This window comes from Micromys minutus, assembly GCF_963924665.1.
Source record: "Micromys minutus genome assembly, chromosome: 26".
In the NCBI taxonomy this organism is placed as follows: Eukaryota; Metazoa; Chordata; class Mammalia; order Rodentia; family Muridae; genus Micromys; species Micromys minutus.
In genome coordinates this window covers 15,765,851-15,837,615 of record NC_137961.1, presented here as the reverse complement: position 1 = coordinate 15,837,615, position 71,765 = coordinate 15,765,851, and the positions used below count along the sequence as shown (strand labels likewise).

General features: G+C 45.2%; 2 protein-coding genes and 1 pseudogene across 3 annotated transcripts; 2 read left to right on the top strand and 1 right to left on the bottom strand.

The window, feature by feature from the left end:
• Positions 1-7,175: 7,175 nt before the first annotated feature.
• LOC308437660 (non-histone chromosomal protein HMG-17-like) lies at positions 7,176-7,436 on the top strand (the record flags this gene model as incomplete). The annotated part of the gene is made up of 1 exon (XM_080938770.1): positions 7,176-7,436. The coding sequence occupies one exon, from the start codon at positions 7,176-7,178 to the stop codon at positions 7,434-7,436; it is 261 nt and encodes an 86-aa protein (XP_080794896.1).
• A 19,240-nt stretch (positions 7,437-26,676) lies between these two features.
• PLEKHF2 (pleckstrin homology and FYVE domain containing 2) lies at positions 26,677-44,088 on the top strand. Its single transcript, XM_080938814.1, has 2 exons — positions 26,677-26,918; positions 41,506-44,088. The coding sequence occupies exon 2, from the start codon at positions 41,520-41,522 to the stop codon at positions 42,267-42,269; it is 750 nt and encodes a 249-aa protein (XP_080794940.1). The 5' UTR covers positions 26,677-26,918; positions 41,506-41,519; the 3' UTR covers positions 42,270-44,088.
• Positions 44,089-66,046: 21,958 nt separating this feature from the next.
• LOC308437539 (large ribosomal subunit protein uL11-like) lies at positions 66,047-66,469 on the bottom strand (annotated as a pseudogene). The gene has a single exon. The product of its transcript is annotated as a large ribosomal subunit protein uL11-like (transcript).
• Positions 66,470-71,765: the final 5,296 nt, after the last annotated feature.

Here is a 71,765-nt window from a genome sequence, read left to right as displayed (position 1 = left end):
TACAGCAGCCACAGGGCAGCTCCAGCAGAGGAGTGGCATTCAGTCCCAGCAGGAAGGACAGAGCGGATGGAACAATGAGGCTGTGAGTGAGCAGGCAGACACAGCACCGTTAATTCAGTGAAGTGTGAATTGTCACTCATCACTGTCTCAAGAGGAGGATCCCTCTCATTCATCCTTTGTTCTGAGGACAAAGGGCTCCCAGTTTCCTGAGTACTCCAGTGCAGGCTTCAAGAGCCTGGGCCGGACAGTCAGAACCAGGCTGACTGCCAGTTCTGAAGCTCGGTTCTTCCCAATACAAGAGCCAACTCCTGAGAGTTGTCCTCTGGTTCCTGTACATGAGGCATGACACACTCCACAGTAAGGAAACATGAAAAAGAAAAATGAGTGGGAAAAAAAACTCTCTTAATATTGGCAAATCTTCGTTCTGTGTTTAAATAATTTTCTCATTGTTGGCATTCTGGCTAAGCTCCTCTCCAGTTACCTGGCAATAGCCTGGTAAGCTCCACCTCACAGTTACCTAGTAACGCCAGGTTACCAGTAATGACTGGCTGCTGGCCCCCTCCTCTCTCTCTCTTGCTCTTACCCTCTTTGCCCTTTGTCCCTTCTCTCTCTATTCCCTTCCCCCTCTCTCTCCACATGCTCTCTCTCTCTCTCTCTCTCTCTCCCTTTCTCTGACTCTACCACCCTCTTAACCCCCCTCCCCATGCCCTGAATAAACTCTATTCTATACTATACCGTTGTGTGGCTTGTCCCTTAGGGGAAAGGGATACCTCAGCACAGGCCCCTGGGCCCACCAGAGGTACCCCCTTCCCCCATACCTCACCACACCTTCATAAAACATCTTCCCATCTCTTTATCTTTTTATAAACACAACACTTATAACTAATAAAGTTTCTCATAATAACAATGCCCATGCATTACCTTAATGTTCTTTCCTCTTTCTTCAGTTTGAACCCGATACCTGGACATAATTAGCCTTTGATATATCTAAAGATATGGGAGCCTCTCTGGAACGGGTACCATTCGGCTTCCTGTGGCGTCCATCTCCTGGCTCAGTGCCAGTTCTGTTTCCTAGCCAACTGAACTTAGACTCCTCCAAAGGACAGCAAACCATGGTGCCACAGCAGGTAAAGTCGCTAGACATTTGAAAGCCATCTTGTGTCATAGCCGGACATTCAGGTTTCTGTCTACACTAAAAACAGTGCTTGCCACTCCTATGGTTTGGATGTAATTTGTGACCCTGAGCCTTCATTTATTAAAACCTGGCCCCAGAAAAGTAGTGTTGGGTGATGGTGTGGAATCTTAAAGGTGTAGGGTTTGGGACAGGCTTATGTATTCGGGAAGCTGAGGCAGGAGGATGACTGGTTCAAGACCAGCCTGGATGATAGAGTGAGAACAGAAAAGAAATAGAGACTAGTCAGAAGTCTGGGGGTCACAAGGATGTGACTTGGGGCTACTGCTGAAAGGATAAGGTAATTCTCAAGGAACCCCTAAGCTCTGTGTGAGACTGAGTTATGAGTGACTGCAAACCCTAAATTACTTTTGAGTTCCGGTGTGACCATGTGACCCCTTCCTTTCCACATGCCCCTTGTTCCATGTGGTCTCTGTTATGAAGCCCTCAAACCCAGTATCGTGCTACATGAATTTTTCAGTCTCCTAAACTGAGCTGGACAGACAACAGCAACAACAATCTTGTCTCGCTCGCGTATTTTGTTATGATAACAAAAACTAGACTAATGAATCCATAGAGCACAGAAGGTAGTAAGTAAAGTCTTTTGTAACCAGACTTTCCCAGAAATTTAACCTGAGAAAAAGCTGCAAACAAATGGGGTGTAATTAAGAGATTTTATTTTAATTACTTGATTGATCAATTACTTAATTAGTTTTTATGTTTTTATTTTTAGATGAGTCTTATATAGCCCAGACTGGCTTCAAATTCTATACATAGCTGAGGTCAACCTTGAACTCCTAATTCTCTTGCCTTCCACCTATCTCAAAAACAAAACAAAACAGTAATGAACAAAAATCCCAAGCAAAAGAACAGTGAAATCAGTTAGGGCCCAGACATACTTGGGCATAAATTCCTTGAACAGTGTTCGAGTTGTTTTCTAGAAGCCACTCAGGCCTGTAATCCACAGGTAGACCAGAAGTCTAAGGCCATCCTTAGCGTAGAGCTGGAGATCAGCCTAGGCTACATGAGGACCTGTTTCAGATGGAAACCCATGTAGGCCATAATCACTGACTGAAGCAAAACAAGGAACAACTAACAGAACATTGCAATGCCCACGCTGGAAAAAGCACGTTTCTTGCTGGTAAAAACAGAATGTTGGAAATAACCTAAATGTTAAATGGAGACCATGCAGTCAGCTCACATCGTGATGCCCGTCCTCTTCCGTTGTTGACTTGAGCTGATCAATTAGAAGCTGATGTGTTCCCAACAAATCTAACTTCTAAGTTTTGACTTACAAAAGCCCTGGAGAGCCTAGAATTTGCCAACTGGAAAGTTCCTTGCCAGCTGCTTCTCGTGCTGACCCAGCTGTCTCCAGTTTGCAAGTTCGAGGCCTCTACCCAGGACGAAGGCCTACTTTGTTTTCTGAAGTCAAGGGTTGGATTTGAGGACAGGGCTGTGCAGCATTGGACGGAGACTGTGCTTGGTTCTAGACCATGTTGTCTAAAGTTGCTATGCAACATTAAGAAGGTGAGAGGAAATGCAGTCTGTCCTACCGCTAACTTGTTTGTGAGCAGCTGCAAGTGAGACCTACTCTCTGGAGTGATATTCATTTATAGAATCTTTCTTACCTCCCTCCTAAATTTAATCTTTTTGGCTTGCTTCCTTTCCCCCTCCCTTCTGCTCCTTTTCCCTCTTCTTCCTTCCTTCTCCTTTTCTCTTTTAACACAGTGTCTAAGGTAGCCCAGGCTGCTCTTAGATTCATTAGGTAGCCTGGGCTATTCTTGAACCCTTCCTCTTCCTACAACAACCTCCCAAGTGCTGGGATTACAGGCATGCATTACCATGTCTTCTAAACTTTCTTAATATAGATTTAAAAAAAAAAAACTCAGATGTCTACTGGTCACACAGATCGTTCATAATTAGGGGACAGATCACGAGAGCATTGGTCACTGAATTGATGACAATTATAATCTAAGAAATAAAGCTACATCCACTTTCTGACACCACTGTGTCTTACACCATCAAGGGGGCCATGAGAAGTATGGAGAAGCTGGGTAAACAAAAGCCCACAGGCAGAGGGAGCTTGGGCAGAGGGAGCTTGAGACTGAACTCCATTGGCATTCATGGTTTCTTGACTCTGACCAGGAAATTAAATAAATATGTTGTCTCATGAAAAAGAATGCCCTAGAGATTAGCTATGCCTGGGAAACCCTGAGAAAGTAGAGAGCAGGCACATGAGGAGAGAAATCTAATTTGAATTTGAAGGGAAAATTTTAAAGTTAAGTTTTAATTAAAAAATGTCTATTGTTAAACCAAACATGGTGACACACACCTATGACCCCAGTATTTGAAGGCTGAGCTATGAGGACTTCCTGGAGTTCGGGACTAGTTTGGGCTACACAATAAATCCCTGTCTAAGCAAACAAACAATAATATTCTAATGTAGAAAACTGGGGGGGGGGGGCAGTGTGCACAAAGAAAATTAACTTGGTATTCTCACTATCCTGAAACAACTCTTGGAAGTTTGTTATATATGGTTTTCAGGTGTTTTTATGTTGAATGTATAATTTCTGACAGTTATGATTAAGTATTTGCAACTGAAAATAGACTGTATTAACCACTTAAGTGTATGAAGAGGAACAATACAGACATTCACATACTGCTGACACTACTACCTGAATGCTTTTCATTTGGGAAGACTAGAACTTGGGACCATTAAAACATAATTACATGATGCCTGTCTGCAAGCCCAGCCCTCTGGAGGCAAAGGCAGACAACCAAGGGCTGGAAGCCAGTCTCTAACATTACAAGTTCTAGGTCAGCCTGAGCTATTACTGAGATATTGGACTGATCTGTTTCCTGCTGGGGTAAAGTCTAGGCTACTGTCAGTGACCACTAGTTTCTCTGGACTTTTTAGTGGATGACAGAAATGGCCACTGTCATCTGTACTGGATTCTACAATCCCCGTTTGCTCTGATCTCTATTGTCTGGTGCAGACTGCTGATAGTTCATATAAGGGGCCAATGGTAGAGTACTTTATTGACATAACCACTGCCCTGAACCCCCAACACACACACACATACACACACACACACACACACAGAAACACACACACAGAAACACACACACACACACACAGAGACATACAGGCAGACAGAGACAGACATACAAACACACACAGACAGACAGACAGATAGTCACACATGCATGCACACACACACATACACACACACACACACACACTCCTTGCAGTTCTCTTCTCCCATCTCTTCACGCTCCATACAGAGTCTGTGCCTTCAGGTGTCCTTATGGCTGACTAGGCCCCTCCACTCTGAAATGTTTCCTATGGCAGGGCATTTGTAACTGTGTGTTAATCCTCTGTTAGGAGAAACAACCTTTAAATGAGGTCTCTGGCGGCCTTTTCATCCCCCCCAGGTCTCGCAGAACATCTGCAAGCTAGTCCAGGCTTTCTCCTGGCTATGGGATACAGATAATTATCCTAATTTTCAAGCATAAGGTTTGGGGTGAGACATGGCTGAAGTTAAAAACTGATGAAAATTGATGAAGGGAGTAAACTCCGAAGGCCCATCCCCCACCACCTAACCCCTCACCCCCCTCTGACTACATGGATTCCAGGCCGTTAAACCCACTGCTTTACAATTATGCTGGAACTAGAGCTTTAGGAATAAAATCAGCTCAGAGGGTGTTGGAAAATGTTGGCTAAATGATCCAGTTCTCAGCTTGAGCCATGCTCAGGAACTTCTGACCTGGATGATCTATTCTCCATCAACGGGTGCATTGTTTCCCGTTTCCCTGGGCATTTCCCGCTGGACTTTCACACACACTACAGGGAGGTGTGCCGGTGGCTTTGTTTATTCTTGTACCTGGACAAACAGAGCTCAGCAAAATCAAGTTCTTTTGCTTTCTTCTCCCCTCCACCCTCCTTGACCGCCTCAAGGTTACTAGAAAAACAGGATTAGAATCGGGTTTGGCTGCCTCCCAGCTTTATGCTCCATCCTTTGGGTGAGCCAGGTCTTGGGGGCACTTGGCATTTGCTGACTTGTATAAGCAATGTAATTCTAAGCCAGGTAAATGTGCTTCAGACGAAGGAAAGCCAAGTGTCTAATATGCTTCTTTTCGGGATGATTCTGTTTATGGTAATTGCTTTCCTACCTTTCACAGAATACACTGTGTTCTCAACAGGGCAAGAGGTCTGTATTTAAACGTCACTATCTGGTGACTTGGTCCATGTTCTTTGCATCTAATGACATCTGGCAATACCCAAAGTTCCTGAAGACACAATGCACAGCATTGCCTCTGTCTGTGTTTTTTCTTTGAGCTGGGGCTTTATTAGAGTCTTAGATTTCGGAGAGGCTTTATGGGGGTCATTTAGTTTCGATTCATACCCGGTGCAATAATCTCTTCCATAGTTTTCTCGGCAGTGACTGTCACTCTTTGTTCCAAACATCTCTAGGAGAAGACATTCATAACTGAACAAGGCAGGCAAATCCAAATCCATTTTTTTCTTTCTTTTCTTTCCTTTTCTTTTCTTTCTTTTTTTTTTTTTTTTTTTTTTTTTTTGAGACAGGCTCTCAGTATGTAGCTCTGACTGGTCTGGAACTTGCTTTATAGACCAGGCTGACCTAGAACCCAAGTGCAGAGATGAAAGGCATGTGCCACAGCTCCTAGTTTAATTCCATTTTAAATACTGAATTTCTGCATAGTTCTTCATGCTGCCACAATGAACTAAGATTTTTGTCTCCCTGTAACTTTTGTTCCTTTGGCCCTAACATGTTGCCAAACATGTGAGATTGAAGTCAAATAATTTGAGTTGGCCATAAAGTTTAACTCATTGCTGTGATTATGTGTGATTTCATATTGACTCCTGACCGGGCATTGGATAAACATGTTTTGTTCCCTTGCTGTTCCTCTTTTGTAGCTTGCATGAGTGCCAATCTTTAATTTGGCAGAGATAAAAAAATGCAACTGAAATAAGTCAAGCAAAGAAGAGTTTATGTAATTGGGTATGTGACATGTGAGGGTCAGAGGAAAACTTTCAGGATGGTTTTCTTCTACCCTTTGGGACTTGGGATAAACATCAGGCTTGGTATTAGGTACCTTTCTCTACTGAGCCATCTTGGCCAATCTCAAAAACCAAAACCAAACCAAAACAAAACAAAAAAAGCTTTATTTCTTGTTTTAGTTTCTTCCCACATAGTATTAAACCTTCAACTTTACTTTAAAAAATTTTTATTTATTTAATGTATGTAAGTAACACTGTCACTCTCTCCAGACGCACCAGAAGAGGGCATCTGATCCCATTACAGATGTTTGTGAGCCACCATATGGTTGCTGGGATTTGAACTCTGGACCTCTGGAAGAACAGTCAGTGCTCTTAACCACTGAGCCATCTCTCCAGCCCTCAATTTTACTTTTTATAGCTCACTATGTTACATATTTCCTCTTTAGGTATTCTTAGATATTACAAGCTTTTTTTCTGTTGTTTATTTTGTGTGTGTGGGAAGGGTTCAGGGGTGAATTAGACATGGTCTCTCTATGTCACCTTGGCTGTCCTAGAATTTACTATGTAAACCAAGCTGGCTTTGAATCCACAGAAATCCACTTGCCTCTGCTAGGATTAAAAATATTCACCAATATGTCCAGCCTCTGGATGCTTTTTTTTTTTTTCCTAAAAATGAGTTCTGTGAAGAAACATTGTTATAGGTGATTTGAAGTGGTAAAAATCTTAAAATCTCAGCAGAGGCACGGTGGCTCATGTCTTTAGTCCCCAACACTCCAGAGGTAGAGACAGACAGATCTCTGAGTTACAGGCCAGCCTGCCTTTAGGACAAGTTTCAGGACAGGTATAGCTAACAGAAAAACCCTGTCTCAAAAATCAATTAACCAGAGCAGTGTGAAGAAGCAGCGGGGACGACCCCCGGATGGACCAAGCCCACGCGCCTCTGTATACTCGTGTTCAGCGCCGAAGTTCCCTGCCGCCGCCATGCCCAAAAGAAAGGCTGAAGGGGATGCTAAAGGAGACAAAGCCAAGGTGAAGGACGAGCCACAGAGAAGATCTGCTAAACCTGCTCCTCTAAAGCCTGAGCCCAAACCTAAAAAGGCCCCAGCAAAGAAGGGAGAGAAGGTACCCAAGGGGAAGAAGGGGAAAGCCGATGCCGGGAAGGATGCGAATAATCCTGCAGAAAATGGAGATGCCAAAACAGACCAGGCACAAAAAGCTGAAGGTGCTGGAGATGCCAAGTGATGTGTGTGCATTTTTGATAACTGTGACTGTACAGTTTGAAATACTATTTTTTATCAAGTTTTATAAAAATGCAGAATTTTGTTTTACTTTTTAAAAAAACTATATTGTTAGCTCACAGAACACTTCATTGTGGGAAGGGGGGATCATGTGTCACTAACATTTTAAAATATCACCCAAGCTGGATTGAGAACAGAAAACCTCTTTCCTTGATAATTTTGAAAGGCTTCTGGTCCTGCATAGGTGGCTACTAAGGCACAAAATGTCTTGTGGTCTGGGAAAACTCTAAATTCATTTTTATAACCTTTCCCCTGTGTTCCATGAACATAGACATAATTCTCTTAAAACCATAGACCTATTGAAACCTGACCCCCAACATTGGTTTTCCAGTCTATTGGACAATGTGGATTTTGCAGTGACTTCAAGTGTTCTCAGAAGAGAAATGGTTCCTTTTATAAAAGATTGTGGATCTTCAGATTGATAATTCTGCCATGTTCATTTCCTGAAAGTCAGGGTTGGCTTGTGAAAAGTTGTTAAACAACATCCTTAATGTGAAATGTCAGCCCTCACTCCAAGCTACTTTCCCCTTTTTGAAGCGTTGAATGAAGATTTCATTGGGTTTTACAGGGGCTTTCTGATTTTGGTTGTCTATACAAGAAGGGAATTTGGAAGTTCTTGTATATTGTTGAGTGTCTGCTCATGTCCTGCCTGAATACCATGATTGTTTATGAAAAGTATCTTTAATAAAGCTGGTTACAGTTAAAAAAAATCAATTAACCAATCAATCAGTCAATCAATCAAGCAAGCAAACAAATGTCAAAATTTTCTTTTAGCCAAAGAGATTATCTTTTGTACATGTCAATTTGGGAAAGATAATGTTTCTTAAGACTGTGGCTCTTAGAGTAACTTATAAACAGTGTGTATGTGATATGACCCATTGTGTGTGTGTGTGTGTGTGTGTGTGTGTGCTTTCTTGCAGTGCTGGGGATTAAACTGAACATTGCCCATGTGCTAGGCATGTGCTTTACCTAATACTGAGCGGTAGCCATGCTCCCCAGTGAGTTTTATTTATCTTATAAAACATGCAAATTGCTCATCAACCACAGTCATAAATCTGAATGCACTGAATTATTAACCAAGAGATATGTACATTTTGCATTTTTTTTGTTTGTTTTATAAGATGGAGGTCTCATTGTGTAGCATTGGCTGGCCTGGAGCTCCCCAAGTAGGACCAGGCTGGCCTTGAACTCATAAAGACCTACCAGCTTTAACTTCCCAAGTGCTAGGATAAAAGGCATGTGCCACCACTCCCATCCTTGTATTTTTTTTTTTTAATGTATTTTATGTGTCTGACTATTTTGCCTGAATGTATGTCTCTGAGTGGGTGGCATCTGTGGTGTCAGGTCACCGGAACTGCTGTTATACACAGCTTTGAACTGCCATGTGGTGGCTGGGAACTGAAGCCGGGTCGTCTGAAGAGCAGCCAGTGCTCCTAACCATTGAGCCATCTCTCCAGCTAACCCCCCACCCCCATCCACCATGTTGATAGTCTAGGCTGGACTTGAACATGCTATGGAACTGAGGAATACTCTGAGTGTCAGCTCTTCTAAGCCCTGTATGTTTTGTAATTTTGCATTTTGAACAATGTATGTGTACAGTTCATCTGTTCACAACCATTACAACCATGGGATTCTCTTTAGTAAACCTGTGTGCTATTGCGCATGCCCTGCCCCCACATTTCTCAAACAAATCTCTTAAAATGTAAATAAGTCTTTTAAAATAAATTTGAACTTTCCCCTAGAAGTGTAACTTTAGAATTTTAATCTTTTTGTTATCTTAGACTTAAGGATAATGGACTTTCATGATTTCACCAGTCTGGATTATGAGATTTAGGATCATGTCTTTGACTTTATGGCCCACATCTGAGTAGAGACTATTGTAAATAATTCAGATGTAGAGAACATCTAAGGCTGAGACTGAGTACTCGAGGAAGAAACAAATCTGCTTCCCCAGCCCCCAATCTGGATTGAAATCTTTATAGCGTTGCACATGGCACAGCTGTGTTTTATGACTGACAAAGTTGCTGCCACGAGGTGTCGGTACAGTCCCTGGCATTCCCAAGTTGTTCATGGAGAAGTGTCTTTCCAGAGGTACTGGGGGAGGTGCCCATTAATCTGATGAAACAAAAAGCCGGGAGGCAGAAGAGCCGGGGGTGTTGCAAGAGCTAGGAACTGAAGACACTGTGCTGGCATAGAACATACCAGAACCAGAAAGCAGAACCCTTTCTTTGGCAATGTCTTCCAAGTGCCCTCTACTGTCAGAGCTCATAACTGCTGCAGAGGAGAAATACTTAAAGACCCAGATAAATTTTCGCTGAGCAAGTGATCAAGGGTGAATTTGTTGAGGAGACAGTACATCAACCACAGACAGTCCTACCCATTCCTCTTCCCCCTGCAGGTCCCGTGCTTTATACTTGGAAGTTCCAAGCTGCACACGCCTTTAACACCTCAAAGGTCTAAGCTCCCGGCCTGGAACTTTTCTTCCAGTAATTCTAGGAAGAAGCACTGTGCCCTCCCAATATGGAACCGGATTGTTCCCAGATTACATTTCATTGACTCTGATATATTAAACACATGCCATGTGTTTGTTTCTGAAACAATTCTGGTGTGCGGGTGGCTTTGCTGTTCCAACAGTGCTGGCCAGAGGAATCCCACTATTGCAGATTGGAGTGACCCAGCCCCATGTAAACAATCCCACAGGGAAAATTCCAGGTACAACAAGAAGAACTGGCTGAGAAGCTGTGGGGACTGTTGGGGAAAGAAAAGGTAGGCAGTGAGACAACAAACAGGCTCAAAGGTAAAGTGGAAAATTCTGGTTTCTTTAGAGACTCAGGTTATAATGATATTTTGCTGGAGCAGACAGGTGAAATAATGTTTTGCTAAAGCAGACATGTGAAAGACAGTTTTCCTGAAGCAGACACAGGTGAAAGGATGCATCATGTTTAGAAAGAATGTAAATATGACCCTGGGAGCTCAAGCATTGATTCGCTTTGCTCCAGGATTTGCTGGTCTTTGTTGATGGCAGGCGTGTATTGGTTCGCCTTACATTGTGTTGCTGAGCTTCACTTGCGGTGACTTCATAGAGAGAAACTCACCAAAGAACTCATTAGGTTCCTGCAGCTCTTTGTTGCTTCTGTGGACTCTGGCCAATTGGCGAGCCTTGTGGTTTTGTCTGAATTGGACTGCCCTTGCAGATTTGTATGTGGTATCTGCCAAGTGCACTGGACTGCAGCTGCCGATCTCTGTTTGGTGTTTGCTAGTGGACTTGACTGAGAACAACAAAGATTGGAATCGCCCTAAAGAACTATTTCTAAACAGGTCCACTTCCTCTGTGTCCTCATAACCTTTCTTTCCCACTGCCTCTGGTGGGTGGTGGACTAAAGGGGAGGTTAAACCCTTATTAAAGAAGGTTGTGAAAAATGTATGTCTACAGCAAAGGCCTTCTTGGAAGGTGGTCTGGGCCAATCTGATATTTTGAGGTTCTAAATAATAGAACTGTGAAAGGAAAGGTCCCTAGAAAGAGGGAAAACTGGGGTTTCTGGTGAGTTCTTTGCCTTTGTGGTGTCTTTTGTTTCCACATATTTTTTCTGTTTGGTGCTGGGGGTAGAACCCATGGGCTCTTGCTAGGCAAGCGTTGGGCTAGTCTGCTAACTTCTGGTTCTCTCTATGGACTATCCTGCTCTGCCTCCAGATGATTTGAAGTCGTGTTTCAACACGTGTCTTCTTCTCTTTGTAACATACCCATTTCTTCTTCTGCTTGCTTTTTGTTTGTTTTGTTTTCCGAGACAAGATTTTCCTGTGTCGCCCTGGCTGTCCTGGAACTTGCTCTGTAGACCAGGCTGGCCTTGAACTCAGAGATCCACAGGAGTGTTGAGATTAAAGCTTTGAGCCACCACCATCCAGTATTTCCTGGTCTGACACTTTCTATGTAAAATTGACTGGCCTTGAACTCACAGCCTTCTAAATACTGTAATTAAAAGCATGAGTCACAAAGCTCAGGTTCTCTCTCTGTCTCTCAAATAACTCTCCAGTTCAATCTGTGCTGCCCATATGGGTATGGGGCCATCAAATGGAACAGAATGACCTACCAGGAGCTACACCTTTAAAGGACAGGGACTCTCTGACAGTAACCATCCACTGTCAACAGTCCTCCTCACTACTCGGGCCTTGACTGTCGACTAGCTTGATCTCGTGCATAGCTGTTTATCCCTTCCTTATTCTGATTGGTCCATGGTTCTTTCTCTGCTAGGATGTGTTGTGGAAACAGGCCCTGTATAGCAGTACACAAGTCTTATGTTCCACCCAGCCTACTTATCACTGCAGGCACTGCAATCTCGACCAAAATAACCACCAGACTGTCTTGTCCAGATTTTCACCTAACAACAGTAACCAAAGGAATACAAGGATTAATATAAACCTCAAGGCTAAATTGAAAAAAGATGAAATCAGAACACAGAAGGGGAAACACATTATCAGTTATTCCCTGTATCACTATGTATAAAAATGCCATGCAGTATGCTTCTGTGTGGCTGTCTAATTGTATAGCCATGACTTTTCCTCTGCTGTCTAGTGTGATTTTTGCTTTGGTCAATTGGATGCTGTTGTCTTCACCTCCACCTTGAAGACCCCCAATGATTCCTCTTAGAGCAAAACCCATGTTCTCTACTATGGCTCACAGAGTAATTACCCTCTAAAGGCATCTATTCACATCTTAATCCTGCGTCTCCAGTTCGGTTATGGTAAAGGTGGCTTTGCAGCTAAGATTTGGTTAAAGAGTCTGGATGGTCCTGGGTTATCTAGCTGGATTAGTGTGGTCATGGTGGTGTTTATAGGGGGAACAGAAATGAATGATGGGAAAGAAACCGAGGTGATGCAGGATCATGAGCTGGGGATGCCAGTAGCGCATAGAAACAGGAAATACAAGGAAGAAAAGATTGTATTCTGCGGGGGAGAAGGATGCCGAGGAACACTGTGGTTGAGATTAAAAGATGGCAGGCACGAGGCCTGTTATTGGACCAGAAGGAAGGGTGGGTGGGAATAAAGGTTTAGAAAGGAAGCAAGAGGGAGGAGGCAAAATGGAGGAAGAGAAGGATAACTCTCTCGGCTTGTCTCTGCATAGCTACAGGTTGTTATGAATATTTTTTAAGGAATGAATTTGTACAGGATGATTTGTCTTGTCTAGATGGGAAAATTATATCATTTGGCTCTGAGTTTATGGTGTGGACGTTTCTGTGGAGTGTAAAATTTGCTGAGAAAATCTGAGATAAAGACATTGCTAAATTACAAGTTTCTGGAGTTTGGAATTTGTTGGGCTGGTTGGAGTGTGGGTAGAATTCGAGGCTGGCCCTCTGCCAGGAGAGTTTGCCGCTGAGATAAGTACATGTTAGTTCAATGTGACCTGCTGGTGCTGCCCTAATCAGAGAGAGAGTACCTGGGGACAGTGTGGAACCGTGCTGGAACCTGTCGCCGCTTTTTAAAAATATTTACCACAACAGAACACGTCTGAGAAACACTGAGGTCCTTGTTGAAGACTTCAGGGTCATAGAAGTACAGCTCTAGAATCATCCGACATTAGATCAACGTCTATGAACTGTAGTATCTATTAGAAGTCCTTGTTGACAAAGGTACCACTTTTGGATACGTTTTAGCGAGCTCCAAAGTGACTGCCTGAGATGTGCTCAGATCTCAAGCCCCAGATGTAAGCATGATCTTATTTGGAGAAAGTTCTTTGAAGATGCAATGACCTAGCTCTCAAAGTGAGATCAGCCTTGGTTCTGGGCATCTCCAGTCCTTATGAGCTAGGCAGAGGGAGATTTCAATAAGGAAATAGCTGTGCAGATGAGAGCAGAGACCAAGTGATGATGTCATAAGCCGAGGAACTCTGGAGCCTCCAGCAGCAGAAGAGACAGGGAGGGTCGTGGAGCCCTCAGAGAAACATGGCTTCCCAGCTTCCAGAATTGAGAGAGAAGACTGTGGTTGTCAAGCCTCGTGGCTTCCAGTCACTGTTGTGGTGGCTACAGTCACTAGCAGAATCATGCCCCTTGTCCCTTTATTATACCGAAGCCATCAAGACTCTGTTTGCTGACCATGCCATGAGCAAAAGTCCTCTGGCCAGGTTCTCTCCTCCTTCTCTGAGGTGTTGGCCCGTGGTTCCTGTCTCTTTTCTCCTGTGCTTTGATGACCTCTGAGTGCACATTTGGCTGTGTGCTTTGCTTTCAGCGCAGGTAGGACAAAGCACGTTAAGACAGAAACTGTGTGGCAGTCAGGTTGGTATAGCTGTCAACAACCCAAATGGACAGTTGCCAAAGTCATGGTGCAAAGTCCACGAGGCCCCAGCTGGACCAGACATTGGTTTAGAGGCTGCTGCTGGTGTGTGTGTACTTGAGTGACTGAGTATGTATGCTCATGTGTGAAAGAACAAGAAATGGGAGAGAAGGAGGGAAGAGGACAGGAGACAGGGGAAGAGAGGAGAGAGAGAGCGTGCATGTGTGAGTGAATGGGCGAGAGAGAGAGAGAGAGAGAGAGAGAGAGAGAGAGAGAGAGAGAGAGAGAGAGAGAGAGAGAGAGCTCAGTCGACTCTTTGAAACTTTGTGATAACCCTGTAGTAAGCAAACTGAGGCTGGAGGTCATGCAGGTAGCAGGGAATGTCAGCAGAGGAGCAGGGAGTTTGACGACTTCACTTAGGATCTGGAGAGAAATAATTTCTCTGTGGGGTAAGGAATACAAAGAGAGAGGAGACACTCAGACTGGATGCCTTCAAGAACAGAAACTCTGCTTCAACAGACAAATTGTGCAGGGTGGAATTTAATGACCAACACTCCAGTCTCCACCTGAGTGCTGGTCTGGGAGTCTGGAGACAAGCCTCATTAGGGAAGGCCATCTTGTGAGGTCAGACATCTTGTTCTCCATTCCACATACAAGGAAGTGAAAATTCCAGGGAATGGGTACCCTGGCGGGGTCCCAGGGGAAGGAACTTGGTTAGTGTCCTTGAGCCCCGAGGTTCCTTGACACGACAGTTCTCTCCTTGTCTGCAGCGGAGCCTTGGAGCTAAGGGGACAAGACACAGCTTCTGTGAGGGTGGAGCAAAGGCTGGGCTGAAATCATACTTCCACTTCAGAGCAGAGCTGTGAGGCCCAAAATAACCTGCGACGGAGATATGGTACCTGAAAGAGGGAAGGTCGCTAAGCTGTCACAAACAGAAGAGAAGGAAGGAGAACCAGGAAGGCCTGCTCAGCTTGAGCTGGAGGGATGGCCTCCAGAGGTTGTGGGCAGATGGCCACAGTGAGGGAGCCCGTGAATGCAAGAGCAACTGGTGCTGCCACCTCTCGGTGTGCAGTTTGCTTGCATTGACCCTCGTGCACTGAGAGCCATGTTTGACCAACTTTGGTTTTCTGGCACTGCAGATGTAGGGGTACATTCAGGGACTCTTCCAAAACACCCCAGTGACAAGTTACTACTGATCCTATTTCCTTGGTTTTCGGAGACCCGCCGCACTATGTATTAAAGCTGAGGTATTTCAGTGACTGCATTTATGAGTCATCTTGTCGAATCTCCGCATACAGTTTCTACCTCTGCTCTATAATCTCCTTCTTTTGTTCAGTAGACATGGGCAATAATTATGTTCTTTCTCTTGCCCACCTTTCCCTCTGTGAGATCACGATGGTGAAAGGGGCGGATCGGTTCCCTTGACGAGTTCACAGATCTCTGTAAAGCTGAACTTGATACTGTGCTTCAGTTCAGGTCGGAAATGACAGATGAGCCAATAGAGATGCTCCCCTGCACACCCCAACAAACGAAGGACTATCTCAAGTGTGGGCTGATAGAATGGATGCCAAGCATGTACAAGGACCTGTGCTCAGTCCCTGAAAGGCATCTCTCTTAAATGTGGTCACACTGTCATTTCTTGCCACTTGTATACTTGTTCAAATGTTGCAAGTAGATAATCTGAGGGAATTATAATAAAATTGCTCTTGTATTTGATAAAAGAAACACACATGTACATACACAAATACACACAGACACACAGACACACAGATACTTGCTGACATACATACATAAACATACACACATACATATACATACACACATTACATACAGACGTGCAAACATACACATACATATACACACACACATATACACCCCAGCACAGACACACACAGATACACAGACAAATATACACAAATAGTCTTGCCTTTGAAGGGCCTATCAAATCGTGTATCTATATCTTGACAAATTGCCAACTCCTCAAAATTGTTTCCAAAAAATATTGTGTTTGCCTCTGTGTGTGTGTGTGTGTGTGTGTGCATGCCTGGTGCCTATGGGGACTAGAAAAGGGAATCAGATTCCCTGTTACTGGAGTCAGAGACCGTTGTGAGTGGCTGAGTGGGCACTGGGAACCAAACCTGGGACCTCAGCAAGAACAGGAAGTGCCCTTAGCTGCTGAGTCATCTCTCTAGTCCCTGTCCCTCCCTTTCATTTATATTTTGAGACAGAATCTACCTATGTAATTTAGCCTTAAACTTGCTATGCATTTGTAGCTCAGATTGGAATGAAACCTGGCCTTCCTGCCCTACCCTCCTGAGTACTGGGAATGTGTGCTGCTCTTCGCGGCCAGGCTTCTGATTCTTAATGGATCTGTTTTTCCATCATTTGTCACTGAAGTTTATTGGTTAGTTTGTCTCTCCCCCTCCTCCTCTCCTTTCTCTTCCTCCTCCTCCTTCTGGAGACAAGGAGGGTCTTAAATAGACCAGCTAGCTGGTCTCAACCTGAAATTTGTGATTGTTGTGCCTCAAATGTGTGATTGATGTGTTGGGACTACACGCATGTGTCATCATGACCAGCTCACTGAAAAGTAAAGACTTTGTCTTGGACAACTCAATATTTTTAACCCCAAGAGGGCTGAGAGACCTTGTTTAGGAAAAAGAGAAGGAAAGAAATTATAGTAACCCAAGAGAGATGACTTTGGCTGAGAACAATGAACCAAGTGCTTTGCTTACCACAGAGTTTCCTGGGTGTGTGTGTGTGTGTGTGTGTGTGTGTGTTGTTTTAAATGCGGCCGGATTTATCATTCCCTGACAACTCTCTACCTGCTTGACTGTGGTAGAGATGAGAGAACTGAGACAGAGGGCAAAGTTTCATTCTTTCCATTGGAAGCCATGTTTCCATTTCTTTTATTCTAGCTTATCTATTAGATGCTATCCACAGTGGTCAGAGCTTCACTGCACATACTGGGGAACACATTTCCTCATCCACACAACCCATCAGGAAGTTAAGAGCCTAACTTCCTGTTACTCAACAGGGGCTTTTCTAGGCACGAGGTGTCTAAACAGCATCCTCTTACCAGGCTCTTCCTAGGCCCTACGTCTGATTTTTGACTGTCAACCCAAACTATTTAGTGAATAGTTTTGAGAGAGCTTGGAGCTCAAAGAAGAGTGCCCATTTGTCCAGGCACATCCTCCAAGTGACAGATGACTACATGTCGATGCCAAAGAAGTGCACACTTCGACAGCAGGAAATCAGGAATAGTCTCAAAGTTTAAAGTTCTTCCTACATGCTGGAGGTGGTGATTTTGTTCCATCATGTGAATGTGCCCTGGACTTGCTTACGAAAGGGAGCGTTCTGTGTTAACTGTTGTACCACCTAAGCCACTGGATAGGATGCTTGGATCTCGATGACACGGGTCAATATATTTGGGGTGCATAAATGTATTTTGAAATAATAAAGTACCTGGATCTTAAAAAAAACCTGAAAATAACTTGTTCTGGCTACTCACAGTATTTGCACCAATAATTAGGACTTTTGCGTGGAAATGGGCAGAAAAAGAGCAGAAATATTGATGGGGAGGAGTTAGGAAGGCTGGACACGTGAGTCATTAAGTGGCTGTCAGCTGCCCTGGAGAACAGGCAAATGTTCTTCCCATTGGTTTCGATACGGCAAATGGTCACAGTGTTTAGCTTGGAGCTAAGGAGATGGCTCAGCAGGCAGAGAGATCCAAATAAAAAGCCAGCTACAGTGGCTCACAGCTATGGTCTCCTCTCCCAAAGCGAGATGGGAGGCAGAGATAGAGGAGTCGCCCTGAGGTTCACCAGCCAGCGATGCTGGAGCAAGCCATACAGCAACAGAGACAGTGTTTCAGCAAAGCGGAAGGCAACCAGCTCCTGAAAGCTTCATGTGGAGCTATTGTCTCTTGTGGTTTTGGGAGAGCCGACAGGGTTCTTTTAGCAGCTCTCAAGGTATCTCACACAGCCATAGTCTGTTGATAGTAGGAGCCTAAGTCAGCCTCCTTATGACTCATCTGAACTGGGGTCTAAAATGGTTCCTCCAGTAGACTAGGAGGATGATGCTTATCTACTGAGTCCTGGAGGCTACAACTGGAGCATGGGTGTGACTCAGGCTTTCCAATGCCTGTGTGCTAGTATCTCACCAGAAAGCCCTCAAAATAAGGGCAATTTAGAAAGTGTCATATAAGGCTGGGTGGTGGTGGTGCACCTTGAATCCCAGCACTCAGGAGGCAGAGACAGGCGGATGTCTGTGAGTTCGAGGCCAGCCTGGTCTACAGAGTAAGTTCTAGGACAGCCAGAGTTGCACAGAGAAACAAACCAACAAAAGGGCAAGCATGCGCTACTACACCTACTCTTTATGTGATACGGAGGATGAGACCCGGGTTTTGTGTGCACTAGGTGAGCATTCTGTTAGCTGAGCCACACTTCTAGCTGCAGGCTCCCATTCTCGATGCAGCGCGGAACATGTGGTCAAGCTCTTGCCTTGTGTTCATGAGGACCTGGATTCCATCCACCCCTCAACTTTTAGGATGAAAGCAACTTGGTAAACTGCAAAAATTAATGATCATGTATACTCACATGCTGAGGCCTAACCTAAGTGCGTATGGCCCATTCTCTGGGGACAGTCTCTCTTCTAAAGCCAGTGCTTTGTGCCTTCTATCCATGCCTGCCTGTCTGGGTTTCCAGATCTTATGTCTGAGCTTGAGATAAAATGTAAAAGTTATGAGTGGATTCAGGTGAAGTCTGATTGGAGGAGGTTTGGGGGAAGCTTAGAGGAGGAGACTAGACAAAAGGAGGGACTGGGTGGTTCAATAGCACGTGTGAGCCCAGTGTGGCCCTGGTGGGGACAGAGGGACATGGTTCCTGCCCCTGGGACAGGGCCCCAGTGTGAGTCTCCATGAGTGATGATGGCTGCTGTGGCCATAAGGCTTGTTTGTGTGATAATGTTCATATTTTCCTCTTCCTCTGAGGAAGGTCCTTCCTGTGGATGTTAATGACTCCATGAGAATTAGAAACAGCACAAATCAAGGGTGTGGCCATGTCTCCACAAAATGGTAAAAGCCCTTAAGGCTATGGGAGGAAAGAGCTCTAAATACATTATATATATATAATTTTTCAACTATGCAAAATATAAGAGTACAATATGAATTCTGAGGGGCTTCCTGAAACTAAAGGAACAAAGGCAGCTGCACTAATGAGCCAGCTTGTCAGAAAGATACAAAGGCAGGCAGATTCCTGAGTTCAAGGTTAGCCTGTTAGATCCTTGAGGTTAGGACCTGGGCTGGGGCATGGGGTGGAGTCCTGAGATGAGATAATCAAAAGGAAACCTGCAGTAAAAGACTGGATTGATATGTAAAATAAAAGACTAGCTTTGTGCTCTGCTGGAGTTGACTTACCCAAATAAAGTTTTAGGATAAAAAGATAGAAGCAGGCACGTGCGTATGTTTGCCCGCAAACAGGATATGAGAACACGGACAGAGAGCTCTCTTAGAATAGCAAACAAACAGAAAATAGACGGAAAGGTTTCCAGAGAGAAAGCAGACAAAAGTAGAGAGAAACAGACTGGAAAAGCTGTACCAAGCGGAACACAGGTCACTAGCTCGGACCCGCTATTTGACATGGAGTCATTCCTTACACCCCTTCTCTCAGAACCCTTCTCCACGTCTAGGCTGGTTCTTGGCAGGCATATCTGTCTGCCATGTGCCCTGGTAGTAAGCACAATATGTCTTCTCACTCTGAAGTGAAGGAGTGGCGGAAGGCACACTGTGAAGGAAAGAGCTTGGTAAGAATTGGTTGAGGGGTGCGGAGAATGGAGCTGAATTGTTAGAGCACTTGCCTAGTCTAAGGAAGTGCTGGGATCCATCTCTAGCACCACAGAAACTGGGCCTGGTAGAATAGCCCATAACCCCAGAATTCCGGTGGTACAGGGAGGATTGGTTCAAGGGCATTCTTCGGAGATACACAGGAGCCTGTCTGAAAGGGAGAGGGGGCGGAGTAAGAGCCCTGGAGCTACAGATTACATTGTGTCAAGGTTTAACAGACAATTTCCAGTGCTTTCAAAGATCCGGTAAAGGTTTACCCTGCTAATAACTTCAATGGCAGCACCGTTGCTGTCTTACGGAGTATCTTTTATCTGCCAGGTGCCATGTGACCTGCTGGGCCTGCCATTCGCCTGATCTTAGTTAGAGTTTTACAAATTTTAAACATTTGGAGACTTTGCCACAGCACATTACTCCTTCCTCTTATTGGTTGTATGGCTGGGAAGTTACACAATACCAACTGGAACCCAGCTGTGTTTGACTCCAAAGAAGTTTCTTGCTTTGTTTTGTCTTCCTGAAGATTTTGTTACTACTTAGGAAGAAATTTCAAAATGAAATCATACTTAAATTTCTCTTTACAAAGGAACACATGGATAATGCCAGTGCCTTACCAAATGCTGTTTTTTCAAAATAGATTCTCTTGGCAACATTCGGATCTAAATATTCTGTTGATTTTTATTTAATCTGGAGCCAAGTCATCCCTCAAGACAGGCTTTCTCGGTGTAGTCTTGGTGGTCCTGGAAATCACTGTAGACCAGGCTGGCCTTGAACCCAGAGAACCACCCGCTCTTGTCTCCCCAGCACATGGGCCACCACTGTCTGGCTGGAGCCAAGTTTTAAAGTGTTCTTTGATGCATGTATATGTATTTTGAAGTAGTCATGGGTAGTAAGGTTATTGACTAATTGCCTGCCACACATGTTAGTAATAAATGAAATTTTGTTCTTGTTTGTTCGTTTATCTGTTTTTGAAGATAAGGTTTCAAGATGTAGCTGTGGCTGCCACGGAACTCATTATGTAGATCAAGCTGGCCTCAGACTCACACAGAAGTGCTTGCCACTCTCTCCCCAGTGCAGGGATCAAAGATAAGCGTCACCGTGCCCAACATAAAGAAAAACAATTAAAGAAGGTAGTGTGTATAGAGCTTAGGAATTTGCTACAGAAGAAATCAGACATTATATTTTTTGTGCGTTTTGTGAGATTGAGTAAGATTTAAAACTAGAACACAATTGTGCCTGTGTGTGTAAATGTATGTATATGTGTGTGTATGTATATATATATGTGTTTGTATGTGTGTGTGTTTGTGTGTGTATGTATATATGTGTATGTATGTGTGTTTGTGTGTATGTGTGTGTATGTGTATATGTATATATGTGTATGTGTGTGTGTTTGTGTGTGTATGTATATGTGTACGTATGTGTGTTTGTGTGTGTATATGTATATATGTATATGTGTGTGTATGTGTGTGTGTAAGCCGGAAATTGATATTAGTTGTTTTCCTTAGGTGCTTTCTGTTACTTTGTTTTGTTCAAGGCTATCTTTAATTACATGGTTAGTTAGTAACGTCTTTGCTACATGAAACAAGTCAGCTTGTTTCAAAAGGAAAAGAAAATGTAATTTAAAAATAGGAATAAGGATCTCTTCAAATTTAAACAGGATTTAAAAGATTCCAAGGTGAGACTTTGACAGATGGTAAAAAGAGCAGTCGCCTAAGAGATGCAGTTTACAGCAATTCTCCACAAAATGTACTCAACCGCCTGCCAAAAAGCATCTCAGATCATGTCTCAGCGTAAATCCCATCTTCTCCAAGAGACATATTCAATATTTTTTGTGCCGTCTTCCTTTTTGGATATTTAATTAATTATTTAATTTTTAGGGCAGGTTTTGGTTCATGGCAACTTGAAGAAAAACACAGTGTTTATAGACACCCTCCCTGGCTCCTCAACCCTAACAGTCCTGAGCTATGGTTGTATGTCTGTTAGATTAACCTATACAGACTGGAGGATCTACCTCGGGACCTTGTGCATGCCAGGCAAACATTCTACTGGGCTCAGAAGGTTCACTTTTGATATTCTGCATTCTGGGGATATAAAGAACATGTGTCCATTGTTATGGTAGGCATTATACATACTGTCAAACACCCAGAAATCCTCCATGGGCCACCTGTTCATTAATCTCTCCCTCCCCACTAATATCTGACAACCGCCAACGTTTTTAATTGGCTTGAGACATTATTTGAGACAGAGTCTCATGTACTTCAGGCTAGTTTCAAATGTACGATGTAGAAGACCTTGGACCTCTGACCCTCTTGCCTCTGTTTTCCAGGTGTTAGGATTACAGGTACGTGCCACCACACTCAGGTTTATGCAGTGCTGGGACACAGAGGCCAATCTCAGGGACCCTTTCTCAGGGACCACCCAACCCAGTGTCTGTCACCGGGCTCCAGATGTAGGAGGAGAGGTTGGCTGGCCAGGGAGCCCCAGGGATCCTCCTGTCTCTACCTTCCCAACAGCGGGATTACAGGTGCGTGTAATACCCATACTCAGCACACCCAGCTATGTGGGTGCTGGGGTGTGAACTCAAGTCTTCATGCTTGCAAAGCAAGCTCTTTACTGACTGAGCCATTTCTGCCGCCTTTATTGCCGTTCTTTCCTGAGCTAGGGCCTCACGTATCTCAAGCTGACACGCACCTCGATGTGTCCTGCAGAAGATGACCCCGGCTTCCAGCTCTTCCCTTTCCCAGGTGCCTAGGTTACGAGCAAGCATCACCTGCCACACAGTGAAAGATGAAGTTTTTTCGAACACAGATTTTTCTATGGTTTGAAAATGGAGTTTGGACTTCCGGGGATGAAAGAAGGACAATGACGTATCCAAGTTTGTGGACATGGCAATGCCATTTCACCATGATGGTCAAGACTGGGGGAAAGGGAAACAAGGTTCATGGGCAAAGGGATAATAAAGCCACGTAGTCATAAAAAGTTAGGAATTGGCTAGTTCCCTTTGAAGGCTGTTTTCAGTTAACCAAACTGTCTTAGTTAGGGTTTCATTGCTATGAAGAGACACCATGACTAGGTAACTCTCAGAAAGGACAACATTTAATTGGGGCTGGTTCACAGGTTCAGTCCATTATCATTATGGCGGGAAACATGGCAACGTCCAGCCTGATGTGGTGCTGGAGGAGAGGCTGAAAGCTCTAGATCTTGATCCAAAGGCAGATAGGAGAAAACTGGCTTCCTCATGGCTAGGAGTGGGGTCTCAAAGCCCGCCCCCACAGTGACACACTTCTTCCAACAAGGCCACACCTCCCCATACTGCCAATCCCTGGGCCAAGCATATTTAAACCACCACACAAGCTCTTCTCATTCCCAAAGCAGACACCCTAGGAAAAAAAAAAAAAAAAACCCTTTTGATTGAAGGACAATTAACAAATCAACTTTGTCTTACGGGCTTATAGAATTCAATCAACTCGAACTCAAATTTTACGGCTATCTTTTAAAAGCTTTTCTATGTGTTAGATCTTTGCCAAGTCTATTTATTTTACCTTCATGTTACAGCTGAGGTATGAGGGGAAGGGGCAGATCTTACAGTCTGAACAGGGGCTGGAGTGACAGGCCTCGTCAGGACAGCCCAACTGTCTTTAGGTGACTTTGGCTTGCTATGTTACAGAACATTCTAAGATGGTGGGAATGCCTTATAGCTCCAGTGTCTCATAGTCTCATGATCAGTGTCACTAAGGAACCTGATCTTAAATCTAAAATTTAATCAATACGCCTGCTTAGTGGCTTTTGCCAGTATAAGTCTAAATAAATGGCTTCCAAACTGGGGAGTACACATCCCAGGAAGGGAAGAGAATACACTGACTGTCGGAAGAAAACGTGATACTCCATATATTTACACCATTATTTGGTTATGTTTTATTTAATATTTAATAGCATTGTTATAGACACGTGTGTGCACACATAGTATATGTAGGTTTTCCAGACAGCAGAGACCAACACTGAGCCCTAGATATGGCACCATTTCTCGAGGTGACCAGCCGGCAATCTGGTGGCAGGTTGACTACGTTGGACCACTTCCTCCATGGAAAGGACAATGCTTTGTCCTTACTGGAGTAGATACTTATTCTGGCTATGGATTTGCCTTTCCTGCTTATAATGCTTCTGCCAAAACCACCATCCGTGGACTTACAGAATGCCTTATCCATCGTCATGGTGTTCCACACAGTGTTGCTTCTAACCAAGGAACTATTTCACAGCCAGAGAAGTTCAACAGTGGGCCCACGATCATGGAATCCACTGGTCTTAGCACGTTCCCCATTATCCTGAAGCAGCTGGTGTGATAGAAAGATGGAATGGCCTTTTAAAGACACAGTTACAGTGTCAATTAGGTGGCAGCAGCATGGAGGGCCGGGGCAGAGTTCTTCAGAAGGCAGTATATGCTCTAAATCAGCATCTGATATATGGTACAGTTTCTCCCATAGCCAGGATCCATTGGTTCAGGAATCAAGTGGGAGAAAACAGAATAGTTCCACTCACTGTCACTCTTAGTGACCCTCTAGGGAAAATTTTGCCTCCTGTCCCCACAACTCTAGGATCTGCTGGCCTAGAATTTGGTTGAGGGGCGGGGGGTGCTCCTACCAGGAGCCACAACAAACATCCCATTGAACTGGAAGCTCAGACTTCCTCTGGTCATGTTGGGTTTCTAATGCCGTTAAACCAACAGGGTAAGAAAGGAATAACGGTTAGGAGGGGTAATAGATCCAGATTACTATGGAGAAATTGGATTGCCTCTCCACAATGGAGGTAAGAAGGATTATGTCTGAAATGCAGGAGATCCCTTAGGACGTCTCTTAGTACTACCATGTCCTGTGATTAAAGTCAATGGGAAACTACAACAGCCTGATCCAAAGAACACAGAACCATCAGGAATGAAGGTGTGGGTCACTCCTCTAGGAAAAGAGCCAAGACCTGCTGAGGTGCTTGCAGCGGCTGGAGGAAATACAGAATGGGTAGCAGAGGAAGGTAGTTATAAATAGCAGCTAAGGCCGAGTAACCAGTTGCAGAAACGAGGATTATAAAGTAATATGAATGCTTCTGTTTTATTTTGTTAAGAACATATTTGTCTTTCTTCCAATTTCTTTAACATCAATTGGTACTTAAGTCGAGATACTAAAATAATGCTCCCAAGGGCCATTGCTCCATTGTAAATTTACAAGTGTGTTTGCGATTGTACACAGAATAGTTATATCATGTTAGGCATATTCATGACTTTATTTTTGTTTCATGTGGACATGAGATATTTGTGTCAAGTTGACAAGGGGTAGATTGTAGTCGCTATTTCTGGTTGTTAACTTGACTACATATGGAATAAACCACAATCCAGAATTGAAAGGCTCACCTGTGATCCTGATCTTGAGGCTGGGAGATACAAGTTTTTGACCTAGATCTTGGCATGGAGATCTTGAGGCATAGTGGCCATGAATTCCAGGAGAAAAGGAGATCTCTGAGCTCAAGGTCATCTGGGACAAAGCAAGTCCCAGATCCAGGCATGATAGCACACACCTTTAATCTGGGACACACCTTCTGCTGGAGACCTGTATAAGGACATTGGAAGAAGGAAGACCGACTCTTCTTTGCCTGCTTCGTGGGACTGAGCAACTGCTAGGTTCTTAGACTTCCATTCACAGCAGCTGCTGACCATCGTTGGGGCGTTGGACTAGACCGTAAGTCATCATAATAAGAGACTACCCATAAATTCTGTGACTAGAGACCCCTGACTAATCCAGTATGTTTAATAATTTTCATCATTCTTACATAGCACTTAACTTGTGCTTCCCATGTTACAAATATTGATTCATCCAATGACTCATTGAGGTACTCTTTTATTATCCCAGTTTTACACACGAAGGAACTAAGGGTAACTATGTCCAAGGAGATGGGTATTACAATTGGTGGCAAAGCCGAGACTTTGAGTTGCACAGATAGCCTGGCTTGCCTCTTCGTACTCTAAGTTAAATAAGTGTATTGGTAGGGAGGGCAGTGTTTGTTGCAGACACTGAAACGGGGGGGGGGGGGGAGGATGGGAAGAACTTAAAAGAATTCCAGGCACAAGAGCAAGAAGAAAACCAACAGATCTCCCCCCTTCTCCACTGCACGCTCATTTATAGATAGAATGGTTGGTTAGTGGACCCACGAATACAACTGGCTCTCAGTCTTAATGCTTTAATACAGCTCCTCGTATTGTGATCCCCACCATAAAATTATTTGTGTTACTACTTCATAACTGTAATTTTGCTGTTATGAATTATAACGTAAATATCTGTGTTCTCCGATGGTCTTAGGCGACGAACTGCTCAACAAGAGGTTAAAAAAAATCCCCGAAATAATAAAACTTACTCTAACCTTTTTTTACCCCTTCTCTGTTTAAATGGTGTGACTTGGCAACCCCGCCGGCCTAGATGCTTCTGCTATCTCTCCGCAGCGCCAAGTAAACGCTCAACTAACTCAGAGTTATCTTAGCTCGGGGTTCAGGTACTGAACCTCAGCAGTTGGCTGAGACCCAGGCGCCAGGGAAGTTTGGAGAAGAGCAGAGTTCTTGGTTACACAGAAGCCAGCAGGGCAAGAGGGCGGTAAGCACAGACCCCAGGCTCGGGAGAAAGCGACAGCAGGTGCTCCGAGGCACGGGCGAGCCGGGCGGGGCTGGCAGGCGCGTTTGGGTGGCAAGACGCAAAGCCTTTCCTGTTCCTTGGGGAGGCGTGGAGGCGGCTTCCGCCCATTCTTCCAGAGAACTTCGCGAACAGCTTAAGATCCCTTTCCCAAGACGAGTCCGAGTCAGGAAAGTCAGGTCAGGCGACGCAAGATTGCCTCAGCCGGCTTCTGTGCGCGTCACCTCTCTGCAGAGGAGCGCGTCCCTCCACCCGGCCCGGGGAGGGACCCTCGGTGGGTGTGGCCTTCACTGAAGACCCCGCCCCTCGTGCGGTCGCGTGGGGATGGAGGGGCGGGGCCTGGAGAGGGGCGGGGCGAGGGAAAACCGGGAAGAAAGGGCAGGGCCGCTGTGCTCGTGCCCGTGTTTGGCGCTTGGGCGGGAGCGCGCCGGTGCGCGCGCAGGAGGGAAGCCAGCCGGGGCGGCCGTTGTCGGGTCCGACCGGAGGGGCGGTGAAGTCACCTGCGAGCGGCCGCGCCCGCCGTGTCGCGATCGCGCCGGCCTCGCGGGGCCCCACGCATCCTGCGAGGCTGGGACTGGGGAGCAGGCAGAGTCCGCGCCCGGAGTCGGCGACCAGGAGGAGGAGGAGGAGTCGCCCCCTCGGCGCCGCCGCCCGCGCCCGGCGGGTAGGTGCCATGGGGGTCGGGACGCACGGGGCGGCGGCGGGCCGGGGAGGGAGAAGCGAAAGTTTGCGGGCGCCTGTCCCCGCGGGCCCGGGCCGGCTGTGGCGCCGGGAGGTGTTGGCGCGGGCGGCGGCGGCCGACGCCATGTTGGGGTCTGTGGGAAACGGGGCGCCCGGGCGGCTCCCCTCCGGGCGGGCGCTCGGGCTGGAGCCGCCTAGGGCTGGGACAGGGAACGGCGACTGGGGACTGGAGCTGGCGTCGCCCCCGACCCCGAAGTTGTGGGGCGTCCGGCCTCGCGTCCCCGGATCGTGCGGTCTGAAAACTTTGCAGGGTCTGGGCGTCAGGGGCACGCTGTGACTCCAGCAGTGTGTTTTTATATATGACTTTGTATGAAAATGGCACCGCACAAATTGGCTCTGATTGGAGCAGTGGCTTATACGCTATTTGGAGGTTTGTTTGTTTTAAGTTTTATGATCTTTTGCCGAGTTTTTTTTTTTTTTAAATGTTATTAAAGGCCGAGAGCTGCTTCCCCAAGTTGTTCGAGTAGCCTTGTATACTCCTAGAATGTTAAAGCAGTAAGTTGTTTTGAGTGTACAGTGGAAACGAATAGAATCCAGGTTACGTACACCTAAGCAGAAATTCAGACTCCCAAGTACATTAAGTTGGTAAATGCCTTCTTTGTTATGTTTTAATACGTTGCCTAAGAGACTCGTTAAAGAAACATTTAGAGCTGATCGTTTAGTTGAAACGTTAAGGCACGTGTTGTCATAAGACTAGAGTGAAATAGTCCAGTGTGCTGGCTCAGGCGAGTTTTCTGAGCACTCCGCAGGCTCCCGGCCGCATCTCTGCGAGTTCAAGGCTTGCCTTGGCTACCGAGTGAGCCTGTCAGAAATAAGCCCTCTAAACCAGGCAACCACTGCAAACAGTATAGGGTGAAGTGATCTTGACGTTTCAGTTTCTTTCTTCTTTTTCCTTTTGGTTCCTTAAAGGTGCACAAGTTTTGAGCCCGTATTTATTTAGTAGCTTAAGGGGTGGGAGGGCTCAGGTTAATTCAGAATTAACAGGCTATTTTTAATCACCGTGGGTCATGAAGCTTTGAGAGGCGAATGGTATTAAGTTGCTTATTTGGAAAGCTCTTGATAATCGAGTCCCCCAGCCCCCAAATGAAACTGGTGTACAGCACGAAGTAGCCTAGTAAATAAATACCCTTAAAGAAATAAAGATGGCTTTAAAATCATGTTAAATGGTCTGAGAAGGCTCTCAACAAATCAAAAGCAGTAAACAGGCCCTGGAGGATGTCCTTTTTTACTCTTTAATTTTTAAAAAAATCATACATCTGCGCGGGGAAGGGGGAGGCACTCAGTCCCAGACCTCACGTAGAAAGGTCAGAGGACAAATTTCCTGAGTTTCTTCTCTACCACGTGAGTTGTGGAGATGGACCGGAGGTCAGGCTGGGAGCAAGCTGCTTTCTGAGCCACTGTTCTGACCCCCCTTTTTAATTTTATGTATTGTCTGTGTGCGAGTGTACATTTGTGTGGGCACCTGGCTCAACTGTGGAGGTCAAAGGGATAATAACTTTTGGGAGTCCCTTCTCTCCTTTCACCTTCTGCCCCAATGAATAGAGCCGAGGCTGTCAGGCCTGGCCTGGCCTCAGTGCCTTAACCCACGGAGCCATCTCCTTCTAGTCTTTAGGAGGTAAAAGTACTTTCTTAGATATGTCAGCTTTCTTAGTTCTTTAAAAATAAAAAAAATTAAATTTTTTTCTTTAAATTGTTACCTTGTCAGGTCAGTTCATATATGTGTGTATATGTGTATATATATATAATTTACTTATGAGAAAGAAGTTACTAGTCTGATAGCACAAATCTTAGCAGTCAGCTGATATTCTGCAGCCATCTGTCTCTAGAGGGTGGCGTAACTCATCCTTGGGGGCAGTCTCTGCCCACCTTGTTTCTTCTTTTTATCACTTATCCTTCTAGTTGGGGTTTTAGCATAGCCAGCTGTTAAAGAGCTGATAATGAAAGGGTATGATGCTGAGTTTTTTCTTAAACTTTTTGTGGAAGCTGGGTGTGTAGCGGACCATGCCTGTCAGCCCAGCACTCTGGGGCTGGGGCCGAATTGCTGAGAGTTTGATCTGGGATTCGTGGCGATACCAGGTCTCAAAACCAAAACAACTCTTAAACCTGTCCTCTCTGAAGCTTTTCTGCCCACTGTGCACTGCCCACTGTGCAGTCTTGCTTCCTCTTCCTGAGGATTCAGTTCTCACCCCCCATGGCCTACAAGTACCATAGGTCAGTAATGGCCGGCCCTTGACAGCAGACATCACGTGAGGTCCCATGCTTGTCCTTCAGCAAAACGAATGCAGCAGATGCTCAGGGGAGGCTTGACTGCATTCCTTGTAAAGAGTCTCTATGAACTGACTGACCTGCACACCCGTGGGACGGTTAAGTCTCCACGAGCCACGGACTCCATTCAGTCTTGATGAGGTGCTTCAACTTTCTTTTTAGAGATAATTAACTTTGGTGACTGAATTTTGGTATGGACACAGAGACTTGGATATTTATGAAATTTCCAGGCATAGAGTGGACTGATGGGTAATTGCGATAAAGAGAAGCAATGGGTGGACAAGAGCATGAGAGAAAATTAGTTTAAAATGTGCTTGAATTTTTTGCCCTTGATGGAATATTAATGCCTGGGAATGAGAGGGTTATGTTTGTGTATAGGTGTTTAATTAAACTGTGTGTTGTGGTTTTGTCATAATTGTCTTAGAATTTCCTTTAAGAGCTCAATGAGAATCAAATAAAACCTGATTTTCTATTGATGTTGATATTCCTCACTAGTGAGTAAATACTTCCCTCCCTCTCTCCCTCCTTCCCTCCCTCCTTCCCTCCCTCCCTCCCTTCCTTCCTTCCTTCCTTCCTTCCTTCCTTCCTTCCTTCCTTCCTTTTTTCCTTCCTTCCTTCTCTTCCTGCTACAGGGTTTCTCTGTAGCCCTGGCTGTCCTGGAACTTGCTCTTTAGCCCAGGTGGCCTCTAAGTCAGATCTGCCTATCTCTGTGTCCCGAGTGCTGGGATTAAAGGTCTGTCACCACGCCCAGCTGTGCTTTTGCTTTTCTAGGTTAAGGTGTTTGCAGTTTTGTGGGCTGTAAACTGGACTTATTTCATGTCCTCACATAAGCCTTTCTCAGTCTGTTTTTTGAGGCAGAGTTTCAGGTAGCCTAGGCTGGCCTCTACACTGTGTGTAGTTAAGGATAACCCTAGGCTCCCGATCTTCCTGTCCCTAGACCTTCCCCCCTGCACCTGGTACATTTTTTTGTTAGTGTTGTTTTTCTTTTTGGTGACCTCAAATTCTCCATGTTAGGCTTCCGCAGTGGTGGAGTCACAGGTGTGTTGCCACCATTGTAGGTGGCATAGACAATCTATGGACCACAAAGTGGGGTGTACCATGTGAGGAGTACCTGAGAAGAGAAGAGAAGGCATTTTAATAGTTGCTGGGAGCACAGTAGTAACGTGATGCAAGGGAGACTGGAACAAGTCATCTGAGTCCTGGCCCTCGCTGCTGTCTTAGCGCCATTCTTGAACAAGGCTCTTCATTCTCCAGGCTCACTGGAGTCGTTTGTAAGAGACACACACGTGTGCTTCAGAAAGTGGTGAAGATTCACTAAGATGTTTGTGAAAGTGCTTGGCACACAGTGTCATCTTACTGAGTTTCCCACGCAGCAGCCAACATCTCACGGGTGACAACTGAATCTCCCTCTGTTCTGGGATCCTGCTTATGCTGGCGTGTCTGGTGCTGGGGACCAAGTGATTGCCCCGAGGGTTCTCTGAAGGACTTCAAGGTAAATGAGTCGAACCACCTCCTCCTGCAGCACCTAAACCACGTCAGGTCTTAGGCTTTCTCTGGTTTCATGGGTCTCCAGTCAGTTCCTGACTAATTGTATCTACTGCTCTTGAGCCCCTCCCCTTTTCATTTCTGTTCCACATGGTTCTTTATGCTTTTGTTACTGATCGAAAATGACTTTACAGAGCGCTGGGTTTAACTGTGATGATGTGTTCATGCACGTGTCTAATGGACGTCGATGACGTTCATTTGGAGACTCCTGCAGTACACTCCTGTTCTCTTGGCTTTCAGTCTGTGTCTCCATATTCTCTTCAGTTCTGTGTACTGTTCCTATTTTAAAAAGCCCTTTGGTTCCCATTGCCTGTATATTCACATCTAAATTCTCCAGTCCTAAATTACCTGGTTTTGTCTATTCTTAAATTTCATTTTTAACTCTGTGTATTTGTGTGGACATGCAGGTGCCTATGGAGGCCAGAGAGGGTGCTGGGTTTCCTGGAACTGGAGTTACAGGTGATTGAGAACCACCTAATAGCCATGCTTAAAACTGAACCTAGGCCCTCTCCAGGAGCAGCTTGTTTGTAGCCGGAAGGCCTCTCTTACTATGTAGCTGTAGGTAGCCTTGCACTCAAACATCCTTCTGCCTCCATTTTCCCAAATGTGGGATCCTGGGCATGTGCCACGGCACCCAGCTTCAGTCTGATGCTTTCTTTTGCTGCTCATCACCTACTTATTTCACCAAGGTTAATGTTCTTTCAATAGCGAGATGATTAAGAGGTGAGTTCTATTACCATTAGGCCCTAATGATCGATACTTGTTCGATTCCTAGAACCTAGGGGGAAGAGAGAAACAGTTTTTGCAAATTATCTCTGATCTGCACTTGTTCCCTGGTAAACACACACGTGTGCACTCTTGAGTATACATACACCCACACACACTCAAACATGTAAAATTAATATTTTAAACCAGTATTTCACTATTGCACTTCCTGATTGCTTCCTTCCCGAAGCCTGGGCTTAATTGTCTCTTTTCCTGGGGTAGACATAGTGCCATCGTCCACTCTCCCAAACAGTTTAACCTGTTGCTTTAAATAAGACTTTCAATATTTTGAAATTATAATTATGTTATTCCTTCCCTCTCCTTCACACCACCCTTATTCTCATATTTGTAGCCTCTTTCTGTTCCGGTCATCCAACCATCCATTTATCCATCCATCCATCCATCCATCCATCCATCCATCCATCCATCCATCCATTCATCTATTCATCCATGCTTCTGAATACATGATTAAAAGCTGCTTAGCCTGTGTAATCTTACCTGTGTGTGATTGGTTAGCTGATGAGGTGGTTCTTCCCTGGGGAAGAACATTTTTCCGGCTCTCGGCATTCTTGTTGCCTGTAGCTCTCTGAATAGAATTGACACCCTGGAACTTTCCCCTTCCATCTTAGCATGTCCACTGCTGTCACTGTTCAAGTCGTGTTCATGAAGCCATGTTGATGAGATTTTAGGAGTGCACTTCTCTGACATTTCTAGTAGACATAGTCTCATGGGAAACCTATTCTCTGGCTCTTACATTCTTTCAGTCCTTTGTTCTGTTCAACCCTCCATAAATAAGTCTTAGGTGTAGGAATTGTCTTAAAGATGTGTCCCTTGGGGCTGGGCACTGTACTGTGATGTCTTGTTCCCTGCATTTTGATTGGTTGTGGATTTCTCTAATGGTCTCAGTCTCTTTAATGAGGGGTGAGAAGTACACTTAGCAGTGGGTGTTCGAGTAAAGATCTAAAATGCATTCAGGAGTCAAGCTGGTTCAGTAAAGGGTCAGTAACAACCCAGCAGCAGGCATGACAAGCCATGTTTTGAATTGTTGGTCTGGGTTGAGGAGACTCCCAAAACAATACAGGCTCTCTACTTCCCGTGGTTCCCTCCCTGAGGTAGAAGCCCCTTTTGCTGATGACACCATGCACTTTGACACAGAACCCAGAGGGACCTGAGCTGGATCTGACCTGAGGGCCTCCTCCCTTAGATTGGTACCAGAAGGCACTACGAAAGCTTCCAAGAGAAGGAGGCAGCCAACAGTCCTACCCAGTCATTATGCCTCTGAACACAGCAGCCAGTGTGGCACAATAACCCCGAGAGTGCACTAGAGGCGTGCATGCCTTCACGGTAGCCAGCACTCTCCAATGGGACTTACAGCCCGCTGAACTGGGAGAGAAAATATGCCTGGTACAGGAAACGTAGCCCCAGGCTAGTGAAGTGCTAGATCTTGGAGGAGAATCTACTTGTGTTTCAAGATTTGGGCCTAGATATCTAGATAATCAGAATTTTCACAGCTCAGCTTTTAGACCTGAGTCTGTCTTTGTGTGTTCTCTGGTGTCTTTGTGTTGTCTGCTGGTTCCTTGCTGCTCTGCTGTTTAGACTTTAAGTGCAGAGATTTTCTTTTTCTTTTTCTAGTACATTGCAGGAGTACCAGATCCCTTTCTTACTGGCTTTTGGGGGGGTTATTTTGAGACAGGACCTTAAATATGTAGCCCTGGCTGGCCTTGAACTCACAGGAATCCACCTGTATCTGACTCTTGAATGCTTGAACTAAAGATATGTGCCACCATGTCAGCCATTTTTTTTTCCTTTGTAAATGATTTCCATTCTCTTATAGACGCACCTGACAGTTACCTCTGGTTTTATTTGCTTCCACATTACTTACATTGAAAACACAGGGATCTTTTTATACCTGCCCCCTTGCCTCCCGTGCTCCGTGTGCACTGTTCACTGTGGACACTGCTTCTGAGCCATGTGCTAGTTTCCGCTAGTCGTGCGTGCCCCATCTCACTCCCAGCCCTTACTCTAGCACAGGCCCTCAGGCTCACGTGGCCCAGACTGGCCTGGAACTTAGAGGCATTTTCCTGCTTCCTTCAGCTTCCGTGGTGGACTGTAGGCCTGAGTCCTCACACTCAGCTCTTAGATCCTGCTTTCAGTCTCTTCCTCTAAAAGCACTGTCTTCCATTGTCTGCAAGGCTATTTTAGGGAAGACTAGATGAAATCAGGCTAGTCCTTCTGAAGCTGAAGAAGGAAGTCCCGGGAACGGAGGTGGTGTGTGGTCAGACACCTTGTCTTCTTCTCTTTTCTCTGACTTGAGTAACTCCCCAAATCCTCTGCAGCTGTACGCAGGGAGCTCAAGGAAGCAGAACTACTTTTTACTTCAGAGTTTTGTGCTTTTACTCAGTGGGTTTTGTTTTCATTTTGTTTGTGTCTACTTCCAGTTGAAATTTCATTCGTTCTTTTAAATGTTAGGATGGTAAATTCTGTGTGCCTCACATTCTCTCTCATTTCCTGCTTCCTGCTTTGTTGATTGTTTATTACAATACTTAACCGATTATGCTCTAAGGTGAATGTAAATCCTTCACTGCCTGTGTCTTGTTCATTTGTTTTTTTCCTACCAAATATACAGTGAGCGAATTACAAGGGTTGTGGATCATACTAAGTGTTGGGTGTGCTGAGGAGGCCGGGATGGCTTCCCCAGCTCCGCGGGCTTGCTCAGTGCCCTCTGAGCTGCCAGGGCTCTGCTGCTGTTCTTGGGCACTTTCGTCTGAATCTGTTGATGGTTAAATTGCTTGTATTATCATTTTTGTATTGACAAAACAGCTGGGCTTTTTTGGAAAGAAGAACTCAGGTTATGGTGACTTTGAGGACCGTCCATGCACGGTGTTTAGAATGCATAATTAGATGTGGTTAGATTGCATTTGCTTCTCAGTCTGAAATCTGGATCCAGTTCCTGTTTTCTTTGAAGATTTGCAGGCTTTAAAGATGTAGTTGGTTTTTAGCAGACTCCAGATTGAGAAGCTGCTGTCACTGTAACTGCTAACCATGTTGAGCTCTGTATAGGCTGGTCTGCACAGTGCAGCAGGTTTGCAGTGTTTTTGTTTTCAGGAACTCCCAAATCCATTTGGAATAAACATGCATCCAAATGCTACTGGAACCTGTAATAAACTGTGTTCTAAGTGGTATGGAGACTGAAGGTGAAACCATGTTTGTCCGCTAGGCTTTGGTCTGAGTACCTCCCCCCAGGACTGGTGAGAGTTCGAAACTAGAGATGGATGTATCCTCCAGCTGAGTTTAGAGATGGGGAAGGAAGCCCAGAGCACTTTGCTACTGACAGTCTGGTTTGATGTTCAACAGAGACATGGAATGATGGGAAAGAAAGACTAAAAGAGGCCAGAGTTTGGTGTGAAAAGCTTTGAGCACTAGTTAAGGATTCATTGACTTGCCTCTCTTGGCCTGGGTGTCAGATTTTTTAAAGAGGGTTCTTAAACATAGCTGCTGTAGAAGAATGTTAATCTTGCTTTATTTGGGATGACTAACTGTTTGGACTTCCTGAGAAACTTGAGGTCTGTATTCTACTCTTTAAAAACAAACACCAACCAACCCAGCAGCTCAGTGTGCTTGCTTGTTCTGTGTTTTTAAGCTTTGGGTAAAATCTTCATGTGACTCTGGTCCTGCGTAGCATGGTGTGTTTGCCCTTCAGTACTTCGGGAATCTTCGGGAATCCTTTTGCGTCTCTTAACACTGAAGCAAACCTCTGTCCTTTCCGACTCCTGCTCATGCCCAGTTGTGTTAGTGGAGTGAATGTGAAGCTTTTTAGTATTTGTCTCTAGTACATGAGCCGCCAAAGGGAGCTTGCAGGGAAGCGCTGTTGGTACTGTTGACATCAGGTTATAGGAAACGATTTTGTTTTCAGAAACTTCCCGATCCATTTGGAATAAACATATGTCCAAATTTGGGTCTATGGGTGACATAAAGCCCTCTTGGAAATGTTATTTATTTATTTTTCCTGGTCAGTGACCTTTCCTAGCTACATTATTGAAGGTCTACACCAGCAGTCTATTTCTTGAGGTAGCCGGAGATACAGAAAAGACCATGTGTCCCCATTACCCCATAAAACATATCAAGCTGTGAAGTTATAGAAAAGTAAACATTTATATGTATGAATGCTTTACCTGCATGGATTTATGTGCACCACAAGCATGCCTGGAATCTGTCGAGGCCAAAGAGCATGGCCTAGTAGTTAGGATAGTAAATGAATGTGACTCTACTACATGGCTTTTTAAAAAGCCATTTCATGACTTGGTTTATAATTACTTATTTGTTGATTTGGTAGAATAAATTATTTTCACCTAACATCATCATCATTAATATTATTGGTTTTTCAAGACAGGCTGGCTGTCCTGGAACTCACTGTGTAGACCAGGGTGGCCTCAAATTCGCAGAGATCCACCTGCCTCTGTCTCCGGAGATTAAAGGTGTGAGCTGCGACCACCCATCTTCATTCACCCAACATTACTACATGGAAGATGTAATATGTAAAAATATATGTCTAGTAGGCATTGGTTTGTGGGTTTTTTTCCCCTTTCATGATTTAGGTTGTGAAATAACTCACTTTTTAGTAATAGGAAGATGTGGATCCTAGGAGAGACGTTTAAGTTAATGTAGTTTCTCTATAATATGTTCAAATCTTGAAGTTTCATTTTCTCTCAGCTTAGTAAAATAAAGCATTGATAAGTTTGACCATAAAATACAGAAGTTTGTTTCTTTTTTCTTACTTGCAGTCTAGTCTTCCTATCCACCCCCCCACCTTTTAAAAAGTTATTTATTTTTTTGTTATATATATGTAGCTGTCTTCAGACACACCAGAAGAGGGAATCAGATCTCGTTATAGATGGTTGTGAGGTACCATGTGGTTGCTGAGATTTGAACTCAGGGCCTCTGAAAGAGCAGTCAGTGCTCTTAACCACTGAGTCATCTCTCCAGCCCCGTCTATCCCTTTACAATGCACGTTAAGAGTGATGTTTCCACCACAGAAATCTTAGTGGACAGGTTAGAGAAGCATAGACTTTTCCTGTTTGAAAAAGTAAAATTCACCCAAATTTAGTTTGCTCAAATGTCAAGTATTTCTTGTTTTAGTATTGCAGTATTTTATGTAGACTTTTATTTAGTAATTTATTGTGCTGTGAAAAGTAGATGTGCATTTAGAGATTGTTTTCAGGGGACGTGAACTGTGAGTCGTGTGCCTGACCGGATGCATTCTAGGCAGTTTTCTGCTTTTTTGTTTTGTTTTGTTTCTGCAGTCACTGGAGTCTGAAGCGGAGCTCTCTGCTGGGGAGCATTGTGCATACTGCCTGCTTTGTTCCCCAGGGTTCTTAAAGTCAGGATCCGTGCAAGCATTCAAATGTGTGGTTGAGGCAGTAGTTTGCAGGCTCTGACTTGGTGGTGGTGGAGTGTTTGCCCTGAATCCAGTCCCCAGTCCTGGGCAATGGGTAGGGGTGTTGGTGAATTCAGGCAAGTAAAGACTTGCTGTAAATGGGAAATCCAGCCAGCCCACTTATCATGGAAGGCCAGGGTTTTAAAGACAGAAAGTACCCATCTCATTGACTGTTTGAAGGCTTGTTTGCTGCTGTTGTGTCTTTTGTAAACCAGACCTTTTTTGGCTCATAGTTTGTTGTTGTTTTTCTACTGTAACCCATTGAATTTGAATACTGGTCTTTATTAATATCAGAACTCATAAGTATGAGTAAGAAAATGAATTTGGCCAGGCATAGTCCACATGTCTTTAACTGAGCTGCATATGGGCCAGGTCTCCACAGTGAGGCCTGCCTCAGGAATGAGATGTTTCAGTAAGGATGAGATGAAAGATTGTCAGCAGGAAGAACTAACACAATAGTTGTGACAGGTGGGTCTGCTCTCAGTTGTAAACAGATAGGATCCTTTGTCTTCTAGGTTGGCTTCTTCCCCCAGTATTACGTTTTGACAGGTGGTAAGCGGACCCACTGAGTTGCTTTAGACATGCAGGGACAGTGTAAATGAGATTCTTGTCTGCCAGAGAATAGGAGGTTTTTTCTTCCTAGTCCTCTATAGTCTGTGATACTTTCCCCAAGGAAAGCAGACAGCATCAGATTGGACCACACTGTGACCCTCTTTTCCCATAAGGCCCTTTAGGATGTAGTAGATTCTATCCTTGGGTGAGCCGGGTGCTTTTGCGTCCTGGTTGTTCCAGTGTCTGGGATCTTAGTGCCTGCTTGAGCTCGTGGTAAATTTGGGCCTTAGGGGTTGAGCCAAAGGATCTGTTTACCAAAGTATGTAGCTTTGGGGTATCTAGTAGTAACACCGGCCCCTTTTGATGACTTTCTTCACTACTGTCCCCCCACTCTACTTCCACCCAGGGTGGCTAGTGTGTGCTCCCGCTCTGCATGTACCTGTGTAAAGCATTTTGTGTATTTTCTAGTCCATTGCCTTTCATGTCAGACATGGACAGTATTTCAGGACTGAGAAGGGTAATGGAAGGGTCTGTTTGAAGCCAGAGGCCTCAGGTTCTACATGTCCATTGTTTTTCAGCACAGGGCACAGCCTGGCAGTGGGATCAGAAGGTTGCTGCCATACTTACTAATCATAATGGATATTATTTTAATTATTAATTATATTATTTTATTAATTAATTAATCATTAATTAATTATAAATGGAGATAAGATTTGAAGAGTGTGTGTTTGTATCCTTGTAATATGCAGTATATTTCTGCATAACTGACAGATTTTGAAAGTCATTTGCTGTAGCCAAGTAGTGGTTAATAATGTCCAAACAGGTTGCATCATTCTTAAATGGTGGAGAGCTCACAGGCTGGCACAGTGGGTAAAGGTGCTTGCTGTGCTAGCCTAGAACTCACATGAAGGTGGGAGGCTAGAGCCTACTCTTCAGAGTGGTCCTTTGACACCCACACACATCCACGCATTAACAGTAGGGTTTAACTTTATAGTTTAATATGCTTGAAGTTTTGTTCAGAAAAGTATTCCTCATTAAGAAATTGTTATTGCCTTCAGTCCTTTCTGCCTAGAGTAGCCTGGTGCTCCCTTGGCCATAGAGTTGGTGACTTCAGTTTTATCAGTTTAGCTTTTCTTTTCCCTTTGTTTGGAAACAGGATCTCATGTAGCCCAGACTGACCTTGTTCCCCTAATTGTCCAGTGCTAGGATTGCAGGCACTCACCACTCCTGGATAAGGCAGGAGCACCCGAAATCCTTCTCTGGTACATAGCAAGTTTGAGATGAGGAAGAAGGGGTGGGGTGGGGGAAGTTCTTAGCCTTAGTTACTGCTTGGTTCTGGATTTTGTTTTCTTTTTGCTCTTGAACAGGGAACTTGCTTGCATCATGTTTTTCATGTTGTGTCTGAGAAACATTTTTTTGGATGAATGTGAAGTCTGAAAGTTTATCTAATACTTTATATAAATTTGTAAGTAGCTGTGATTATGCTTTTGTAGTATACTTAAGATAAACTTTTAGTTATGTTTTATATCTAAGTTAGAATGTCTTATTGAGGATGTGCCATGGTTAATTGGAGCCTTTTACCCAGTAGCACTTAAACCTGAACATCTTAACCTGCAGTGCTGAGGTCTGTTGAGACAGTGTGTATTAGACGGTGCGGGACAGTGGAGTATCTAAACCTGTAGTGCTGAGGTCTATTGAGACAGTGTGTATTAGATGGTGCGGGACAGTGGCGTTCACTTCTCTCCACTTGTCTTGAGTATTTCAGTTGCTTTGTTTAGGTTTGCCCCATGCTCAGGGCTTGATTAAGATGCATTGTAGCTTGTTGAAAATATTGCTCTATGTAATGTTCTGTATATACCTTAATTAGCACACTGATAAAGCTTATTGTTACTACATTTATTTATTTGTGGGGGTGAATGGGCCTGTGCATGAAAGTCACATGTCAGCTCATATGGGCCCTGAGATGGAATTCAGGTTGTTCAGCTTGGTGGCAAAGGCTCTGTGCCACATTATTGGCCCCAAATTTCTTTTGATTGGCTATCATTGGTGGTTATGCCTATTTTCTGTAAAGTACAAAGAGCCCCAGTTGCCCTATAGTATCAGTCACAAGTACTCGTCTTAGGGAATTTCCTTTTTCTTTTTTTTTCTTCTTTTTTTTTCTTTTTGTCTATCTGATAAAAATAATCTTAGTGTTTTAATTATAAATTAAGTTAGACTTTTCATGTTATTTTAATTCTGTAATTTACTTTTTACATTTACTGTGGTTGTGTACATATGTGTGTAGGTACATTGCTTATCAAGGTGTGCTTGTGGAGGTCTGAGGACTTTTCAGATTCAGTCCTATCCTGTGGGTCCTGGGGATTAAACTCGGGTCATTAGATTTGGTGGCAATCACATTTACCCACCTCACTGGCCCTCTTCCGTGATATATTTTTCATAAGGTTATAGACTTATTGCTTTTCTTATATAGCTAGATGTATAGCCCGTGCCTGTGCATCCTAGGAGAGCGTCCTGCCATTGAGCTGTGGTACCCAGTCTCAAGAGGGAGTGCGGCGAGAGGACAGAGACTGAGAAAGGACTGGTCACTTAGTTAAGACCTTCAAAGTTTGAGTCCATTCAGTGTCCTCAGCCATGCCAGTGCTCCTCCCTGTGATTCAGGAATAACCAGACTTACAATAAGCTACTAATGGAAGCCAACACAGGTTACAGTGTCATCAGTTGGTCTTTAACTTTCCCTTCTCAGTTCTTCAGTGTGTTTGGTTGTTACTATAGTAGTACTAGGTTCACTAGGTTAGTGGTTGAAATTAACCACCATTCAGGGCCTTAAGAAGTCAGTATTGAATCTAGAGATTAGATCTATGATCATTGAATTAATAGGTTTTTAAAAACATTGTTAAAATGCTCTTGTTTATCTTGAATAGATGGTGCTTTAGATGATGTCATAGATGGCCTTAGATGGTCTTAGGTTTCACTGCAGTCGGTGGGCATGGATGTCAGTGCTTTGGTAAAGGATGACAGACATGGAGGATGGATCTTCACTGCTGTGAGGTGTGCTAGGGGAGAGATGCTGACTAAGACTTGACGGATGAATAAGAAGGCAGCTGGAGTTGTAAGTGAGGAAGATAACAGTGAAACGCACTACACACAGTAGTGCCTGCTTCAGATGCCACGTTTAAGGCAAGGAGTGACTCAATGTTGAGAGAACATAAGTCCAGGAGTAGCTGAATGTGGTGACATGTCTATTGTTCCAGCACTCAGTAGTCTGGGGTAGTCCTGGCAGGTTCAGGACTAGTTTGGGCTAAGTAGTATAAGAACCAGTCTCAAAACAAAACAGCTAAAACCAAAAACCCACCAGGTTCTTAAGGTCCTTACACACTATGCTAAACGTTACAGATTTTAAAGTTTAAGGAGGTAACTCCAGGAACAATTTAGCATTTTAGAGATCACTACCTACAAACTGGGTTAGGAGGGGAGGCTGGAAGCAGTTGGGAAACCTTTGGGAATAATCCAGGTGAGAACCCCTGGGCCTAGGCTCAGGAGTTATGTGTAGCTTAGTGGGAAAACTGGAGCCATGTTTTTTAAGTGTTCATTAGGGATTCTGTTCTCCAGGATCCCATTGAGAGTCAGTTTCATGAACTGGGTTTATTATTTTGTGGAATTGAGTTGTTTGTAATTGTCCTGTTTTTCTTGTGCTGGGTATAGTGGCCCACAGGGTAGTCCCTCACTTGGAGTAGAGGCTGGAAGACTGTTCTAGGCCAGCAGGGACTGTGCAGAAGAGTCACAGGTTGTATGCACAGCTCAGTGTGCCTAGTGATTATTTCAAAGGGAGGGAAAACAGGATTACTTGCCTTCAGAAAAATCAATGTCTTGGTAGATCACATTTTGTTATCCCTTATAGGAATTTGCTTTCTGTGTGCTAATTTCTTTCTTTTTTTTTTTTTCCCTAAAGGTTATTAGCAAAAGATGGTGGATCGCCTGGCACACAGTGAGGCAAACACCAGGCGCATCAGCATTGTGGAGAACTGTTTTGGAGCAGCTGGTCAGCCCTTGACCATCCCTGGACGGGTGCTGATAGGCGAAGGGGTATTGACTAAGCTGTGCAGGAAGAAGCCTAAAGCAAGGCAGTTTTTCCTATTTAATGATATTCTTGTGTACGGCAACATTGTTATCCAGAAGAAAAAATACAACAAACAACACATCATCCCCTTGGAAAACGTCACGATTGATTCCATCAAAGATGAAGGGGAATTGCGGAATGGGTGGCTTATTAAGACACCGACTAAGTCGTTTGCAGTTTATGCCGCCACTGCCACGGAGAAGTCGGAGTGGATGAGTCACATAAGTAAGTGTGTCACTGACCTGCTCTCCAAAAGCGGGAAGACGCCCAGCAGTGAGCACGCTGCTGTCTGGGTCCCTGACTCTGAGGCCACCGTGTGTATGCGCTGTCAGAAAGCAAAGTTCACACCAGTGAATCGGCGGCACCATTGCCGCAAATGTGGCTTTGTCGTTTGTGGTCCCTGCTCTGAAAAGCGATTTCTTCTTCCCAGCCAGTCTTCTAAGCCTGTGCGGATTTGTGACTTCTGCTATGACCTGCTTTCCACGGGGGACATGGCTGCGTGTCAGCCGACTAGATCAGACTCTTATAGCCAGTCGTTGAAGTCTGCTTTAAATGACGCGTCTGATGACGACGACGACGATGATAGCAGTGACTAAGGACGTGCTGGGAGATATTTAATTGATGGCCTGAGAATCAGCTCTGGGGGAAGTGTACAGTTCCTGGCTCTCAGTTTTGCTTCAGCCGCAACTGCCTGAGAAGGTCCTAACCGCTGTGCCTCCATGTATCCCGCAGGAAGCAGCGCTGCGTCTGCTGCTCCTGCACTGACAGGGACAAACTGTCGCACACACATCCCATAGGGCCTTGGCTTTCTACTCCTTATTTCTAGATGATTTTCTCGTAAGTTGGAAAAGGTTATTTAACAGATACTGTATTATGTTTTCTCCGTGACAGGGAAAAACTAAAAGCACAGAATGGTGGGAACAAGAGAATGATGGGATATATCCGTGGCTTTCCCCGAGCTTTCTATGTGCCAGTTAAGACACCAGTGACAGAACATGGTTTGGAAATTCTTTTTACTTCTCTTTTCTCAATACCAAGTGGTGCCTTACTGTGGCAGCATCGTCACTGAAATAGACGTCAGCTCCACCGTCTTAGATTTCAACACACTTGTGCTCTTACAGGCAGAGAACAGGTGTTTGATACATGTAGGTAAGAATATTTATTTGAAAGCTACCAGGAACTAAATTTAGAGGTAACTCCTTATATGAATACATATTTTTCATAAAATAATTGTGATTATATTTTTACATCTTTTAGGCACCAAATTATAATGGTCACATGTATTTTTAAGATTAGCCAGTTGCCACTGGTAGGACCTTGATTTGAAACTCATCACTGGGACACAAGTGACATGTCCACTAGCTTTGACTTCTAGGGTTTTTACATAAGATTTTATTTGCTTTACATTATTTCTAAAAGGAAAAATCTGAGGAAGCCCTTATTTTTCCACACAGGGTTTCTTTCTCTGTGTGGCTCTGCTTGTCCTGGAACTCCGTTTGTTGACCAGGCTGGCCTTGAATTCTCAGAAATCCACCTGCCTTTGCCTCCCACGCACCACTGCCACCTGGCAAAAGTGAAAAGTATTAGGAAAGTTCTCACAGGTCTAGAAGAGATCAGAGTTTGACTAGATTTCCTATCCGCAGACATCAGTTTTTTTTCATGTGAAATTATCTTGATTTACATGTGGTGTTGTATTTTACCGTTTATGAAGCCCCAGTTTTTATTTTTGTAAAACAGTTGTATGTTTAACCTGCTTATGAAATCATTTTACAGTATATGGAAATAGTAGCAGTTGCTATTTCTAAATTGTGACCATGAGTCGAGATTGCTTTGAGAACTGGTAGTTATTTTCTTTGTCTAGAGGCAGCCGTTAGGCTGTAGACCCTGTCACTGTACGGCACTGGGCATGCCGTGCGCGTTCTGGCCATTGGCATGCTGTGGTAACCAGGTTTTCAAATGTGGAAGTTGGTTTGGTTTTTTCCAGAGTTCTTTTCAAACCTGCCCCCCACCCCAAATTTTAAAACCTGCATAATTCTGTAGATGTCCTGGGGTTTGGTTGAGTAACTTGTGAATGGAAGAGTTATTGGAATTTCACTGGTTACAGTACCAATTTTACTTTTCTGGTCTGTTTTGAAAGTGTATGAACTATATCCGTCTCCCTGTAGGAAATGTGAGAACAGCGTAATAGAACATGGCTTGGGGGCTTTGTTCCTGCTGCTTGTTTTGGTCGCTTTTACTGTCAGATGGATTTTTGTTTGTTTCAAAGCAACATATTCATGTAGTCAGTAAGCATCTTTGAAAGGAGTGGAAAAATCAGAAATGCTGGTGGGAACGTGCATTCAGGAACCAAGGGGAAATGTCCTGAGATAACATTTGCATTGTCGATCTCTGTTGATTGTTTTTACAATAAAAATATTTTGCAGCTTATTTCCTGTGCTTTTTATACTGTAATTGGAAGATTTCTTTCTTTTCTAAGGGTAAGATATTATACATGGTCTCACCTTTATTAGCTATGAATGCCCACCATGTAGGCACTAATGGAGAGTTGGGTTTTGTCTTTTTAAAGACAGAGGTCTCATTTTGACCAGTCTGGCCTCAAACTATATAACATGTAGTAGCTCTAGGTGCAAATTGAGAATTCCCTTGAATGGATCCTCCTGCCTCCGCATCCTGAGTATTCAATAGTAAGCAGGCTGGGCTGACACCTTGTTTGCAGAGTAAGGGCTCTGGAACTGAGGTCTCCTAGGCAGGAAAGCACCCCAGCAGCTGAGCCATGCCCCAGCTTCGTTGCTCTTTAGGAGGTGCTGATGCAGGATTAGCAGAATTGCTTCTCAGATCTTGGTAAATTTTTTTTGAAACCTTCATTTGTTGATCCTCAAACCCAATACAAAACTGTGCACAAGTTTTACAGACTCTTGACCTTGCGGCCACAGCTGTGTTTGCTGAATCATCTTGCTTGCCTCTCTGGGCTCTGATTCAGCTTTCTGAGATGCTAAGAGGATTTCTCCTGCTCTCTACCTCCATCATCAAGACACAGGGGAACGTCAGAGAAACCCAGAAGTTTCTCCATAGGCTTAGGTGAGCATCACAGCCAACCCAATGCCGTTCTGTTCCAGGTTGAGGGCAACAAGGTTTTTTCCATTACCGTTGGGTAGTGGGTTATAGGAGCCTAGTTGCTCCATGAGATGACCATTCCTGGAACACATTGTGAGCAACCACAATGTGGTAAAAAAGGCTGGTTGGTGCAGCCACCCAAAGCAAGGTGTCTTGCATGTCCTTAAAGAAGTAGCTGCAGCTAAGTCCTTTCTAGTTGTAGCTGGGCAGAAAAGGCAAATGATGAATGCAGTTCTTAACTAACACTGGCTTTGTCTTTGGCTTGTTCTAGAAGATGGAAGGTTTCTGTCTTCTGAGCCTACTACCACACATCCAAATGTGTGATTTACCCACTGTCTTTCCAAAGCTCATGAAATTCACCAGTGTTTTATTTTCCTGGAAATTCCTAATGAAGGCTAATGAGTTTTCTTTTTCACTAGAAGACAGTTCCTAATCCCTAGAGTCACTAGAAAACAGGCTGAAACCCTGGTAACCAAGGCAAGATTAAGAGACTGTTTCCAAAATAATGACAGAAGAAAAAAATGGATTAAAGCTTCATCAGAATTAAATTTGTGCTTGAAACAATTCCATGAAAAGTCCTGGGAAGGGCTGGCTATGGTGGCCCATGCCTGTAATCCTGGCACTTGGGAGTCTGAGGCTGGAGGATTCATCAGAACCAGTCTCGCTCAGCCATGCTGAATTAGCAAGACTTGTCTCAGAAAAGGGAATGTGAAAAAAAAGTTGCAAGTTATGTGTTGGATTATAGGACACATAGGAAAAAGATAACATTTGCATTAACACTGATGCTGCCTTCTTGGGGCTCCAGAAGTCAGGAGCCTGGATATAGCCCTCCTAGTCAGGAAGGTGAGTGGGAAACCAGCCACGGTTCTGTCCCGAAAATAAAAATAGCTAAAGAATAGCCTAAGCTACCTCCCTGAACCTGCTATGTAGCAGAAGCATGGGGTTTGGTTCCCAGCACCCACACCAGGCTAACCAGTGCCTGAGGGGACCCATTTCTCTATGCTGGCCCCCAAGGGCAGCCAAACACCCATGGCATACACTCACGCAGACACAAACATAAATCCTTTTCTAGAAGATATTTAAACTATGCGATCACAGTGCTGGCCAGTTTTATGTCAACTTGACACAAGTTAAGAGTTAGCAGAGGAAGTCTTAACCGAGAAATTGCCTCTGTAAGATTCGGCGGCGGCAGGCTGGAAGACATTTTCTTGTTCAGTGATTGGTGGAGGAGGGCCCAGCCCACTGAGCCTGTTGTGGGTGGATCCACCTCGGTAGAAGGCGGCTGAACAGCCCTTTAAGCAGCACCCCTCCATGGCCTCTGCCCTGGTTCCTGCCTCCAGGTTCCTGCCCTTTATGTAACTGATCTTTCATCACCACCATCTGCCTTCTCTCAACTCTGGCTGTACCCAGGACTCTCCCTTGGTGCCTCTTGAACCCTTCCTCTAACCGCTCTCTTCCACACAGCTCGGCCTCTCACAGGGTTGGCCTGCCCACTTTGCTCATCCTCCAATCTGCCCTACCGTTTATCTCCCGCACACCCCTTATTCTCACTTGGGGTCCATCTTGTGCTTCTTGGGCGTCCTTTGGACTCTGGCCCATGACACTGCTCTCATTCATTCTGCACGGATCTCGATGTCGTGTGAGTTTCAGGTTTCAACACAAGACCACCTTCCTTGGCTGCCTGCTCTGACACTGTTTAGAGGGCAGGCTTGGCCTTAGTTTCCTCTCATGGGCTGAAAGGAAAAGATGACCGGGCACCAATGAAAGGAAAAGTCGCTGAAAGGAGAAGTCACGGGGCACCAATGTTGTGAAAAGATGACGTCCCGGGTTTCGGCACCAATGTTGGGAAGGATGAAGAGAGTGGGGGGCATATGGCCCATGGAGGTGTGGCGAGGCCTGGGGGCAAGGGATATGCCTCTGGGGCGCCCGTGTTGGGAATCCCTTCCCCCTGAGGGACCAGCCACACAACGGTATAGTACAGAATAGAGTTTATTCAGGTCATGGAAGAGTTAAGAGGGTGATAAAGGCAGAGAGAGTAGAGAAGAGGATGGCCATGAGCACGTGGAGGGAGGGGGGAAGGGAAAAGAAAGAGGAGGGGTAAAGGGGGAGAGCTCGGCTGCAAGAGGCCTAAAGAGGCAAGAGAGAGAGGAGGGGGCAAGCAGCCCCTTTTATAGTGTCACTGGGGCGGAGCATACCTGGCTGTTGCCAGGTAACTGAGGGGTGGGGTTTACAGAATCCCAGTGTAAACCCCATACCATCCCAACTCCTGTTCCTGAGCATTCTCATTCTGACCTTTGACACCAGATCCTGGGTCTCCCCATTATGTAGAAGATCTCACCCCATCTTGGATTTATATCTGCCATGCTCACTTCAGGAGGCCCTCTCAGCATGGCCTTAACTCACAACTCAAGGTAGGTTCCTCTCCCAGGTGGGCCTGACCCCTCTCAGGGTTCTGCGTCCGGCCCCAGGTTACCCTGTTCCAACACTCCTCAACCTGCGCAGGCTCTGTGCCCTGCGCAGGTCCCTTGTGGGCGGGTTCTTCCCTTGCATTGGCCACCTGCTGGACCTTAGGAATGAACTGTTCAGAAGGAAACCGGAAGAGAAGTGCCTATCATAGTGTATACAAACGGTTCAGACTGAGAAAGAAAGAGAGAGAGGGAAGGAGGGAAAAAAATAAGAAGGCAAAATGTTTTCAAGAGAACAGCATGTACAGACAAGACAGATGTGACTACAACTTTAGCACTGCCCAGGCTAAAGAGCACTGGACAGACATGCCGAGGCCTGCCTCTCAGCCATTCGAATGTCCCTGCATAGGAGGATTTGAAAGTCGTTGCTTCATACCAAGTCCCTTGACCCAGTTTGTCACAGTACCCAAGGGCTTGCCTTCTTATGACTCAAGTGCTTTCCAGCGTCCCAGAAGTGTCTGGTTATCCTCAGGGGCCCAGCTTAGCATCTAAGTAAGGCAGAAGTTAGTGTCACTGGTGACCCTGACCTGGAGCAGTTTCAGGAAGAGACTTAGGACTTTCAGTGTGGGTGTGGAAAAGGAGCTAATGGTAACGGCTTTGAAGTACCCACATTTCCAGAAAACGTGAGAATTTGTATCGATACAGAAAATAGGTGACCACGATTATATACGGTCTTGTTTATGTTTGAGCCAACATAACAAATGATGTAGTTCAGAAAAATCTGTAAACAGAAACTGCTCTGCACATTAGAACACACAGGAAACGGGGCCTATTAGATGACAACTCTATACAGAATAGGGTGCCATTTGCAAACAGAAAAGGCTGGGTGAACTACTAGAAGAAACATTTAAATATATCTGCACACACATGCATTTGAATTCTTGCTTATTTTGAAAACCAAACTGATTTGAACTTGATATGATAAAGTGTATTATTTATTGTGAGGCTTAATTACATCCAGTCTCATAGGTGCTTAAAGCATTCTTTCATACTTTAAAGTATGTGTTCTTTGGTTATTTTGAGGAGAGTACTTTAGTCTTGAACTCATGATTCTCCCGGATCCAGGTTCCTTTTAGCATTTAACACAAATATAATGTTTGAGCATATGTTTAATGGATAAATGTGGATTTTTTTCCCCTATTGCGTGACAAGGAAAAACCTAGCTTAGGAGCAAAAAGCTGATGAAGCTATCGACATATAGATCCGGTTTTCTGTTTGTAGACACTGATTTTAGTTATAATAATCATGGTAGAGATGTGATTTTCAGTTTTAATACACTATCTATACCATTTTTACCAGGCCAAGAAGTAGTGTGTGTTTGCAATAGCGTGTGAGGTCATATACTTCTCAAGCTACTCTTGAACTGCATGCTTAACCCACGTGGTTTCTGTGACGTCTCCAAAGGTTCCACAGTCCCTCCTTCTGTTGCATGTCTAGGCTGGAATAGCCGCTGCTCCCTGAGAGTACTTTGAAGCTTCCCACCTCGCTCCCTGTTCCCACTGCGCCCGCTACCATCTGCCCCCTCAGCCCTCGGATACTGTGCTCCGTTCTCCTTGGGAGAGACCACCTCTCCAAAGCCTCCTACCTCCTCCAGAGCTGCAGCAAGCCCATGGCACTGCCGTCTGCCTCACCTTAGCACTGGAGCTGAGCCTCCTTTCTGTGTTCAAGTATTTTCAATCGCCTTCCTTAGAAGCCAGCAGCTTACGCACAAAATAATTGGATAAGGTTTAAGGTGTGTGTGTGTGTGTGTGTGTGTGTGTGTGTGTTGAAACAGTCTCATATAGCCTTGGCTATCCTGAAAGTCACAGTTAGACTTCATTTCATTTGCCGGTTTGTAGACTGGTTGGTTGGTTCCTCCGTTCCTTTACCATCTCGTTGCTGTTCTTCCCTACCCGTGCCTTCTGCCAGAGCATGCGCTTTGTGCCTTCTGCCAGAGCATGCGCTTTGTGCCTTCTGCCTGAGCATGCGCTTTCTGCTTTCCCATCACACGTGTGCTACGACCCTCTCCATTGCTCTTTAGAGTTCTTTCTCCTTCTAATGGTCCTTTTCCCTCTCTACCCCTTTCCTCCCTCCCCCCCCCCTCTTTGGTTCGAGGGAGGGTATCACAATGCAGCCGAGGCTGTCTTGGAATTCTCTTCTAGACCGAGCTGGCCTCAAACTCACAGAGATCTGCCTGCTTCTGCCTCCCAAGTGCTGGGATTGCAGGCGCGTGCCCCGTGTCCTGCCCCGTTTCTAGTTTTTGATCTATAAGTAGTCGATGACTCCCATTTACACACACAAGTATAAAACTAGAAGCTAGGATCTATGTACGAGAAACGCTGTGTGATGCTTGTCTCTCTGTACCCACTGATGAAACGCCTTCCAACTTTCTCTGTTTCCTGCCAGTTTCGTTTTTCCTTATGGCGGTCTAAAAATTCTGTCCTGTGTGTGAGCATCCTCATCAGCTGAGGGGCGTCCAGGTCAGTCCTCTTTCCTCAGCTACTGTGCACAGAGCAGCGGTGAGCACGGGTGTGCAGGTGTCTCTAGGAGGAAGTGAGTCCTTTGGGGCCCAGTGGTGGAATACCTGGAACACACGGCAGCTCTGTTTTTAGTTTTGTTTGCTTGTTTGTTTGTTTGTTTGGTTTTTTGAGACAGGGTTTCTCGGTGTAACCCTGGATGTCCTGGAACTCACGATGTAGACCAGGCTGGTCTCGAACTCAGAGATCTTCCTGCCTCCTGCCTCTCGAGAGAACACTAGGATTAAAGTGTGCACCACCACACCTGGCCTGTTTTTAGTTTGTTTGTTTTTCTTTTATTACGCTTATTGATTTATTCCCTTTACAACCTAACATCAGCCTTTCCTTACCTCCCAGCGCTCACACCTGCACACTGATTTCCATAGTGGTTCCTCCAGTTAACACACCCGGAGTGACTGAGGGGGTCATCCTCCTTATCCTCACTGCACAGTGACTGAGGGGTCATCCTCCTTATCCTCACTGCACAGTGACTGAGGGGTCATCCTCCTTATCCTCACTGCACAGTGACTGAGGGATCATCCTCCTTATCCTCACTGCACAGTGACTAAGGGATCATCCTCATCCTCACTGCACAGTGACTGAGGGGTCATCCTCCTTATCCTTACTGCACAGTGACTAAGGGATCATCCTCCTCTTCTCATTATTCTTCCTTTGGGACCAGTCAACTTCTTTTCAAGGAAACGATGTCACAATGCCACAGTGTCACATTGTGCACCATGATGCCACACTGTGTGCTGTACCTTCCAGCTCACTCATTCCCATAGATGACAGAGCATCTGTTGTCAATGAACAAGAAAAAAAAAAAAAGATTTTGGTGGGGGGACAGGCACTGTTCTTAGGCTCTGGAGTCACAGCGGTGATCAAAAGAGCCTCAGAAAGCGTGAATGCCGTGGGACCATACAATTTAATATCATGTAGCCTGCACTGTGCTGACAGGTGAGGTGAAGTACCAGGAATGGGGACAGACAGCGGGAAGTCTGTTCCAGGCTTAGTGTGTACATAACAAGTGCTCATGAATACTAGAATGACTGAATATTAAAGCCGAAGATTGACAGGCGTGGTAGTACATGTCTGTAATCTATACGTGTCTATAATCTATACATGTCTATAATCTATACACGTCTATAATCTATACCTGTTTATAATCTATACACGTCTATAATCTATACCTGTCTATAATCTATACACGTCTATAATCTATACATGTCTATAATCTATACCTGTCTATAATCTATACACACCTATAATCTATACACACCTATAATCTATACCTGTCTATAATCTATACACACCTATAATCTATACCTGTCTATAATCTATACACGTCTATAATCTATACACGTCTATAATCTATACCTGTCTATAGTCTATACCTGTCTATAATCTATACCTGTCTATAATCTATACACGTCTATAATCTATACCTGTGTATAATCTATACACACCTATAATCTATACACACCTATAATCTATACCTGTCTATAATCTATACACGTCTATAATCTATACACGTCTATAATCTATACACACGTCTATAATCTATACCTGTCTATAATCTATACCTGTCTATAATATATACCTGTTTATAATCTATACCTGTCTATAATCTATACATGTCTATAATCTGAGCATTCAGGAGGCTGAGACAGAAGAATTGGAAGTTTGAAAGTTTGAGGCCATCTTGGGCTGCATAGTGGGATCCTGTCTCATTAAAAAAAGAAAAGGAAAGAAAGAAAGAAAAAGAAGTTGACCCATGAGTCATCGAGACGGCTCAGTGGGGAAAGGCAAGTGCCAGCAAAGCAGGCCACCCCAAGTTCCATTCCCGGGACTGACACAGTGGAAGGAGACAGTACTTAAGTTGGTTTCTGAGTGCCACATGCAGATGGTCTATCACTGTGATAAAACCCTGACTAAAAGCCACTTGGACAAGAAACGGTTTATTTCTTGGTTTATCATACACTTCAGTGTACCAGTTGGTCATCCTGAGAAGTCATGGCAGGAACTCAGGGTGGAAACCCAGAGGCAGAGATTGATGTAGAGACCACAGAGAAAAGCTCCACAAGACTGGCTGGTACAGCCTGCTTTCTTATAGCACCTTAGAACCACAGCCCAGGAATGGCGCCACCCACGATGGGTTGGGCTCTTACCCCTCCCACACCAATCACTATTAAGGAAACGCCCCAGAGCCTTGCCTATAGGTATTTTCTGAAACTGTTGGCCTCTTTTCTCAGATTCCTCTAGCTTGTGTCAAGGAACAAAAGACCAGCCCCCTCCCATGGTGGTGCCCCCCCCAATAAATATAATAAAATAATAACAGAAATTTGGCCTCCTATCCTAAATGAGAACCAGCTATTATAATTCCATGCTGAAGGGTGAATGAACATTTGGGTAACACAAGCTTAAAAGAAAGCCAGGCTCCAGTCCCACAAACGTGAACCTCCCCAGCTTATTTTGTTTTTCTTCTCTTCTTTTCTTGATTCAAGAACTTGCTTGTTTACTGCATTCAACAGCAATGATAGTTTTCAAGGTTAAGTTTACACGCATCTTTGAATCAGTGAATTTGTTAATATTTCCCCTTGCAGAATGCTGAAGAGAGATTGATCTGGCGCTGGGGTGACAAAAGAGTAAAGACATTTCTGAGTAAATTGGGCATGCCGTCAATGGTGTAACTGGGAAGCCAGCCAAAATGTAGCTCAGCCAGGACTTATTCTAATTTATAGTCCCCCTGTGTCCTAGACTGTCATCAGAAGGGTGGCTTTGAAGCCCACTGCTTGGAAGCTATGTTTGGTCCAAGAGCAACCACTAATTAGGACATTATGTATCTGAAGACTGAAGTTCTTTCTGAGCTGTTGCCAGCTCCTAAAACAAAGAACTCTGAAAGGCAGGATTGGGGTGTGCTTCCTGGCACTGGAGTGCGACAGAACCCGGCCTGAATGTGACTGGCAGGGAGAGCCTTCCCAGCCCCCACCAAAGTCTTCTCTGATAGGCTAGGCCAGCTCCGGCCTGTATTTGCATTGTTTATATTGCTTTACTTGGGTCTGTGTTTCAGGCTAGTTTGGGACCCATTAAGAAAGGCCCTTCCCACGTGGGTGTGGTGACATATATGCTCAAGATTCTGGCATTTGGGAGAATGAGCAAGTGGATCAGGAGTTCAAGGACACCCTCAGCTGTGAACTGAGTTCTAAGTCAGCAGATGGGCCACATAAAGAGGCTGTCTCAAAAAAGGAGAGGGATTTTATTTATCCTTTAACTCACAGCCTAACCAGGATGATCTTGGTAACTTGCTTGCTGAACTGAGTTTGGTAGCATCATCTGGCTTTACCGACTTTTGGGGTAAGATGTCTGTGATAGTTGTAGACATGCTGTCCTCTTTAATCCAAGAGATTTATTTTTGTGGGAGTGGGCTGTGGCTCACTGGTAAAGCGTTTGCCTCGCATACAGGAAGGAAGTCTTATATTGTGTCTCCAGCACCAAAATATATAATGGCACAAGCTTGTAATTCCAGCACCGGAGAGGTGAGGTCGACTCAGAAGAATTAGAAGTTCAAGGTCCTCCTCTACATTTGTGTATATTGGAGTGCCTGCCTGAGATCAATGAGACGCCTGTCTCTAAACCCAAACCAAACCAAACCAAACCAAACCAAACCAAACCAAACCAAACCAAACCAAACCAAACCAAAGAAAACCCAAACAAACCAAATCGGAGACAGCCTAGTGCTGACAGTTCATGCTGTGGAGTGCCAAGGAAACCAGGTGCTGCTCTTGCTTCACAGATGCTCCGTGGCGTGACAGGAGGGGTGGCTTGCTTAGTTTTGTGTTCCAGGTGCCCGCGGGTGCAGGGTTTCCCTTTGAAGAGACATCTGTGCCACTTCTCTGGGCGATGCTGTGCCTTGGCAGAGCCCCCAGCCTCTCTCATTTGCACAGGATGTTTTCTTGATTTTTTTCACATTATCACAAAAGTGTCTAGCAGGCCCCCTCTTCAGAGTGCTCTTTGAGTTGGGTCTAGCTGTGGTGACTGTCACTCCCCACGCCTCTTTCCTACTGTCACTCCAACTGGGGAGGCGGGTATCTGCACCACCCCTTGGAGGAAAGACTTTCTGCCTGCTTTTCTTCAGCCTTACTCAGGGATGATTACAAATCAAAACAATATTGTGTTTGCTGTAGAACGAGACGTCAAAAGCAGCCTGTAGTGAAATTTGAGGCCAGCAGAGGCCGGATTAGACATCCGTAGCTCCAGAAATGTAGCAAGAGAAAGACAAAAATAAATTAAAAAGCAAGGGGTACAGTGCCTATGCTTATGGTCCTGGCCACTCAGAGACTAAGGTGGGGGCATCACTTGAAGCCAGAGTTTGACTTTGACATTGATTTTTTTCTTCACATTTATTTACTTACGTGTGTGTGTGTGTGTGTGTGTGTCTGATACATGTTATGGCCTGTGTATGGAGGTCACATCATGATGACCTGTCAGAGTTAATTCTCTTCCTTCACCATGTGGATTCTTATGGATTGAACTGAAACTTGGCAGCAAGTGCTCTTACCTACAGAGCCATCTCGCCAGCCCAGAGACCCTGAAAGTTAAGGAACAAACAAACAAACAAACAGAAGTGCTTCCTCTAACTAGAATGGAACAGACACTTCCATATAGGAGAAGCAACAGTGTACCACGGAGATGTGCCTTATTTAGTTAGCATCCCAGTTAGGGCTTCTATTGATATGACAAAACACATGACCAAGAGCAACTTGCTGATTTCCCTTCCCCATCCCCCATCCATCATCAAAGGATGCTGGGTCAGGGGAGCCTGCAGGCAGAAGTGAGGCAGAGGCCGTGTGGCTTGATCAGCCTAGATTCTTAGACCGTCTAGGGCCATCTCACCAGCCAGTCTTTTATTTCTGAAACTGGTTTCATTTTGCCATGCTGTAGGTCAGGATGACCTTGATTTCGATAAACCTAGCCGCTGCCTCCCAAGTCCCGGCATTACGGGTTAGCACCACCAAGCCTGTTTTGGTTTGGCTTTGTTTATATCATCCCCAGCAACACGGAGCAAATGGCAGAGCCCTGTGCATCAAATCCTTGTGCCAGACGGGGACATTGGAGCAAGCTGAAGAACCTGCATTTGCATGGTAACCCCGAGTGTGGGAACGTGGCACTCAGGGATGCAGCCAACTTCAGTCCTCATTCAAGATGCAGGAGCTCAATGGAACCGGGTGGACTGGTAGGAATGGTACAACCAGTGTGTCCTGTCTGACAGCCCCTTTTCTTGTCTCTTCTACTTCATGAAGTCTTTAAGAGCCCTGCGATGCAGGGAAGCATCCGGGACTGGACAAATGAGGTCCACGACAAAGCTGGCTTCAGTGATGCCGGTCCTCTCCATGGAAGGGAACGTGGACAGAATCCATGGCAGTTAATCAGGACGATGTCCATTCAGCCCAGGTCTGGGCAAAGCTCCGAATGAGTAACAAGGAACCCCAGCCATTTTCTTTGTTCTGAGTGGACCAGTAACCTCAACCAGACCAACACCCATCTTCTGTCTCTCAGCACATGAAGGGCCCAGAAGAAAGAGTAAATGGAGACTGGACTTTCAAATGTAGACCTTTGGAAATTTAACAGGAAGCAGGGGCATGCAGCCATGGCCTGGGCTAGAAACTTAGCATATATGACCTTTGCAAGGTTCCCGGGGTAACTTTCTTCTCTGGCAGCCACAATATTAAAAATTAACAAGTGGAGTTTGGACTTGTGTAAAAAAATGATTCAAGAACAAAGTCCCAGAAGCCTCCTTGTAATTTTTGCTGACTGATTTACTTAGCAGGGGGAGGAAGACACAAAAGCAAGGGTTAAACGGGAAATCTTACTTTTTTTCTAGACATTTCCATCTTCATATCTATTGTAAGTTTTTATATTGATAAGGAAATGTATTATAAGTTGGGTGTGGTTGTGTACAGGGGCCTGTGAATTCAGCACTTAGGAGGCTGAGGCAGGAGGATGGAGGGTTCAAAAGGCAGTCAGGACTATATAAAAGGTTTGCAGGTCAGTCTGTGTTTAGCAGGATATGGGGGAGAGAGAGACGCACACACACACACACAGACAGAGACAGAGACAGAGAGACAGAAACACAGAGATAGACAGAAACACAGAGAGACACAAAGAAAAACAGAGAGATAGAGACAGGCAAAGTGAATGATGATTTTGAGAAGTAAACAGAAATTACTAGGTACTCCTTGGAGAAAAACTTGGTATCCAGGAAAACCATTAAAAAGATTCACTGAAATGTACCTGTCTTAATTAGGGGTTCTATTACTGAGACGGAACCATGACCAAATCAGCTTGAGAGGAAAGGGTTTATCTCTTCTTCCAGCTTGTAGTCCACCTTCCCAGGAAGTAGGGGCAGGAACTCCAGGCAGGAGCTGATGCTGAGGCCATGGGGGAGAGGAGCTGCTTATTAACCCCATCTTCATGGCTTGCTCAGCCTGCTTTCTTATAGTATCCAGGGCCACCAGCCCAGGGTGGCACCATCCAGAGAGCTAGGTTTTTACATCAATAGTCAACCAAGAAAATGTGCCACAGGCTTACCCATAGGTCGGTCCAGTGAGGGTATTTTCTTAAAGTTACCTCTTCTAAAATGATGCTACCCTGGGTCAAGCCAGAATAGTGCCCTCCCTGGCTGCTGGTAATCTGGGTTGAGTTAGGCAGAATGAGACCGCCTTGGTGGAAGATACCTCAGTCATCCTTCCTCTGAGGAGAAGTGGGTGTTCAGTTACCCCTCCAACCCACACCTCTGATGGTTTAGGTTTAGGTGTGTGCTGATGACAATGTGAAAGGTTTGGCTGATAAGCTGATTTTTATGTGGGCTACTGAACTTTCTAAGGGCTATAAGAACTAAGAATTTGTCTAGCCCTTCCAGATTGGGAAACAACATTTTAAAATAAATCTTTATTATCTATGTATCTGAATGTATCTGTATGTATCTATGTATGTATCTGTATGTATGTATCTATCATCTATCTATCTATCTATCTATCTATCTATCTATCTATCTATCTACCTATCTATCTATCTATTATTGACAGGGTCTCAGAGTGTAACTCTGGCTGTCCTGGAACTCACAATGTAGATCAGGCTGGCTTTGAACTCACAGAGCTTCCCCTGCCTGTTTCCTGAGTGCTGGAATTAAAGGAGTGCACTACTATGCCTGAAGGTGAGACCACCTTTTAATGAGCTTTGTTTCACATCGTACCAACAGAGCAGTTCTGGCTGGAAGACACAGGAGCTCCACATCTCTGTTACTCAGCTGCTAGCACCTTCCATCTCTCCCAATGTCCTCAGCTTTCTCCTCTGATACTTTCTGGCCATAAAACAATTAATATGTGAACATCTAAAGCTGAACCCTCTGTACTGCTCCAATTTTTATTCCATCTCTGGTTTATTTTCGAAGCCTTGACACTTGGCAATCTAACATGCTAATTAATTACTGTCATAAAGCCCGGCCTTTTGTTTTTTTCTGTATGCCTTATCTGGTGCACAGCAGGTGTCTCATGAGCACTTGAATGGATAGACAGTGGCCAACACTGTAGCTCACACCAACTTCATGCCTTTAGGATTATTCTGAGCTGCTCATTATGGGGTGATTAGCCTTGTGGTCTGCAAAGGGCGAGATATATAAATGTCGTCATTGTTGAGGGACGATCAGTGCTTGCAGAGTGCCTGATTTCAGGCTCCGCTGTCATCTCAGAAGTCTTTATATACTTTTTCTTTTTCTTGAGCATCTGGTCCTCTTGCTTTCACCACCTGAGTGCTCTGGGATGGCAGGCACGAACCACCACTTCCAGTTTAGTGACGCTGGGGATCATACTCCGGGCCTCCTGCCCACTAGACAAAGTCGGCGAAAGTCCTACCAAATGAGCTAGCTACATACGGTGCCTCAGGGATAGTTTCTCAGTCAGCCAGTGATGTGCAGAATTCAACAAGGTTCACAGCAGGTACAGTAAGCAGGTTGTGTTTACTCCTGAGGAAGGCAGGCAGCCTGTGATCTGGGCCCTGTATTCAAGTCAGAGCTTGCTCTGAACATAGAACGGATGGAAGCAAGAATGACTAAGAAATGTGTCCTGTTCTCTCTTAAAGAGATTTTTATTGCACTATTTTCTGTGTATGGGTGTTGGTCTGCCTATGTGTAAGCCCAAGCCTCATCTATGCCTGGTGCCCTCAGATATCAGAAGAGCATGAGATCCCATGGGCTGGAGTTAGAGAAGGTTGTGAGCCACTGCGTGAATGCTGGAAACTGAACTGGGTCCTCTGTCAGAGCCGAGAGTACTGTTAACCACAGAACCATCTCTCCAGCCCCTAAAAGTTAAACAAACAAACAAACAAAAAACAAAACAAAACAAAGACAAACCCTTAAATTCTGCCTGTCCTTTCTTGCTCCGGTTCTCCCCTCTGACCCACAAAACCACAGAGGGAAGGGACTTGGGGCAACCTCACCACCCTTGGGTTCTTACCTCCTTGACAGTAAGCTGGAGATGGGAGGCCTGTGCTTGGACTTGTGCTAAGCCAGTCATGGACACAGATGCCTGGGAACACTTGGGAGGTGAAGGCACTAGGGTCATTCTGATTACATACTTCTTGTAAGTCATGAGTTCAAGGCCAGCCTGGTACATGTTTTTCAAAAGAAGTCATGGACTATATCGAGCTGAGTTAGCTTCAGCTGGTGTTTCCACTGTTCTGTCAAGGGCAGCCTGATGTTCGTGCTGCCATGTAGCTCTTGTGTTTACGAAGCTGGCCTTATGCAACGTAAAATTGAAGTTTTAGCTAATTATATCAAATATACATTTATATATGTTTATATATAATATACGTGTTTACGTGGAAATATATAATTAAAACGATATATATTTACTCTTTTTCCTGTTAGAACAATGTATTAAATAAGAAGAAACACTCAGTACTCGGAACCAGGAACAGAACTGCAGGAAACTCAATGTCAGACCAGGCTAAGTCAAAGCCCTTGCTATATGGTGAGACCCTGTTTCAAAACAAAACAAAACAAACAAACAAACAAAACTTATTAGGCTGATACTTATCAATACATACAATCCTCAGCCCTTAATGGCTTTTTTTTTTTTTTTTTTTTTTTTGTCCTGCTCTTTCAACAAGAGCCCCACCCCTGGGCCCTGGGAATGTAGCTGGCCCCGGTTCTCAAGGCTATGGCTGAATAGTTCAATTCAGCCTGTGGAATCCTGGGGCTGTATTTCTAAAATAAAATCTAGAGTATACAACTCCCTAACTTGCTAAGTAAGTCAATAGCTTGGAGCCTGGCACATCTTTTCTGATGGGAACACTGTTTTGGATAGGGGTCAGGTTTCCAAACTGACCAATGAAAACTTACTTTAATATAGCTGATTCTTTGATATATAGTGTAGCTAAAGGCCTGGTGCACTATTGTCAGATGCCCAGATGTGGGCTTGCAGCTAATAGCTGGGCAGAGTCATGGTGAGCTGGAACATCTGGATATATGAGCAAATGTTACAGAGGGGGCCATTTTTCTTTAAAGACCTATTTATTTATTATATACACAGTGTTCTGCATATATATCTGCATGTTAGAAGAGGGCACCAGATCTCGTTACAGATGGTTGAGAGCCACCATGTGGTTGCTGGAAATTGAACTCAGGATGTCTGGAAGGGCAGCCAGTGTTCTTAACCACTGAACCATCTCTCCAGCCCACTCTTTTAGTTCTTAATTTGGCACTTGGTCATTAGGAGATCAAGTGGAGACCCTATCCAGGAGGTTTTCTTGAAAAGAGAAAGTTGCTGTTTGGTTTTTTTGTTTTGTTTTGAGACAGACTCTTGCTGTGTTGGTCTCCAACCCTAGTAGATGCTCTTGCCACAGCTTCCTATATATGGGGATTACTGGTGTGAGCCATCATCACACTTGGTGGCTTTATTCTTTTCCTCTCAAGCCTGGGTTATATCTTCTGCAATGCCTTTATTTAGCCCTATGCAGTTTTAGGCTGGTCCTTGCTGAAGGACCCTAAGGGCTTTTACAGTTCCACACCCTCCTTACAGCCCCCCCCCCCATGAGGGTCTTACAGCTCCCCTCTCCCACTAAGGGCCTTTGCGGTCCCACACCCTCCAGGAGGGAGCGCTTCAACCTTTCTGGGCAGCCCCTGGAATGTAGGGGAAGAACCTTAATATATGACCCAGGTGGGCACCTTACTTCTTCTAGGGGAGAAGTGTCTTATCTGGGCAGCCCTGGAATGTAGGGCATAGGTCCTGAGAGGCAACCCACATTGACTTGCATGCCTAGTCACCATTACTGTAGCCTACCTGTTACTAAGTGTATAAAAACTATACTAACGGAGGGCTCGAGTTTGCTCTGACTAATAAACTTCTTGCTTTTGCATCAATCCCTGATCTATTGTCTCATTCACGGGAGCCTCAAATAGATAAGCTTCAATTTGGGTCTTACATTGCTACTTGACCCACTGACTACTAAAGGGGAAAGTCTGATGAGGATTCTTTGTTGTTGGAAGACATACATACATACATGGAAGCCAGGTATGGTGGCACATGTTTCTAATCTCAGCTCTTAGGAGGCAGTGGCAATTGGGTCTTTGGGAATTCAAGGACAGGTTGGTCTACACAGTATGTTCTAGGACAGCCAGGGCTACACAGTGAGGCCCCTTCTCAAACTATAAATTCCGGTACCCCCACTCCCCACCCCCCAACACACAGACACACACACATCCAAACACAAAAATTTTACCCTCACTATCTCCTCCAGACATAGAGCTGTGGACTCTTCTCTAGTGAAACAGTTTATTAGACTTCCTTAGGGACAGTCCAGTCAAGTGAAAAGCACAGTGTTTGTAGCCTTAGCCTTTAGTTTAGGAGGGTCAGTCTGAGCAGATGAATGTGCTGTGGGTCTGTAGGTAGGCTTTCGTTTTCCCCCTAAAAATAGACTCCAGTGAAGTGTGAGGGTCCCCACACTCACTGTGTAGCCTAGGATGACCTTGAACTTCTGATCCCTCTGCCTCTTCCATCTCTGCTGGGGTTACACTGCCCTTGGTTTGTGCTATAGCGATGAGGACCTAGCCCAGAGCCTTGTACATAACTACCAAATTATGTTCTCAGCCCTAGAAGCATTTTTTAAAAATGTGTATCAGTTGAAGCTGGAGCGATGGCACAGCAGTCAAGAGCACTGACTGCTCTTCCAGAGGTCCTGAGTTCAATTCCCAGCAACCACGTGGTAGCTCACAACCATCTGTAATGGGACCTGACTTCCTCTTCTGGTGTGTCTGAAGACAGCAACACTGTACTCATATACATAAAATAAATAAATCTGAGATGGAGGGAGGGAGAAAGGGAGAGAGGTTGGCTTGGTGTCATGAGCAACCAGGGCAAGAAAACCGCATTTCATTGGAGAGTCTATTGACAGGGCATCATGGCGGTGCCTGCCAGCATATTGGAGGTAGAAGCTGGACCATCAGGAGTACAATTTACTGTTTAAGTTCAGAGCTACACTTACCCTATTGTGTCCCTTTTCACCCCGACTTGGCACGTTTCATGGACGTGTAACTGAATCACCTCCAGCAGCATCAGCCACAGTCCAGAGGCACCAAGGCTGACTTATCTGAAACTTGTGGGTGGAGGCTTTTCCAGGCACGCCCTCTGGGCACCCTGCCTGGGTTGTGGGAGGACAAGGACTGAGCCCCCTCCTTGTGACAGGCAGCCATCTGCCACCAAGACAGGAAGTGCAGCTCCCCTGCTGTGCCCTTACTGTGGTGTCACACTCCAGAATTCACGGGTCACATGGTCTGTCTCAGAAGCAGTGGTTTAATTAGTCTCTGGGGAGCTGTCTGAGGAAGCAACTAAGTCTCATCTTATTTGTATTTTCTTTCCTTATAGGAGGGGGACACCAGCCGATGTTAAGTTCTCAGAGCCTAGCGTGATGGTGCACACGAATCATCCCAACACTTGAGAGGTGCAGTAGGCAGATCCAGGAGTCTGAGGCCGCCGTGAGCCATATAACAAGAGTCAAACAAGCTACAGAAACCCAAGTGCTGGGGACAAAGCTCAGTGGAATAGTACTAGCCTAGCATGTTTGAGGCCCTGGATTCCTATTCCCGGACTGTCGAGAAAAAAAGATCCTTCTCTTCCAAAAAAAAAAAAAAAAAAAAAAAACATCTCAGCACATTTCCTTAACATCACCCAGTTCAAGTGTGGAAGAATAGTCAATATCAGTGACTTTTCTAAGAGAAAAGTTTCCGAGGAAAAAGTTTGAAGTCTCCCTGAAAGCTCTCTGTGGCTACTAATCGGCAGTGTTTGTTAACAGAGCTCCAGCTGGGACTAGCAAGCTCTCTGACTCCAGCACCCTTTGGACCTTGGCCTCTTCTGGGCTGTGATGAATGGTCTTCTTGTCACCTTTGACAGGTGCAGGGAGCAGAGGAAGACCTCAGTGAGTGAAGTGGATTTTGACATGGGCATGGCCATGCCAAGGAAGCCCAAGGCCTTGGCCCACAGGACAATTGGCTCAGGCTCAAGAGAGGTGGCAAAGCTTTTCTTAGGACTCTGAGCTTGAGTGTTTATGGATGAATGATCAAGGTATGCAAAGAGAGGAACTACGGCTTTCTTCTCCTGGATGTTTACACTCGGAGACTGCTGGCTACAGAGACCTCCTAAAGAGACTAGTTAACCTTTACCCCCTGTGCTGTACCTAATGAACCCATTGCGGTTACAGCTTGCAGTGGTAGCAGAACCCCCTCCCCGCCCCAACGTATGTGAGTTAAACAGGACCAGGGCTGGGGGAATGTGGTGACTTCACAGTACATAGTGTAGAGTCAAGGAAAGGCAGCAGACAAAGGCCAGTCATGGATCCCTCACTGAATCTTCCTGCCTTGGTGGCCTTGGTGTGTCCCTGCAGCCTGAACATCACAGCCGTATCGTATCCCCTGTTGCTGTAGACCATCGAGTCCTTCTGATCCCATTCAATCCCAAATGGCATCTTTCTATAGAAGTGAGACTTCCTCAGTCCCTTATGGTGACCCATGTCTGTAATCCTAGTACACAGGAGGCTGAGGATAGAGAATGAAGTTCAAGTCTAGCTTGAGTTATAAAGCTGTAACCCCGTCTCTAAAATAAAAAGGATCTTGTAGTTTCGAAGCGATTTCGACACTTGTCTGGGCTTCATGGCTTGAGATTTCATGGCTTGCCTGTGACTTGAGTTTCTACACCCCAGTGCTCAGAGACAGCCCCACGGGTTTTCAGCATGTCTCCCCCTTACACACAGGACTTCCTTTTCGCTGTAGTCTGAGAACAGTTTGGATCTGTTTGCCTTGGCTTAGGTTCCAAGAAGTCTTGAGTTTGAGGCAGTGAAGGAGGTAATTATATTTTATGTAAACATGTATATTTTTATTTTTAGCAGCAAGGGTAGAGTATAGACCGTGGGGGGCAGGGGGGTGGTGGGAGAAGTACAGACAGCTGACAAGATTTACAAGAGGACAAAGAACAGGAAGCTTGTATCTCATTTCCCCTTCTAAGTCACCACCTTCTCTGGAAGTCTCTTTTAATGACCTGTATTTGAAATGTTTTATTATACGAGTAACATCATATACAAAAGGAAAAGCAGCCAGTGTTCCCATCACTTAGCTCATGAGCCTTCCTGTTAGGAAGTACTTTGGTTTCTGTTTTTGTGTTTCTCACTCAGTATGTATAAAGGCAACTACTGAATCCATCAGTCCCCTCTCACCCACAGGGATACGTTTCAGATTTTCCAATGGATGTCTGAAGCTTCGGAGTACTGACTCTGTGAATGTGGCTTCCTATGCACAAGTTTCTGTGGCAGAGTTTATAAATCAGGCATAAGGGATAGACAAGGAGGACATGGTAAAACGGAACAATATAATAGTATACTGGACATATGATTACAGTTATGTGAGTGATGGCCTTTCTCAAAATAGTTTACTGTATTGGACTCAACGTCTTTTGTTGCAACTGAAGCCCTGGCAAGGTGGTTAGAGGTAAAGGGGACTAGACACATCACAGCATAAGCATTTTCCTAGAACAAGTCACGCAGCATAAACTGTTATATGAAGGAAGAGACAGCACAGTAGTATACAAGCTCTGTCTGTATCTTACTCTTCCTTAAACACATTGGTGAAGAATGTAAGACAATATATATGGGCAACCTAGCCATATACTTCAGAGAATGCACCTTTATCAGGTGAAATTCATTCTAGGACTACAGAGACAGAAAATCTGTTCCTATACACCCAACCTTGTGCAAAAACCCAGCAATCATTTTGATGCTGAAAAGTTGTATGAAACCATGCCACAAACTGAAAATTTCTGTGGGTCCTGTTTAACAGCCACACCGAAGCCCCCCTGCTGTTCTGTACTCTAACCATGCCAGTCAATGCCGCCAGCGAGATTGTCGGTGCTGTAGAGATGCTCAGTGGTAAGAGTACTTGCTGCGCAAGCGCGAGGACCAGAGTTCAAATCCTCAGCGCCACAAGGAATAGCTAGGCACGGCTACACGTGTGCCTATAATCCCAGCACTGTGTGGGACAGAAACCGGAGGATTGCTGGAGCCGCTAGCCTAGCTCGGGGTCAGTAAGAGACTCTGGAATAGCAGGACATCTAGTGTCCTCAGAGTGAGGTCAAGCTAGTAAGACGGAGGGAGACATGGAAGGAGGGAGGGACAGAGAGACAGACAGAGACAGGCAGAGACAGAGACAGAAACAGAGAGAGACAGAAACAGAGAGAGAGACAGAAACAGAGAGAGACAGAGACAGAGACAGGCAGAGACAGAGAGGCAGAAACAGAGACAGAGAGAGAGAGATTTCTTGATTTAAGGAAATTATTGTTAAACGGATGAGATTGGACAGAAGGCAACACAGCTTCATTTATGGATGATGTAAATGTCTCCAAAGAGAATCACTTAAAAAAAATCTTTTAGAAATACTAGAGTTTAGTAAAATACACAGATAGGGAAGACATGATTAAAAATAAGAGTCTTTTACACATTAACAACTGGAAAGGACATTCTGTCGCAAGAGCATAGGCGGAACAGAGTGAGGGGAAGCGCGCATAGCTGACCAGAACACAAGACTGAGTGGGCTGAAGTCTGAACCTGCCCTGGGCCAGCACGGCGTAAGCCGGAGTCAAGCCTTAAGATGAGGATGGGAAGACCCCATGTTGAACAGAAACCCGCTCTCTTTCATCTTTGGTTGTGAGCCTGGCCTTTAAGGCTGAGCCATCTCTCCAGCCCAGAAGCCGGTTCTCAAGCCGGGCTATAAATAGCAGAAAACGCCAAATGCAACGTCTTACAGCCGTTGATTTCAGTGCTGCTTCAATTAACCGTCTCAGTGCGTGGTGCACCCTAATGAGTGTCATGGCTTGCTAAGTAGCTGAGGCTGGTTTTGAACTCACTACATGCTCCAGCCGACTGCAGATTCGTGATTCCCTGCGCTCAGCTTCAACTGTCTATCACAAGCTAACTGTAAAGCTGAATCTTCTCATTCTTTATTAAAAAAACAAAACAAAACAATGAAAACCAAAAACCACAAAACAAATATGGAGAAACACAGAGATGCAGGTGAGTGTTTTTAGTGTTAAAGTACAGAAGACATGAACGTAAAAGGGAACCGTAAAGGACCATTGTCAATATATAACTTAAAGAGTCCTTTACATACGAGAAGTGACGGGCAGAGCTAAATGAGAAACTAACAAACTCGCCCACACCATATATGGATGGTTCGTAGCTCTAATAGATGAAGGAAATGTAGAAATTAATAAAGATGCGTTTTTTAAATTAAAAGGTGACCAAAAAAATTAGACAACTGTGGAAGGTCTCAGAACCAAAATAGAATTTGTTATGTCAAACCGTAACACCCTAGCCAATGGAGCTGAGAAAATGGAGGGATATTCCGCATCTGGGTGCTTTGATCCTCTTTCCAGTGTTCTGGCTAAGCCAAAAAACATACTTTTTTTTTAAAAAAAATTTTAAGGTTATATTGACCAGCTATGCAGTTTTGTCTTTTCTCTATCCAGAAGCTATACAAAACTCATTTGCATATGTTTCACGATTTTTTACAATTATCCGGATGGATTTTCAGCCGTGACAAGCCGTTTTAAACTCCTGTTGTTCCAGGTTTTTCATGTTCTTACAAATTTAAATCATCCTTCACATCAATGTTAGTCCAGGGCAAATACTTTATGTGTCCCTGCTTTTGTTTATTTTTATTTTTTAATCCGAGAGTCTTTTATTGAAATATTTTCTGGTTGCTTCTTAACTAGATGGACGCTCTACTGCACCACTGTTGACACCATCTATGACGTCATGAGGGTGGCAGCCATCCTCACGGCAGCCCACAGAACTGTGCAGTCCCCAGGATCTCCTTGATAGTTCCAGAAAGCTCTCTGGCCAAACGCCGGTGTTTCATCTGCCGGGCAATGTTGACAACCTCATCAAAAGTGATGTTTCCACTGTGTTGAATGTTTTTTCTGCTTCTTCCTGTCTCTTGGTGGCTCCTTAAGGACTTTGATGATTAGGGCAGAGGCAGAGGGTACCACCTCAGCCATCACCAACTTTTTTTGGACACAGACCCAGAGGACCGATCTTAGGGGCCAAAGCAGATGTGGCGCCGACCTCGCCTCCGGTGCATCTCAAGTACACGACTTTAATCTCGTTGGGGTTGAACTTGGGCGGCATGGTGGACGTGGCTGGGGTTGGCTGAACCCGGATCGGGACGACCGAAGAAAGTTGCAGTGTCCTTGCTTTTCCAAGACACCTTTGTAGCTGGGTGTGGTGGTGCGTGCCTTAATCCCTGAAGGCAGAGGCAGGTGGATATTTCTATAAGGTCCAGGCCAGCCTGGTCTACATAGAGCATTCATGTCTTTAAGAAATGTTTTTAAACAGAGAGCTGTGGACCCTTCCTCCTTCCCTTTCTCCCTCCTCTTCCCTCGTTTCCTCCTTCTCCCCTTTCTTCTATTCAGTTTTAGAGAGCCCATGTGGCCCAGGTTTGCCTCTCTGAACTCTACTGGCTATAAAGTCCGATAAACTTGACCCTCCCTAATAACCCTCGTGCCTCAGCCTCCAGAATCCTTCATTTATGGAATCCTGGGGGATCGAACCCAGAAATTCACACGTGCTAAACAAGCCATCTACCAGCTGAGCTAAGTTTTCAGCCTTCAATTAGAGTTGTAAGTGAAATTAGCTATGCCCTCAATGGATTGGAGGGCAGCCATTCATTGGTTTATCATTTGCAGGGAGTTTGTGTGTCTCCTGGCCCCATCATGGGGCTGGAAATTGTCCCCAGTGAGAAGGAAAGTAGGTCCAGATTGCTGACAGGCACTTGCTCAGCCTGGGTTGGTGAAGGAAGAGGTTATAAACTGTGGGGAAGACAAGGATACTCCCTGTGTGGACGCATAAACTAGAACAGTATGGGGCACAGCCTTATTTTGAACCTTTGCTTCTGTCTAGATTAGTCTAAGGTTTGTTGTAACACAGATCCCTTTGTGGGTGAAGGGCGCATGTCAGAGAGCTGTCCTGACTTGTGCTCTGAAGTTCTGCTTCCCTTTTGATAGTAAGAAACCACCTTGGTGGGAGAGCTCTGAGTGTCTCAGATCTCCAGAGGCTGTGAAGGTCAGACACCCTAGAATAAGGCAGATCTAGCTTTGGTTTCTGACAGCTGGGTGATCTTGGTCATGATTTGGAATGCGGATAATGGTACTCAACCTGACAGGATTGCTGTTTGTGTTAAATGAGACAATAAACAATGAGCTTGTCACACAGTCATGTTTATCAAATGGTGACCATTGGTAATAATAATAAGGTTGTTTTGTGGTAGGGGGTTCAATGGGGATTCTGCAATAGGAATAAAGAGCTGTCACAATGCCAGGCACCTGTGGCTATTGGTGGCTGCCTACTGTGGTTACTATCCATGTGATTATTGGTATAGCAGCCTGGCATTCTCCTTTTACCCTCAGAAACATGGTACAAGGGCATGAGCTATGCTTGGGCGTTTGGGGTGCGTCTTATCTGCTTGCCTAGAGCTGCTCCCCCAGCCTCTTGCTGTGCTCTGCTGCAAGAACTCAGTTTCCCCAAAGGCTCAGCTTTCCTAGCCTTAACCATGTGGGACCCCACACAGTACAGGCACAACTCCAGTGTCTCCTCAGGATACTAGGTCCCTACCATATTCCTGATGATAAGGAGGGAGGAGAGAGAGTGAGTCCTCCCCTGGAAGGCAGGGAGGAAGAGAGTGAGTCCTCCCCTGGAAGACAGGGAGTTTGATAAGGAGGGAAGAGAGTGAGTCCTCCCCTGGAAGACAGGGAGTTTGAGATTCTTGTTCCCTTTTGGCTGCTCTGAACTGTGGAAAAGAAAACTGAACTATGTAAGCCAGGAAACTCTTTAAAGATGTATTTATTTTATGTATATGAGTACACTGTCGCTGTCTTCAGACACACCAGAATGGGGCATCAGATCCCATTACAGATGGTTGTGAGCCACCATGTGGTTTCTGGGAGTTGAACTCAGGACCTCTGGAAGAACAGTCAGTGCTTTTAACCGCTGAGCCATCTGCAGCCCAGGCTACTCTTAAGGTAGGTACTTCTTTACTCCTCATTCCCGAGGGGGGCGGGAGGGAGGGAGAAGAGGGAGACAGACAGACAGAGATACAGAGAGACAGAATGTGTAGGCCAGATGTCAAAGTTGGGTGTCTTCCTCATTTGATGTCCATCCCCCTACCCCACTTAAAAAAAAAAAAAGACTTATTTATTTATTATATACAAGTTCACTGTAGTTGTCTTCAGATACACCAGAGGAGGGCATCAGATCTAATTACAGATGTTTGTTTAAGATACCATGTGGTTGCTGGGATTTGAACTCAGGACCTCTGGAAGAGCAGTCAGTGCTCTTAACCGCTGAGCCATCTCTCCAGCCCCGCTCCTTTTTTTAAAGGTAGGGTCTCTCACTGACCTTGAAGCTCTGCTAGACTGACATGCATGCCTCAAGGATCGTACTGTCTCTGCTTCCCATGTCCTGGGATTACAAGTGACTGAGCTCACGTCTGTGGAGAACACTTTACTAAGTGAGCTGTCTTCCCAGCCCTGGGCCATTCTTACAGTAAATACCTTGCTTGCTGGAAATAGGTTTGCCTTTGCTAACCTGACACTTCTGCCTCATCAAAGGTCAATTTCCTTCCCTCCTTGAAGCCTGCAAGTATGACTTTGTAGCTTTGACCAGCTTCCAGGTATTGGGGAAATCCCACCTGTCTTGTTCTGGGTATAGAAAGTTCATCGGGCACTTGGTGTCCAGAGCTGCTGGCATTGCTTTGGGACTCATGACATCGCTAGACAAGCCTTAGGCCTTGAGAGTCATAGCCCAGCCCTGCTTCCTGATCCTCCAAGATGTGAACAAGCTTTATCCACACATTTCTGCCACCGTGGATAAAAGCATCCCAGCTGCTGTACCTTTTGTGCTGTGATGGACTAACCAGAAGCCTCCCTCGAGTTGATTTTGGTTGGGGAGCCTGTCATAGCTGAGAGAAAAGTAACCGATACACCACAAATCCCCATCAACCATACAACCGACATGTTCACTGGACAGATACAGAAGCTTCCCCGAAGCCAGGGCTTATATTCTGAAATCCTGCTCACCTGGAGTGTGAGCTTGTATTCTGAAATACCTGGATGAGGGCCACAGGCTGCTCAGGGACAACCTGCTGGTGTTTGTTAAAGGGACAGCATTTGGGCATTCTCAGACGCTTACTGTAGTACCTGTCACCTTCCCCTGGGTCTCCAGGCAGGCCAGGTGATATGTGGCAAGAGCTGGGTCACAGGGCAGAGAAAAAGGCAGGATTATTTATGACCTTGAGCCCCCACACTCCGGCTCAGCCCACACCTGTGCACAAGGGAACACTTTCTTCTGGTTCCCCTGAGACCGGAGGCTCCTGAGTGCCCTCGGGCCTCAGCACCATAAAAGGGGAGGACAGGCAGCAGCTTGGTTTATACCTTCCCAGATCCAGGGTATGTACAGGCACTTGATGTGTGTTCCAGGGAAGAAAAGAGACCTCCCAGTCTGAGGAATTCACCTAATACCTCCATTGTCTTGACAACTGCAGAAGCCAAAGAAGGTGGCACTCTGGCTGTGGTCCCTGTCTCGAGGGTGAAGGAATGAGCCACCTACCAGAGCTGAGGTCAGTGGCAGATAAACAGAGCACTAGACTCTGCGCTGGTGGCCAGGGGTCACCAAGACATCTGGAGGATCTGCAAGTCCCCTTCGGGGGCAGAGCAGTGGCCACTCTTGTAGTCTGGTCACGTGACTTGCAGTTAGATGCAGGAACAGCACCCTGGAGGGGAACAGAGGTCCCTTGGCGCAGACCTGGATGGAGTGGTGACACAGGTACTGTAACTCCAGACTGGTACCCCTTTATTTTCCAGCTTACTCTCTGAAAACTTAGCTGGAGGAGTGGCTATGGGGTGTGCTGAAATGCTGTACAAAAAAACGCCAGTCAGAGGGCTGCTTTCTTATAGTCTTATATCTGTATAAGATGTAAGTGTGATGTGTAAGATGGTATTGGAACTAGAAAGAAGTTCAAGGTCATCCTTGGCTACCTGGTGAGTTGGGGGTCAGGCTGGGCTACGTGAGACCCTGGCTCACAAAACCAAAGAGGCAGCAGCCAAACTCCTAAGTCTTCCTGGCACTTTCAAACTGACTGCCCAATGACATCATTGTCTCCTTGTGTCACTCAGGTGTGCCTCAGCGTGATGCTCCCCCTGCAGAACGCTGACACCAGCTCAGGTGGTCAGGGTCAGGAGAGAACCGCCCCCCTCTGTCTCTCTGTGTATAGGGGTGCATGCAAGAGTGAGCTTGCACAAGGCTAGAGGTCACCCTCAGCAGCCCTTCCTAGAATCTCTCTACTTTTGTTAATGTGTGTGTGTGTGTGTGTGTGTGAGGGTGCATGTGCAAATGTGTATGTATGTGTGTACAGGCCAGATCAACCTCAGGTGTCCTTTTTCCTTCCCACATTATTTTTGGGGACAGGGTCTTTCACTGAATGAGAAAAGTCACAGGTCCAGTTAGACTGGCTGGCGAGCAAGTTCCAGGGACCCGCCCATTTCCCTAGTGCTAGGGCTTCAGGGGAGTGACCATGTCTGGCTTTTTACATGGGTACTAGGGGTCCGAATTCACATCCCTACGTTCTCATAGCATGTGTTACTACTCTGAGCTATCGCCCCGAGCTTACCTCAGTCTATGGAAAGTGTCCCTGACTGGGACATGGGACTTGGCAGTTCTTAGGTTTGGTTGGCTGGCCAGGCAGCTGCAGGGAACCGCTCAGCACGGGGTGTGTGGCCCCCACACCTGGTTTCCACATGGATTCTAAGGATCAAGTGCAGGTCCCGTGCTTGTATGGCAAGCACTCTGCCAACTGAGCCATCTTCCCACCCTGGGCAAATGGTTTTGTTTGCACTCAGCCCTGTAGTGTGTGTTTTCCTTATCACTTTTATCTTGGTCTAGAAAAGTGGTTCTCAACCTTCCTGACGCGGTGACCCTTCAGTACAGTTCATCATGTTGTGATGACCGCCCCCCAGCCAGAAAATAACTTCATTGCTACGTCATAACTGTAATCTTGCTGCTGTTATGAATCATAATGTAAGTATTGGTGTTTTCTAATAGTGTTAGGTGACCCCCGTGAAAGGGTTGTTTGACACCCAAAGGGTTGAGACCCACAGGTTGAGACTCACTGGTCTGAGAGAGGTTGACTTTTCAGGTGCTTGAAGCTACTGACCCAAACTCACACTTAGTACAATAGACAATCACACTTGCCACCCTATCATAGCTTGTGTGTGTCTATGTGTGTGTGTGTGTGTGTACACATGCATGCTCAATTTATATACACACCCATACTCTCATGCACTCGTACACACACACACACACACACACACACACACACACACACACACACTTTTTAGAAAGGTGCAAGACCATCCATGAGAAACTTGAGAAG

Bases quoted from the DNA above. Each gene is read 5' to 3' on its own strand.
- PLEKHF2 (XM_080938814.1), top strand. From the start codon at position 41,520: ATGGTGGATCGCCTGGCACACAGTGAGGCAAACACCAGGCGCATCAGC.